The sequence below is a fragment of the Nomascus leucogenys genome, chromosome 14, assembly GCF_006542625.1.
Source record: "Nomascus leucogenys isolate Asia chromosome 14, Asia_NLE_v1, whole genome shotgun sequence".
Classification (NCBI taxonomy): Eukaryota; Metazoa; Chordata; class Mammalia; order Primates; family Hylobatidae; genus Nomascus; species Nomascus leucogenys.
In genome coordinates this window covers 14,308,225-14,364,705 of record NC_044394.1, presented here as the reverse complement: position 1 = coordinate 14,364,705, position 56,481 = coordinate 14,308,225, and the positions used below count along the sequence as shown (strand labels likewise).

General features: G+C 36.5%; 1 pseudogene; it reads right to left on the bottom strand.

Moving 5' to 3' along the window:
- Positions 1-29,181: 29,181 nt before the first annotated feature.
- Positions 29,182-29,960, bottom strand: LOC100595609 (annotated as a pseudogene).
- Between the last annotated feature and the right edge of the window lie 26,521 nt (positions 29,961-56,481).

The window sequence follows — 56,481 nt, the reverse complement described above, 5'->3', positions numbered from 1 at the left end:
TTATCATGAACAGCATGCACTTAGTAAATATATTTTTTCTTATGACTTTCTTAATAACATGTTATTTTCTCTTATTTTGTTATAAGAATACAGTATGTAATACACATAACATAAAATACATGTTATTCAACTGTTTATATTATCAGTAAGGCTTCTGGTCAAGAGTAAGCTATTAATAGTTAAGTTTGGAAGAGTCGAAATCATACGTGGATTTTCAGCTTCTCAGGTGGTTTGTGCGCCTACCCCATGTATTGCTCAAGGGCCACCTGTGTATCCTAATTGTCCCTCTTTTCCGTCTGTCACTCCAACTAACCTTGTTTGCCTCAATTATAATATCTTGGGCTGTCTTTCTATCCTATTCCATCATTATATTAATCTCCTCTCATATACACTTGTCCCATTGCCTACACAAAAACTCAAATTGTAGTTAATTGTGTTCCTAAAGCCATTCCAAGAACACTTCTATTTCTTGCCCATTTTGTGGACTGCTATAGTAGAAAGCCCATCTGCAGCTCTGTGGTAAGCTGATCCATCCTCTCCTTCCACTCTCTATCCTAATTCTTAGCATTTTACCAGTCTCTTGAGCTGCATGCATTGACAACTGCCTGTTAGACATCTAATTCCTTAGGTATCTCAATCACAAAAAACCGACTTTATTATCTCCAGTTTAAAAATCATATGTAAATAGCATTAATATCCTCCTAAGAACACAGAATGAAAATGAAAGAAACAGCTGGGCGCAGTGGCTCACGCCTGTAATCCCAGCACTTTGGGAGGCCGAGGCGGGCGGATCATGAGGTCAGGAGATCGAGACCATTCTGGCTAACAAGGTGAAACCCCGTCTCTACTAAAAATACAGAAAATTAGCCGGGCGTGGTAGCGGGCGCCTGTAGTCCCAGCTACTCGGGAGGCTGAGGCAGGAGAATGGCATGAACCTGGGAGGCGGAGCTTGCAGTGAGCCAAGATCGGGCCACTGCATTCCAGCCTGGGCGACAGAGCGAGACTCTGTCTCAAAAAAAAAAAAAAAAAGAAAAGAAAATGAAAGAAACAGATTTGAAATTACGCATGGCATCTTAAGGGATTTTTTTTAAAAAATCTCTTTTCCATATGGGATTCCAAAAAATTCTCTTTTCCATATAAAATTTATTTTTTTTAAATCTCTCTTTTTTAGGTTTACTACCTCAAATAAGTCTAGTTTTCTACCTGTGCAATATCCTTGGTTAGTTCAGAATGTTATTATTTTTGTCTATACTTTTAATAATAGCCTTAAAACTGCTATCTCTCCTCCACATTGACCATTTTTCTGATCTACCCTTCACACTTCTGATTACAGTATTCTCCTGTTCCAAGGAGTTCAATGGCTCCACATTCTACATTGGAGCTTCCTACCTCTCCTCCTCTCAAACTGAGCCAATTTTCCATGCCCTTGCCTGTCTCTGTAACTTTCCTCATTTTGTTACTTTTCCTAAAAGTAACAATTTTTAAACCAATGTTTCTACCAATAGAACTTATTGTCTTCCATCAAGGCCCACTTTACTATCTTCAGTTAAGCTTTCTCTGATCAACCCAGTTATAATTAATGACTCCTTCATTCACACAGATGTTTGCTCATGCTTCTGGTTATCATTTATTTTATTCTGCTTCAGATGATACTTAGGTGTTGATATGTTTTCTCAATTAGTTATAAGTTCAAATCTCAACTCCAACAGAAAAAATGTATAATTGCAGACATTAGAATCACTTTCTTCCCCTGTGTATTGGTATGACACACTGTTCCTATCCCTTGAATTGCATTTAGAGCAACTTTTATATAGTCATTATTCATAACATAATTATGAATCATTTTGTACTCACACCCATGGTAGATAAGAACACTGTTTTTTAAAAAAATTCATTTATTCAAATCTTCGTGAGACATCTGTGATGTGCTATGCCCTGAGCTAAGCATTCAATATATAGTTGTGAGCCCACATGGAGTTTACATTTAGTGGGAGAAACAAACAGTAATCAAAGAACCACAGGCATAAATCGTGTGTAACGATCATTATTTGTGTTACAAACATTATTTATGTAACAAAATAAATATGAAGATAGGATAAAAGAAGTTACTCTGAAGTGAGATTAGTTAACTGAGCAGTTCAGTTAACTCTGAAGATGAAACTAACCAGGTGAAAGCAGTGGGAAGAGCACTGTAAGCTGAAGCTCTGGGTCAAGAGAAGCCTGGTACATACGAGCAACCAGGTGAAAATCACTGAGGCCGGAGGAGCACAGTTAGCAGGGGAGTCAGGATGGGAAGGAACAGTTTGCAAAAGGAGGCTGGAGTATTAAAAAGGGGCTGGGTAATTTTATCTGCAGGCAACAAAAAGTGCTACTTAAACTATCTTACTGAGGAAACAAAATGATTGACATAGTAGAAAACCTAAAAGCATGATAAGCCGATCCTTCTAAGAATTCTCACCATTCCATAACACATAGATCACTTTCTAGCATTTGGCTAGGTATGGTTTTGTTAGAGGTGATCTGGTTAGAACTCACGTTTTATACCACTGGCAGAGCTGACTTTACTTAATACTTGACAACATTTTCTCCTATCCTAGAGGTCTGTCATGATAGGAAAGAATTGACTCTCTTTGGAATTAAAATCGAAAGTAAATATTTAAGGTAAAAACAACACATACAGCAAAATTATGCCAAAACACACGTTAGTCATACAATATAGTATTGTCCCTCATTAAATCCCACATAACTAATTTTAATTCTATAACAGAAGAAATCACCTTTCCCTTGAGCATCAAATGTTTGTGTTTAAGGACTGTGTTATATGAAAAACTTGTATATTTTTCTCTGAATGTAAAATAGGTATGTGAAAATTATGACTACCTGAGTTATGGCTACCTGAGTAGCCAAGACTGCATGTACTTACCAGCACATCCAGCTACTTTTTCTTTGTATTTTTTGTAGAGATGGAGTCGCACTATGTTGCCCAGGCTGGTCTCAAACTCCCAGGCTCAAGTAAGGCTTAGATCTCCCAACTAAGCCTCCCAAAGTGCTAGAATTGTAGGCCTGAGACACCACACCTGGCAAAAAATAAGAACTTCTTAATAAACCACAAATAGATTTCCTTAATCTAATAATGACAATCTACCAAAAGCCATAATATAATAATTGATGGTGAAATGTTGAAAACATTTTTTTTAAAATCTGGAACAAAACAAGCCTTATCTAGCCATCATGATAAGGTAAAAAAAAAAAAAACACACACACACACTATGTAAGGACTGACAAAGAGGAAGCAAACTGTCATTGTTTGCACATAATGATAATTTGTTATAACTGGTAATAGTTTACCAAGATTCTGAATGTAAGATCAACAAATAGAATTCAACTGTATTTCTATACAACAGTAAAGACATAAAATTAAAACACTGTTTAAATAGCTTCAAAATGTAAAACAGAATAGATCCAACAAAAGTTAGATTTCTATTAGGCTTTTGCAGGACTTTTGTGGAAAAAATTATAAAACACTTAAAGAACATTATAATGGAACTATAAACAAAATGACAGCCATATGATGTTAATGGACTAGAACCCAATATCACAATTCCATATCATAAAACAATTCTGCCCAAATTGATCTACAAATTGAGTGTAATTTCAATCAAAATCCCCGGTAGTTGGCTGTTGCTACTGATCTTGATAAACTGATTCTAAAATTAACATGGAAGAGCAGAGGGTCAAATATAGCCTAGACACTCCTGAAAAAAAAAGCAAAGTTGGCTGACATGACTACCAGGTATAAAGCAGCCATATTTGAGACACGTGGAATTGGTGCAGCCTTCGATAAGTAGAGCAATGAAATGAAACAATCAAATCCACACAGTTTGAAACAAGATTTATGACAACTGGCAATTGAGATCAGAGGCAAAATAAAAGAATTTGTTCTTGGACAATTGATTATTCACATGGAAAAATTATGCAACTAGACTTAACCTACTGACAGATATAAAAATCAATTCCATGTGCACTAAAGATTTAAATGTGAAGCCAAAAGGGTGAAACATTTAGAAGATAATATAGTTGTAATTGCTTGATAATTAAGGCTTTCTTTCAAAAAGTGATTCAACATCACAAATTATAAATAAAAAGATTGATAAATTTATTAAATTATAATACCTTCTGTTTATAAAATTTAACAAAATAATTAAAATGTGAATGGATATACCATAGATTAGAGAAAGAAATGTGCAGTAGATGGGATTGATAAATAATTGATACACATAAAATATTAAAACTTCTAAGTCAATTAAAAAAAAGCTTACACGTGAATAGGCACTTCGCAAAAGAGAGAATAAAAATTCCCAGTAAGCACATGAGAACATTACTTAAGCTAATTAGTAATCAGGGAAATAGAGCTAAGTCTATGTTAAGATACAATTTCGTACCTATGAAATTGTACAAAACGCAGACAACAAAATGTGAAAAATTTGATAGTATCAGGCATGGATAAAGACAGATGGGTAACACGGGGTTAACTAAACTTTTAGCCACCTCCAGTGAGAAAGTAAATTGGAACTAACACTTCAAAAACAACTTGGCATTTATTTAGCAAATGTAAAGCTGTATACTCTTTAACAATCCGACAATTCAGTGCCCATGCATGTATACTCTATGCTGAGGTTAATGTGTATTTGAGAGAAAAGAAACAAAGAAACCAGAAGTGGGGAAGTTGACATAGAAGAATCCAACAAAGATTGAATAATCGTTAAAAAAAAAAAAAAAACTAGATAGTTGGTACAAACAAGAAAATGTATTTGATTATAAACCAACACATTACAAGTATTACCATCTCCACTGTCTGCTCTACAAACATCAATAGGGAGGGAAGGTGCAAGACAGAGTGTCTTACTTAGCATGCTAGATGGTCACATTCTGCTGTGCTATATATTGGTAATCCAGCCCGGAGAAACACATGCAGTTTCTAAAACCACAAGCAGAATGGCAAGTTGTAAATGGAATCCTGGAGAGAAACAAATAGGGACTAGTGAGGAATGATAAGAAATTGGGTTGAAAAGGCCATGGGGTGCCAGATTATGCAAAGCATTGCAGGCCATATTAAGTGGCTAAGATTTTATTCTAAATTTAACAAAATAAAATCAGTAAATAACCTTAAGAGGTTTGCTGAAACGAGGAGATGGAGTGATGGGAAGAAATGAATGGATTAAACGTATGGATTAGAAGTAAAATGTAGATAACTACCTAACGGATTTGATGTAAAAAGTGGTGAGAAAAAGAATAAACCAAAGATGACTTCTGGGCATTTGGCAACTAAGTAAATGGTTAAGAGTATTTTTCTTAAAAAAAAAAAAAATTCTAGAGAAACTATTTTTTTTAAAGCAATAATCTTCAAAACTCAAGAGTTGAATGAGTTGAATTAAAGACAATAAATTCACAAGTTTAAGACAGAAAGGAGTTATTCAAATGAGGTCTGGATCTAATTACTTAATGCACAGAGTCTCAACCCTAGCAGCTCATTAAAAGCCCCTGGTGAACTCTAAAGACTGCTACTGCTCAGCTCTCATACCTGGGTCTTGGGTAGGGCCCAGGAATGTTACTTTTCTAATAAGGTAATTTACTAATTAATTAATAATGTGTACATTTATTAACTTATAAAAGCTATCCAGGTGGTTTTAATGGGCACCAAGGGTTGAGACAGATCACAAAAATGTACTTATTCAAATCCTTGCTTCCATGAAGTAGCCTGTCCATGTGCCCCTTAGGCTACACACATAGAATTCCGCTTTGGTTTTTCCTGGTTAATTAGAAGAATCCAGTACCATGTTATGTATGTATCTTAAAACAATTTAAAATCATATTAGTTAAGGCATAATGCATACAGTTAATAGTATCAGTCATAAGCAATAAATGGTTGGCAGTATCAAAATCTTACTTTTTCTATTTCATAGCTCCAGTGATAGTTATTGTGGCCAGATGCCTTTGCTTCTAATTTGGACAGTCTTTTTAATTCATTTCATATATGTGTATCTCAGCACCCCAGCTACAATTACAATGTGAGTTCCTTGAGGGCAACAATCAACTTTTTAAAAATTTTCAACTTTTATTTTCGATAGAAGTACTACATGTGCAGGTTTGTTTCATTTGTATATTGCACCCAAATGTGAGCATAGTAGCTAACAGATAGTTTTTCAATGCACAGCCCCCTGCCCTTCTCTCTCCCCTCTAGTAATTTGCAGCGTCTGTTGGTCTTCTGTGTCCAGGTGTTCTCAATGTTTAGCTCTCGCTTACAAGTGAGACTCTGTGGTATTTGTTTGTTCCTGTGTTAATTCTCTTAGGATTGTGATTTGCAGCTTCATCCATGTTGAGGCAAAGGATATGATTTTATTCCTATTCAATACTGAAACTCAGAAGAAATTTGATAAATATTTGACTCGTTGATTTACTGGTACTTTCATGAGGCTAGTTCAACTTCTTTTTAATAAGACTTACTGAGGAGTCATGAAGTACACTTCATGGCTAGGCACAAAAATAGTATCACTAGTCGGCAAAAGAGAATTTTCATTTTCTATTCTCTTAGCGACTTTATGTAGATTTATTTTGCCTTCTCACCTCCTTCCCTTTTCTAAAATATAATAATACCATAACAGTAACAGAAGCAACAGTGAAAGCTTATCCTCTTAATTCAGCTCTGGCTTAAGTCAGAACAGATGGTAAAACTTTTTTAAACCAGGCAATACTTGAGAAGCAATAAATGGAACCATGCCGCTGCAGTTACTTTATGCTTGTAGAAGCTAATCCATGCTGAATGGTTAACAAATTCACAAAGTAAAAATGTTGGAATAGTGTTTGTAGTCCCTAAACAGTGTGTGTGTGTGTGTGTGTGTGTGTTGCTGGTACTAAACTAAGAACTCTTTAAGAAATGGCTCAAGGGCACCCCAGTGCACTTAGAAGAATTAAAAAGGCATCAAGCCACGTTTGCCCATGAAAAAAAAAAAAAATGAAACCCACTTTCTACCCTGAGGCAAAAAGGATGACTATGGTTAAAAAAAAAGAGAGACACAGAGCTTTCTAAATTGCTCATTCTTACAAACCACCACAAAGAGCTACTTTTCAAGCATTTTGTCATGAGAAATGAGGCTTTTGAGAGTGACAGCTGTGGCCAACTTTCCCATCACTATTTTTTGCTTTTCCTTTATTCTGTTTTATGTTTCTTTAACTCCAGCCATAATTAGTGCAATGTAAAAACCTTGTCTCATAACCTGAAAACCTCCAGAAATCTGCTGATTACGCAGTTTTCAATTTGAGCTGAGCCAAAAGCCTTTCAGAGTTTTATCTGTAACTTTTTCTGCCCTTTGCCATCCAAATCATTTATTTATTTGATTGGATCCTTTTGATTTATTAAAAATGTTGCCACTGGCCTTATGGTTTCTTGGCAAGAATACAAAATGTTGATACAATAATTTAATTCAATCTGGCACAGGGATGAGGAAAAAATCAGATAAAAGAAAAAACCTCTCTTAGACAATGCCTGCAAAGAGAGAATATTTTTATCTTGTATTTCAATATAGGTTCAAGGAAGCCATGTCCAAATCATTTCACTAACATCACCAGAACCTGCTTTACTTTAAGCCCCTGGTAAAGGGGAAATGGGTTTCTTTATAACCTTATAAACCTCAGTCACCACAAATAGCAACACAAGAAATGACAAGAAATGTGATTTAGGTTATCCACAGCCTGGTGAGAGTTTCAGAGTGTCACCTGTAAGTATAGAAATAAAGGGTAACCGCTTTGTTTCCATGGGGAAAAATCAATCTCTCTCTCTCTCCCTCTCTCTCTTTCTCCTCTCTCGCTTTCTCCATTAGCCTGGCCAGTTGTTTTTTTCCGGAATATAATCTTTAAGAATGAGGAGGAAAGTATCCAGTATGATGGTTCATGTCTTAAGGATTTACTTCCATAATCTAAGGAGGGGATGTATTTTCTTTGTGTTCTCATCTCCTTCGATTTCTCTCCTCTTTCTGCTTACCAGTTTCCCCGTGCCCTTTTTCAGTCCCTCACCTCACTTCACTCTAAGTGGCTGAAGGATAGTACCGGGTTTCCAGCTCTTTTTCACTCTTGCTTCAAACCTTGACTGATGTATTGTCAGGCAAAATGGTTCAAACAGAATTGTGGGTGTACGCATTCATTTCATTCAACAAATAACAAGACCCTCTTATGTGTCAGACTCTTTTTAAGCACCTGGATGTGGAGGTGAACATGACAGATTCATTTCCTTTTCTCAAGAAACTTTCATTCTAGAAAGCAAAAAACTTCTAAATTATTCTTGGTTCCTACTGGATCCTTTTGACTCAACAAAAGGAATGGGTCAAAGTTAGAATGAAGTTAAGAAAATAAGTCAAGCTCTGCAAGGAAGGATGCTGACCAGTTTGAGCTGTACTTCCTGCTGAAGCATTGCAGAGAGGTGGCTGCAGGTTAAATTTCTTCCCTCTCTCCCCTCCCACTCCGTATTTGAAGATTATGTTACCTTTCAGAAACCTTTTCCTTTTAATCTGTTCTTCCTTTTTCATCTTTTCCTGGAGAGAAATTCAAGGCATTATCTACTTTCCACCAGAGGAAAAAATCCTTTTCTCCATGGGGTTTCCTGATTGACTTGGTGAATGCTGAGAATGCATCCCTGGTTTGATATTTCTCCCTTTAGTGATTGAAGAAAACCTCTGATGACAATACTATGCACCTGGGGATAACACCTAAAATCAACACGGGCCTCCTGTGCTAGTTGTGATCAACTTGAGTGATTTTGAAGAGAAGGAGAAAATGGAAGCTTCAAAACAACTTACATCTTCACGTGCTAGTGATTCTTAAGTAATCACTGCTCTGACCTCACAACCAGGTCATCATGCTGGCCCTGCCCTCTGCAGGCTGTGAAGTCAGGCAAGGAGCCAAGACATCAGCAGGGCTGCTGAATTAGTCATGCAGTGTGGTCACAGCAATGTTCTGAGCTAACCAAGCAGCAGCAAATACACAGAATCTGTTTGGAAGGGTAATGCTGTGGTCAGGGCTCGTACACTCCTCTATAGTATATTGGAGTAACATGAAGCATCCAGGGTTTGCCTTTTTCTGCTAGGTGACAACATTTTCTCATGGGCAAGTAGGCCATTTATGGAAAGAAGTGGTGCCCTAACTTCAAGCAAAGAGAACATCACATACTTGTATAAATGTTTGGTGTGTTTATTACTGTTAGAGGTTGCATACATGAAAACAAGATACTAGCGTGTTCACCAACAAGATGTAACATAGTGGTGCCTGCCAGGAAGGAGGAAAGAACACAACAGAATTGAAAAAAAATGCCCCACCCTAAACATGGCTGGAAGATTTAGTGAATGGTACTTCTTGGTAATGTAAACCACTGGGTTTAAACTTTTACTAGAAGAGTGAACATACACTTATTCCAAACTCCAGTGCCCTTTCATAGTTGTGTTACAAATTGCAAATAGCTGCATAATGTGGTTTGGCTTTGTGTCCCCACTCAAATCTCATCTCAAATTGTAATCCCTATGTGTCTAGTGAGGGACCTGGTGGGGGGTGATTTGATCGTGAGGCGGGACTTCCCTCTTGCTGTTCTCATGATAGTGAGTGAGTCTTAGGAGATCTGATGGTTTAAAAGTAAAGCACTTCCCCCCTCTCTTGCTCTCTCTCCTGCCACCATGTAAGATGTACCTCGGTTCCACTTCGCCTTCTGCCATGATTGTAGGTTTCCTGAGGCCTCCTCAGCCATGCAGAACTGTGAGTCAATTAAGCCTATTTTCTTCATATATTACCCAGTCTCAGGTAGTTCTTTATGGCAGTGTAAGAACAGACTAATACAGTCCATTTTGTCATATACTTTATGATAGTCATTGTTGACTAAATAGCATTTTATTTGTATTGATACACGATGAATTTTAAAATAATTTTTGTCATACACTTAGACTTTCCCTAATATTTTTATACCATTACAGATTGCTGTTCGATCACTTCAGACGTTTATTTTTTACTAAATTATTTACTTAAGATTAATGTATAAGAGTAGAAATGCTAAAGGTGAAAATCATCAATGTTCTTTAATGTTTATCATTCTGTTTAAAAAATTGTATCAATTTATAATTTCACAAACAGTAAATGAATGGACACCCTCACAATGACTGTCATCATTGAGTACTAAATGTATAAAGCTTTTAATGCTGTCTCATATCATAGTTCATAATGCAATTGTAAGTTGCTAGCCTGAATGCACTCTTCCACTGTACAATTCCTCTTTGACGAGATCACCCTGTTTTAATTGTTACCACTGTTTTATCAATAAAGTCTAATATTGCCAATCTTTTGAAACTCATAAGATACTTAGACATACTCACTTAAAATAGATACTACATTATAGTTAATCTTGAGGCAATTTGAAATACAAGTACTGTAAAATCAAACCTTTTCTCAATCATCTAGGAGATGTAATATGCTTCTGTATTTCAGCCAGTTCCTAAAATATGTTTTGAAATCTGTGTTATAATGTCTGAATTACCGTTTTGAAACCAGGAATTCTGTGTTCTTCTTTCTAACTTAGTGCTTATTTCCTAGGGAAGTAGATGACTTTGTGTGAATAATTTTATGTATCAGTCTGACTGGCCATAGGGTGCTGTGATTAAACATTATTTCTGGGTGTGTCCCTGAGGGTACTTCCAGATGAGATTATCATTTGAATCCACATACTCGTTAAAATGGATTCCTGTCTCCAATATGGGTAGGCATTATCTAATCCGTTGAGGGCCCCAAATAGAACAAAAGGCAGAAGAAGGATAAATTTGCCCCTTTTTGCTTCCTGCCTGTCTGCTTGGGACATCTTACATCATATTCTCTGCTCCTTGGACTGGATTTACACCTTTTGCTCACCTGGATCTCAGGCCTTCAGATTCGAACTGAACTATACCACCAGCTTTCCTGGGTCTCCAGATTGCAGAGGGCAGACAGTGGGACTTCTCAGACTTCATAATCATGGAAGCCAATTCCATTCTATGGTTCAATTTCTCAGGAGAACTGTGACTAATATACTTCATTACTTTAAATCTTAATGTCTTTATCCATCAAATAGAGGGAGGGATACTTGTCTTTCTAACTTATTAGAGCTTTTAATAATTTAAAAGATAGTGTTACATAAGAAAAGAGAGGAACATATATGTCTAATTATAAAATGTGAGTCAAATATAAAGATGTATTAAAGCTTACCATCAAGAAATTTCCATGTTGGGGGTCCCCTACACAGTGGTTAATAGAAGAGGAATTTCAGTTACTCTCCAATTTATTACTTTCTCATTTTTCAAATAATTCTGCTTATACTTGCCCACTACCCTAAAAACTAGTGAAGGCATTTAAATTAAATTAGATTCTGTCCATCATGATCTTCTACTTTAGTTCAGGAGATAACACCTAAACACAGGACAAAATAAGATATTAGGTTGGATGTAATAAAATACTGAAAATGGATATTAAGAACAATTGCTTAAATTCTAAGCATTAAAAAAGAAACAAAACCAAGGAATCTAATCCTTTATTGTACTTTCTACCACTCAACATATGCAAAGTAAAAACACGTTTCCCTAATGAGAATTTTCAAGCCTTTTTAGGATTGCAAAGAAGTAAAGCTATGGAAAATAAAGCAGTACGTTAGCCACTAAAATTTAGCAGGGTGAATAAAACTTTATTGTTCATTTTTTTCGTAATTAAACTTTATAGATTCCTTAGATGTTAATCAGCACACAAAGTGTCTGGAATTTTTACTTTCTGAAGCAACAACAAGCAGATTTTTAAATTATCCAATAGAAGTGAGTAGAAAAAAAAGAGGACTGAAAATCGTTTCTTAATTATAAAGGTTTCATGGAGAGAAAAAAAAATTTGAGCTAAATTACAATGGCATAAAACTGAAAATCAACCTAGAATTTTTCTTCTCTAATTTGTTTCTCACTTTTACTCAGCTAGAAGATAGTTGACCCTTCAGATAATGATTACTGCACCATTATCAGATAAATCACAAATGTACTTTTATTAGCATTCACTGATTTGGGTTTATTCATTCTTAGGCTGAATGGAAGATGTTAACAGAAAAAGAGTAATGAAGACATCAAATTACGAATAATTTTCTGGTAAGCATATCTGCGCATACATATTTTATAGCCTGCATGCAGTCTTCTCCTTTATCTTTAGCTTGGTCATTCACCCTTCTTTCAATCTTTGGAGATAGTAACCCAAGCTTCTTGAGATAGCATGTGAAAATGTGAATGGATCTCTCTCTCTCTCTCAAGTTAGTAATGAAAGAACAGTAGAATATATGAATTTCTGTTCTAACTCTAACAAGTCCATAGATACTTAATATGTATGTGGTGTACCAGGGGAAGAGTTTTCATGGACATTCCCAAAATGATCTGTCTTAATAAAAGTCACTATCGATAACTGCAATGTACAAGACAAATGGCTGAAAAGTTGTAATCATTCAAGATAGCTTATCCTTTATTACAATCACAAGGTTGTAAAGAACTTTCTACCCCCAATATATCTCTAGCATGCAACTCTTCCATTCCCCCACCCAACATTATTGCTTCAGTTTAGTGTCTTTTTGTCTTCTGATTGATTCCTGTAAGAGTCTCCTAAGAAATGATCCCATCTACCATCATACTCTCACTCTTTATACCATATTTCCTAATTCTACCTTCATAATTTTTCTAAAATGAACATCTTATTATATATGTCTACCCTTGCTTAAAAATCATTTGTTTCCAACAACATGACATATTAGAACTCTTGAACAACCCATCTGGTTAAAAACAGAAACAAATACAAATGTTAGATAAAGTACTTCATATTATCTTTTAAATACATAGATGAGAGGAAGAGTAACAAAAAATTCTCCCTTGACCAAATCAATGAGAAAACATGAACCTATACATATAAGAAAGCACAGAAGCAGGCAGTTGCCTGGGGTAATCATGCAATCTTTGGTTACCTAGATCTTTAGATTGTCAGATTAAGAGGCTGTACAGGGAACAGGAGACTCAACCTAGGGCTTGAAGAAGGCAAGACAGTAGATCAAAGTATTCCACATAAAGCTGTGACCTCATCTAACCTACTAAGGGAACAGTGGTAGTGGAAATTTCAATTACATAGAAGGAATGAGTTTAAGAGATCTATTGTATGACATGGTAACTATCGTTAACCACATATCATATTCTTGAAAAATGTGTAACATATTCTTACCATGAAAATGATAACCACGTGAGGTAATGCACATGTTAATTAGCAAGATTTAGTCATTCTACAGTGCCTATATATGTCAAAATGTTGCATATGATAAATACATACAATTTTATCTGTCAATTTAAGAAAATACGTTAAAAATGGGAAGACTAGAAAAAACAAACAAACAAAATAACTCGTACCACCAAGAGATGTGCTTTCCAAAAATGCTTATCATTGCCTTGGCTATATTTGAAAAAAAATCTTCCCTATGAATTTGTAATCAGAAACTAGGCCAGGTGCATTGGCTTACACCTGTAATCCCAGCACTTTGGGAGGCCGAGGCAGGTCAATCACTTGATGTCAGGAGTTTGAGACCAGCCTGGCCAACATGGTGAAACCAAATCTCTACTAAAAATACAAAAATTAGCCAGGTATGGTGGTGCATGCCTCTAATCCCAGCTACTTGGGAGGCTGAGGCATGAGAATAGCTTGAACCTGGGAGGTGGAGGCTGCAGTGAGCCGAGATTGCATAACTGCATTCCAGCCTGGTGACACAGCAAGACTCTGTCTCAAAGAAGGAAACTACTCTAACAAGGATATGGAATATTATTCACAAAACATGTGTAGTCCAACACATTCCCCCAAATTAATTTATAGTGATCTCAGATCAGTAGTGCCCTGGTTTACAAAAGAACCAATTCCATTCTCCTTAGAAAAACATACATTAAAAACTCAGTTCTCAAATAAGTTACATAGATAAAGTTATAGAAAAAATAAAGTTGTAAATAATAGGAGAAAACAATGTGCAATAAATAAAAAAAAAGCAATCAGTTAAACTCAGATATATAAAGATTGTAAATTCTCAAAGTTTTATAAAAATGTCAGACAAAAAATGTGAAAAAAATATTTAGAGAGGAAAAATGAAAATCTTGAAGGACATTATTAAAAAGATAACTAGATAGAGGAAAAAAACTACAACTTTTGGATATGAAAAATAAGATTCGAGATAAAAAATTTAATGCATGGAATTACAACTAGTTTAAATGAGAGGTAGTGAACTGCAAACTAAGTATGAAGAAATTATCCAGTATATAGTAGAGAAAAAGAAAAGTATAACATACGGCTTAAAAGACTGGGTTGAAAGAGCAAAAAGGCATTAAGTAATGTCATTTTAGAGGTTCTTATCATGAGATACACAACCATTTAAGTGTTTATGGATAGAAACCAGGGAGTCTGTGACAAGCATGGGAAAATTAAATTTATTTTGACTAAGATCCAAATGAAATTCAACATTTATTTCAATTATTCATGTAGAGAGCAAATCACAATAATATCGCCAGTGTCTTTCACCCTAAAACATGACTACTATTTTTATATCACATTACAGTTGTTGTAGGCATCTCAAGATATTCTTTATACTAATCATTATTCAGAAACTCTGGTAGTTATTGGACCACACTTAGTAATTAGCCAGAGCTTTGTTTTACTATTTTAGTGAAGATGTAAGTATATTAATATGTCATGAATTTATTTGCTTTCTTTTGCCATCGTATATTTTTTTTAAAAAAAGCACTTAAAAATATTAGTATGTGAAGTTGTTCTTAGTCCTTGCCAGACTTCCAGAGGAATCAATTGCAAAAATAAAAATAATTAGAAATGCTTGTCTAATTGGAGCTCCAGAAATATACACTAGAAAGAACATGAATATGCAATATTCAAAGAGATAAAGTTTGATAATTTTACAGAAGTTTTGAAACACACCAATACTCACATAGAGCAATCTGAATGAATTCCAAGATAAATCAAAGCAAAAACTATAAAACACTGAAATGTAGAGAAAATATTTGTAATAGCTAATGAGAAAACACAAAGAAGTGATAATCAAATTATAACAGATTCTCAAGTGAATAGTGGAGGCTTTTCCCATTTTAAACTTGGGATTTAAGAAGAAATTCTGAGAGGTACCAACCTAACTTAATTGCAGAATTTCCAAAAGATTTGAACACAGATGAATTCTGTATCCATCATGGTATAACAGGAAGTAGATTTAACCTTCATCTTTATAGAACCTAGAAAACTTTACTAAATATTAATATGATCACCTTCAGATGTTGAAAAATGGGCAGCTTTATACAGTGATTCCTGAAAGGAAAAAAGGAAGAGGGGACATTACTACAGATCCTAAGGACATTAAAAGAATAATAAAGGGATAGTATGAACAACTCTAGGCCCACAAATTTGATAACCTAAATGAAATGGATGAATTCCTTGAAAAACACAAACTGTAAAAATTCACACAAGAGGAAATAGTTTATCTGAATAGACCTTTGTCTATTAAGAAATTCAACCAAAAATTAATTACCTTCCAAAAGGAAAAGCAACAAACCCAGGTGGGCTTAATGGTGAATTCTACAACATTAAGTAATAAATCATACCGATAATCTATAATTTCTTACCAAAGATAGAAGCACAAAGAGTACTTTCTAACTCATCGTATGAGGCCAGCAATTTCCCAATACCAAAACTAGACATGGACATTACAAGAGAAGAATACCACAGATCAACATCTCTCGTGATGATAGATGTAAAAATCTTCAACAAAATATTAGCAAATTGAATCTAACAATATATGCAAAGAATTATATAACACAGTCAAGTTGGATTTATACCCAGTGTATTTGGTCAGTTCAACATTAAAAAATCAACGAATGTAATCAATCTCACCCACAGGCTAAATTAAAAATCACATAGTAGATGCAGAAGAAGCATTTGACAAAATTAAATACCCACTCATTACTAAAACTCTCAGAAAAATACGAATAAGGTGGAACTTTATCAACTGAATAATGAACACTGACAACCTACAGATAGCATCATAACTAATGATGAGAAATTAGAAACTTTCCTGTTAAGTTCAGGAGCAAGGCGAAAACATACCTTGTCATTACTTCCTTTCAACATTGTACTGGAAATCCTAGCTAATGCAATAAGACAGACAAAAAAAAGATAGAAGATATTAAGATTGAGAAAGGAGAAATAAAAATGTTTTTATTTACAGATGACATAGTTATCTATGAAGAAAATTTAAGAAATAATCAGCAAAATAATTCTTGAAACTAATACACAAATATAGCAATGCTGCAGGATATAAGATTAATATACAAAAATTAATTGCTCTCAAATATTAACAATGAACAAGTGAAACTTGAAATTAAAAACACATTACCATTTACACTATCATCCCCCAAAAATGAAATAATTATGTATAAATCTAAGAAAAAATGTGTGAGATCAATATGAGGGAAGCTACAACACTCTGATAAATGAAACCAGTGAGCTAAATAAATGAAGAAATATTCCACATTCATGGATTTAGAGACCCAATATTGTCAAGACGTCAGTTCTTTCCAGATGTTAGCTTCTTCCCAGTTTGATCTATGGGTCCAATGTGATCCCAATAAAAATATCAGCAAGTGGATATTGAAAACTGATTCTGAAGTTTTTATAGAGTGTCAAATATGCATAATAGCCTACATAACATTGAAGGAGAATAATAAATTAGGAAGGCTATTATATGACTTCAAGACTTTTTATAAAGTCACAGCGATCAAGACAGTGTGATATTGGTATAAAAACAGACAATTAGATCAAAGAAACAGAATAGGGAGTCCAGAAACAAACTCACATAAATATGGTTAAGTAATCTGTGACAAAGGAGAAAAGGCAATACAATAGAGCATAGATAGTCTTTTAAACAAATTGTTCTGAAACAATTGGTTATCCACATGCAAAAAAAAGTATATTTAGATACACTCCTCATGCTCTTTGCAAAAATTAATTCAAAATGAATCATAGACCTAAATGTAAAATGTAAAAATATAAAACTTCCAGAAGACAGCATAGAAGAAAATCTAGATAGCCTTAATCATGGCAATGGCTTTTTAGATATAGCACTAAGGGCATAATTCATAAGATTAATACTTGATAAATCACAACAAACCCCTGTGACATTAGTTAACCTATATAACAAACCTGCACATGTACCCGAACCTAAAATAACAGTTAAAAACAACAGCAACAAAAAAACTTCTGCTCTGCAGAAGACACTATCAAGAGAACATAAAACCTAGAAAAAAAATTTGCCAAAGGTATATCAGATAAAGGACTCGTCCAAAGTACACCAAAAACCCTTAAAACTCAACAATAAGAAAATGAACCACCTAATTAAAAATGGGCCAAAGATCTTAACCATCTCACCAAAAAATCAACAGAGGGCGAATAATCATATGAAAAGATGCTACATATTACATGTCATTAGGAAAAGGCAAATTAAAATGATAAGATATCACTCATGCCCTTTGGAATGTCCCAAATTCAAAATATTCACAACTCAATAATGTGGAGCAATAGAAAAATCTCATTTGTTGCTGATGGGGATGCAACATTGTACAGCCCTTGTGGAAGAGAGTTTGGCAGTTCCTTACCTAACTAAACATACACTTACCATATGATCCAGCAGTTATACTCCTTGGTATTTACCCAAAGGAGTTGAAAACTTATGTCCACACAAAAACTTGCACACATGTTTATAGCAGCTTTACACATAATTGCTAAAACTTGGAGGCAACCAAGATGGTCTTCAACAATTAGATAAGTAAATTGTGATAAATTCAGACAATGAAATATTATTCAGCACTGAAAATAAATAGGCTATCAAGCCATGAAAAGACATGCATAAAATGTAAATGCATATTACTGAGTGAAAGAAGCCAAATCTGAGAAGGATACATATTATATGATTCCAACTACATGTAATTCTGGAAATGGCAAAACTGTGGGAACAGTAAAAGTATCAGAGGATCTCAGTGTTGTGAGTGTTGAGGTAGTTGAGTTGCAGATGGGTGGACAAATGAATAGGTGGAGCACCGAAGATTTTTAGAACAGTGAAAATACTCTGCATGATATTATAGTGATGGGTACATGTCATTATACATGTGTCTTTGTCCAGACCCATGAAATATACATCCAACATAAACCCTTTTGTGAACTGTGAACTTTGGTTGATAGTGGAGTGACAGTGCAGATTCATTAGTTCTAATACATGTACAACCGTGGTGAGATGTTAAGAGTTGGAGGAAGCTGTGGATGTGTGGAAGACAAGGATATAAGGCAATTCTCTGTACTTTCTGCACCATTTTGTTGTGAACCTAAAACTAATCTAAAAGGTAAAGTCTACTGAAAAGAAAAAAAAAAACAAACAATGAAAGTGAGTACTCTAATTGTCCCAATCTACTGTCTGAAAAGAGTTTCCAGGCCACAGTCAAGGAGAAGAGGCTCAAACAAAGTGAGCAGTCTCAGAGTTGACGAGATAGTTCAGGGAGGTCAAGTTAATTTGAATTTCTGAAAAAATGAATAGAGAGGAAGGTAATTACAGACAGGGTGAAAAGATCTGTTGATTTACAGAAGGATTCCACCAAATTCATGACGACATAATGAGTGCATATTCACATGAGGAAACTATCTCATACCAGGAAAAGAACATTAGAAAGGAGCAGGTAGAACAATGCACAGTTATCATATAGGTCCAGGAAATATTTCTGCCCATATTCCTACCAGCCAGTGTGTGAAGACCTAGTAAAAATGAGACATTGGATAGAATTCACCAAAAGGTATGTCCATTTAATGATGGGGTTAAATTTGCTTTAGATTAAAGGCCGCCCTGAACCCACCTATGAAAACTTAACAGCAAGCCTCAAAAAATAATGCAAACAAAATTAATTATATTCCAGAAAACTAAAAATAAATATCTAAAGTAATTCAAGGAATTTAGCATCTGAATTCTAGCATTTAATAAAAAACTACTAGAGATGTAAAGAAGCACAAAAATATGATACAAATTGGAAAAAACAGAACATGAAATGGCATAGATGGTAAAATCAGCAGATAAGGACTTTAAAAGAAGTGTTATAAATGTGTTCTCTATGTTTGAGAATGTAAAGAAAAGCACAACATGACAATCAAAAATGTGAAATTTTTTTAATATTACAAAACAGACTTCTGTAAGTCAAAAAAATCTAAAATAAGAAATAAGCTGAGTGAGATTAATAGTGGATTGGAAAATACAAAAGAAAATATTAATTACATAGCAATAGAAACTATGGGAAATGAAATATAGAGGGAAACACCATTGAAAGAGTAAGCAGGATACCTGTAATATAAAACAACATTAAGTGAGCTAACATAGAGATAGTTGGAATTTCAGAAGGAAAGGAAGTTTGAGGTGGAGGGCAGACATACATAATGAAGAGCACTTTCTAATTTGGTGAACTACAAACTGAAGAACTCAAATAATCTCTAACATAACAAATATTTAGAAAACCAAACCAAGACATCTCATATTCAATATGAAGAATACCAGTAATAAAGAAAAAAACATTAAAGCAGTCAGAGTATTCTTATTGAGTTCCTTTCTGTCTACTGGTAGCGGTTTACAGATTTGCACAAGAAGAGAAAACTAGTGCTATTTTATCTTCTGTCTTTAAACAGGTATATTTGACTGTTTTGTGAGAAATTCTGGCATTTAAAAAAAGACAGCCAGAGAGAAAGAAACACTACATTCAGAAGAATAGAGATTGGAATGACAGCGTATTTCTCATTGGAGGTCAAGCATGTCAGAAAACAATGAATAATATATTTAAATATTGTGAGGGCAGGGTGAACCACCTGTCAATTTAGAATTCTATATACAACAAAAAGTGCATTTCAAAAATTAAAGACCTTTGCAGACAAGTAAAACTGAGAACATTTATCACCAGCAAATCCACACAAAAAGCATGTTAAATAAAATTATTTCAGCAGAAAATAAAATGAGGCTAGAGGGAAATTTAGATTTACACAAAGAAATAAACAGCACTGGAAATGGCCAATATGTGAATACATATAGAACTAATTTTGATTTTTAAAAATCTTATTAAAATAATTAAATATATAGAGCAAAAATAATAACAATGTATTCTGGAATTTATAAAATGGAGAAGAAAAATACAGGACAAAAATTGCACAGAAGACAGGAAGAGAAATTATAGAATTTCTTTTAAATTATGCTTAAAGTTCTGGAGTACATGTACAGAACGTGCAGTTTTGTTACATAGGTATACACGTGGCATGGTGGTTTGCTGCACCCATCAACCGGTCACCTACATTAGGTATTTCTCCTAGTGTTATCCCTCCCCTACCCCCCCGTCCTCTGACAGGCCCCAGTGTGTGATGTTCCCCTCCCTATGTCCATGTGTTCTTGTTGTTCAACTCCTACTTATGAGTGAGAACATGTGGTTTTGGTTTTCTGTTCTTGTGATAGATTGCTGAGAATGGTGGTTTCCAGCTTCATCCATGTCCCCACAAAGGACATGAGCTCATCCTTTTTTGTGGCTGCATAGTATTCCATGGTGTATATGTGCCACATTTTCTTTATCCAGTCTATTATTGATGGACATTTGGGTTGGTTCCAAGTCTTCGCTATTGCAAATAGTGCCACAATAAACATACGTGTGCATGTGTCTTTATAGTAAAATGATTTATAATCCTTTGGGTATACCCAGTAATAGGATTGCTGGCTCAAATAGTATTTCTGGTTCTAGATCCTTGAGGAATCACTACATTGTCTTCCACAGTGATTGAACTAATTTACACTCCCACCAACAGTGTAAAAGTGTTCCTATTTCTCCATGTCCTCTCCTACATCTGTTGTTTCCTGACTTTTTAATGATCGCCATTCTAACTGGCATGAGATGGTATCACATTGTGGTTTTGATTTGCATTTGTCTAATGACCAATGATGATGCGCATTTATTCATATGCCTGTTGGCTGCATAAATGACTTCTTTTGAGAAGTGTCTGTTGATATCCTTTGCCCACTTTTCGATGGTTTTTTTTTTCTTGTAAATTTGTTTAAGTTCTTTGTAGATTCTGGATATTAGCCCTTTGTCAGATGGATAGATTGCAAAAATTTTCTCCCATTCTGTAGGTTGCCTGTTCACTCTGATGACAGTGTCTTTTGCTGTGCAGGAGCTCTTTAGTTTAATTAGATCCTATTTGTCAATTTTGGCTTCTGTTGCCATTGCCTTTATTGATTTAGTCATGAAGTCTTTACCCATGCCTGTGCCCTGAATGGTATTGCCCAGGTTTTCTTCTAGGATTTTTATGGTCCTAGGTCTTATGTTTAAGTCTTTGATCCATCTTGAGTTGATTTTTTGTGTAAGGTGTAAGGAAGGGGTCCAGTTTCAGTTTTCTGCATATGGCTAGCCAATTTTCCCAACACAATTGATTAAATAGGGAATCTTTTCCATTGCTTGTTTGTGTCGGGTTGGTCGAAGATTAGATAATTGTAGATGTGTAGTGTTATTTCTGAGGCCTCTGTTCTGTTCCATTGGTCTATATATCTGTTTTGGTACCAGTACCATGCTGTTTTGGTTACTGTAGCCTTGTAGTATAGTTTGAAGTCAGGTAGTGACTTCAAATTCCTCCAGCTTTGTTCTTCTTGCCCAGGATTGTCTGAGCTATGTGGGCTCTTTTTTGGTTCCATATGAAGTTTAAAGTAGTTTTTTTCCAATTCTGTGAAGAAAGTCAGTGGTAGCTTGATGGAGATAGCGTTGAATCTATAAATTACTTTGGGCAGTATAGCCTTTTTTCACAATATTGATTCTTCCTATCCATGAGCATGGAATATTTTTTCATTTGTGTCCTCTCTCATTTCCTTGAGCAGTGGTTTGTAGTTCTCCTTGAAGAGGTCCTTCACATCCCTTGTAAGTTGTATTTCTAGGTATTCTCTTAGTAGCAATTGTGAATGGGAGTTCACTCATTATTTGGCTCTCTGTCTGTTATTGGTGTGTAGGAATGCTTGTGATTTTTGCACATTGATTTTGTATCCTGAGACTTTGCTGAAGTTGATTGTCAGCTGAAGGAGATTTTGGGGCTGAGACGATGGGGTTTTCTAAATATACAATCATGTCATCTGCAAAAAGAGACAATTTGATTTTCTCTCTTCCTATTTGAATACTTTTATTTCTTTCTCTTGCCTGATTGCCCTGGCCAGAACTTCCAATTCTATGTTGAATAGCAGTGGTGAAAGAGCACATCCTTGTCTTGTGCTGGTTTTCAAAGGGAATGCTTCCAATTTTTGCCCATTCAGTACGATATTGGCTGTGAGTTTGTCATAAATAGCTCTTATTATTTTGATATATGTTCAATTGATACCTAGTTTATTGAGAGTTTTTAGCATGAGGGAGTGCTGAATTTTGTCAAAGGCCTTTTCTGCATCTATTGACATTATCATGTTCATTGGTTCTCTTTATGTGATGGCTTACGTTTGTTGATTTGCATATGTTGAACCAGCCTTGCATCCCAGGTATGAAGCTGACTTGATCGTGGTGGATAAGCTGTTTGATGTGCTGCTTGATATGGTTTGCCAGTATTTTATTGAGGATTTTCACATCAATGTTCATCAGGGATATTGGCCTGAAATTTTCTTTTTTTGTTGTGTCTCTGCCAGGTTTTGGTATCAGGATGATGTTGGCCTCATAAAATGAGTTAGGGAGCATTCCCTCTTTTTCTATTGTTTGGAATAGTTTCAGAAGGAATGGTACCAGCTCCTCTTTATACCTCTGGTAGAATTTGGCTGTGAATCTGTCCGTCCTGGACTTTTTTTGGTTGTCAGGTTATTAATTACTGCCTCAATTTCAGAACTTGTTTTTGGTTTATTCAGGTATTTTACTTCTTCCTGGTTTAGACTTGGGAGCGTGTACGTGTCCAGGAATTTATCCATTTCTTCTAGATTTTCTAGTTTATTTGCATTGAGGTGCTTATAATATTCTCTGATGGTAGTTTGTATTTCTGTGGGATCAGTGGTGATATCCCCTATATCATTTTTTATTGCATCTATTTGATTCTTCTCTCTTTTCTTCTTTATTAGTCTGGCCAGCAGTATATCTATTTTGTTGATCTTTTCAAAAAACCAGTCCTGGATTCATTGATTTTTTGAAGGGATTTTTTGTGTCTCTATCTCCTTCAGTTCTGCTCTGATCTTAGTTATTTCTTGTCTTCTGCTAGCTTTTGAATTTGTTTGCTCTTGCTTCTCTAGTTCTTGTAATTTTCATGTTAGGGTGTCAGTTTTAGATCTTTCCTGCTTTCTCTTGTGGGCATTTAGTTCTATAAATTTCCCTCTACACACACTGCTTTAAATGTGTCCCAGAGATTCTGGTTCCTTGTGTCTTTGTTCTCACTGGTTTCAAAGAACATCTTTATTTCTGCCTTCATTTCGTTATTTACCCAGTAATCATTCAGGAGCAGGTTGTTCAGTTTCCCTGTAGTTGTGCGGTTTTGAGTGAGTTTCTTAATCCTGAGTTCTGATTTGATTGCACCATGGTCTGAGAGACTGTTTGTTATGACTTCTGTTCTTTCGCATTTGCTGAGGAGTGTTTTACTTCCAATTATGTGGTCAATTTCAGAATAAGTGCAATGAGGTGCTGAGAAAAATCTGTGTTCTGTAGATTTGGAGTGTAGAGTTCTGTAGATGTCTATTAGGTCTGCTTTTTCCACAGCTGAGTTCAAGTCCTGAATATTCTTGCTAATTTTCTGTGTCATTGATCTGTCTAGTATTGACCGTGGGGTATTAAAGTCTCCCACTATTATTGTGTGGGAGTCTAAGTCTCTTTGTAGGTCTCTAAGAACTTGCTTTATGAATCTGGTTGCTCCTGTATTGGGTGTGTATATATTTAGGATATTTAGCTCTTCTTGCTGCATTGATCCCTTTACCATTATATAATGACCTTCTTTGTCTCTTTTGATCTTTGTTGACTTAAAGTCTGTTTTATCAGAGATTAGTATTGCAACTCCTGCTTTTTTTTTTTTTGCTTTCCATTTGCTTAGTAAATATTCCTCCATCCCTTTATTTTGAGCCTATGTGTGTACTTTGCATGTGAGATGGGTCTCCTGAATGTAGCACACTGATGGGTCTTGACTCTTTATCCAATTTGCCAGTCTGTGTCTTTTAATTGAGGCACTTGGTCCATTTACATTTAGGGTTAATATTGTTATGTGTGAATTTGATCCTGTCATTAGGATGCTAGCTGGTTTTTTTGCCCATTAGTTGATGCAGTTTCTTCATAGTGTTGCTGTTCTTTACAATTTGGTATGTTTTTGCAGTGACTGGTACTGGTTGTTCCTTTCCATGTTTAGTCCTTCCTCCAGGAGCTCTTGTGAGGCAGGCCTGGAGGTGACAAAATCTCTCAGCATGTGCTTGTCTGTAAAGGATTTTATTTCTCCTTTGCTTATGAAGCTTAGTTTGGCTGGATAAGAAATTCTGGGTTGAAAATTCTTTTCTTTAAGAATGTTGAATATTGTCTCCCACTCTCTTCTGGCTTGTAGGGTTTCTGCCGAGAGATCCGCTGTTAGTCTGATGGGCCTCCCTTTGTGGGTAACCTGACCTTTCTCTGTGGCTGCCGTTAACATTTTTTCCTTCATTTTAACCTTGGTGAATTTGATGATTATGTTTCTTGGGGTTGCTCTTCTCGAGGAGTATCTTTGTGGTGTTCCCTGTATTTCCTGAATTTGAATGTTGGCCTGCCTTGCTAGTTTGGGGAAGTTCTCCTGGATAATATCCTGAAGAGTGTTTTCCAACTTGGCTCCATTCTCCTCATCACTTTCAGATACACCAATCAAAGGTAGATTTGGTCTTTTCACATAGTCCCATATTTCTTGGAGACTTTGTTCATTCCTTTTCATTCTTTTTTCTCTAATCTTGTCTTCTCTTTTTATTTCATTAAGTTGATCTTCAATCACTGATATCCTTTTTTCTGCTTCATTGATTCAGCTACTGACACTTGTGTGTGCTTCATGAAGTTCTCGTGCTGTGTTTTTTGCTCCATCAGGTCATTTATATTCTTCTCTACACTGGTTATTCTAGTTAGCAATTCGTCTAACCTTTTTTCAAGGTTCTTAGCTTTCTTGCATTGGGTTAGAATATGCTCTTTTTGCTTGGAGGAGTTTGTTATTACCCACCTTCTGAAGCCTACTTCTGTTAATTCGTCAAACTCATTCTCATCCAGTTTTGTTCCCTTGCTGGCGAGCAGTTATGATCCTTTGGAAGACAAGGGGCATTCTGGTTTTAGGAATTTTCAGTCTTTTTGTGCTGTTTTCCCACCATATTTGTGGATTTACCTACATTTGGTCTTTGATGTTGGCGACCTTAGGATGGGGTCTTTGAGTGGACATGCTATTCCTTTCTGTTTGATAGTTTTCCATCTGATAGTCAGGCCTCCCTGCTGCTGGTTGGCTGGAGTTTGCTGGAGGTCCACTCTGGACCCTGTTTGGGTATCACCAGCAGAGGCTGCAGAACAGCAGAACAGCAAAGATTGCTGCCTGTTCTTTCCTCTGGAAGCTTCATCCCAGAGGGGCACCTGCTTGATGTCAGTCAGAGCTGTCCTGTATGAGGTATCTGTTGGTTCCTACTGGGAGGTGTCTCCCAGTCAGGATACACGGGGGTCAGAGATCCACTTGAGGAGGCAGTCTGACCCTTAGCAGAGCTTGAAGGCTGTGCTGTGAGGTCTTCTGCTCTCTTCAGAGCCATCAGGCAAGGATATATAAGTCTGCTGAAGCTGCACCCACAGCTGCCCCTTTCCCCAGGTGCTCTGTCCCAGAGAGATGGGGGTTTTATTTGTAAGTCCCTGACTGGGGCTGCTGCCTTTTTTTCAGAGATGCCCTGCTGAAAGAAGAGAAATCTGGCAGCCTGACCACAGCAGCCTTGCTGAGCTGTAGTGGTCTCTACCCAATTTGAACTTCCCAGCGGCCTTGTTTACACTGTGAGCATAAAACCACCTACTCAAGCTTCAGCAATGGCGGACACCCCTCCCCCCACCAAGCTCGAGCATCCCAGGTGGATCTTAGACTGCTGCTGTGCTGGCAGTGAGAATTTCAAGCCAGTGGATCTTAGTTTGCTGGGCTCCGTGGGGGTGGGACCCGCCATGCCAGACCACTTGGCTCCCTGGCTTCGGCACCCCTTTCCAGGGGAGGGAACAGTTCTGTCTCACTGGCGTTCCAGGCGTTAATGGGGTATGGAAGAAAAGAACTCCTGCAGCTATTTTGGTGTCTGTCCAAATGGCCGCACAGTTTTATGCTTGAAACCCAGGGCCCTGGTGGAGTAGGCACTGGAGGGAATCTCCTGGTTTGTGGATTGCGAAGACCATAGGATAAGTGCAGTATGTGTGCTGGAGTTCCTCAGGCTCAATCCCTCACGGCTTCACTTGGGTAGGGAAGAAAGTTCCCTGACCTCGTGCTCTTCCCGGCTGAGGCGATGCCCCACCCTGCTTCAGCTCACCCTCCATGGGCTGCACCCACTGTCCAACCAGTCCCAATGAGATGAATTGGGTACCTCAGGTGGAAATGCAGAAATCACCCACCTTTTGTGTCGATCTCGCTGGGAGGTATAAACCAGAGCTGTTCCTATTTAGCCATCTTGCCAGCAACCCAGAATTTTTCTATGTATAAAGTATTGAATAATTGTAATTAAACCATGATAATTTAAAAGGGTGTCTTGGAAGCCTTAAAACAATCACTGAAAGAACAGGAAAAATAGGTACAGTCAGCTCTTTGTATTCATGGGTTCTGCATTTGTGAGTTCAATCAACCATGGATTAAAAATATTTGAAAAATAATTGCATCTGTACTGAACATATATAGACTTTTAAACGTTGTCATTATATCTTACATGATTGAGGGTAACAACTATTTACATTGCCTTAGGTGTTATAAATAATCTAGAAATGATTTAATGTATACAGGAGGGTGTGCATATGTTATATGTAAATACTGCACTAGCCATTTTGTAACAGTAAGTTGAGCATCCAAGGAATTTGGAATCTTTAAGAGCTCAATGAAATAGTTATAAATACTAATTTAACATATAGGGAAAAAAACCCACAAAACCATAATAGATGTAAACCTATCTATATGAATAATAAAATTTTATGCAAATGCCCTAACACAACAATTGAAAGACAGGGAATATAAAACTGGATTTAAAAAAATCAAGATCCAATTTTCTATTGGCTGGAAGAAAACCACTTTAAATATCAGGACACAGATACATTAATTGTTAAAGGGTAAAAAATATACTATGCAAATACAAAGGAAAACTGGAGTCAGTATATTAATATCAGACAAAGTAGATTTTAGAATAAGGCATATTAGCATCAATATAGAAGGAAATTTTATAGTAAATAAAGTTGATCAAGTGGATAAAACCATCATCCATCAAGTGGATCATCCCTCATCAAGTGGATAAAAGAATCTGAAAATATATATATACATGTGTACACACACATGATATCATAACTTCAAAGTACATTAAACAAATCTGATAAACTTAAGAACGTATAGAAACAACCATAATTATAATCAGAGGTTTCAACAATCATTTATCAATAATTGATACAAAAATAGATAAAAAGTCAGTAAATTTATAAAATACGTAAACATCCTCTTCAATTCACTTAGTAGCTGCCTGACAGATTCTTCTTGCCTGCTGCCCAGATAGAGCCAATTTACTGAGATAGGGGAATTGGAATAGAGAAATAGTGTAATACATGCAGAGCTGGATAAATTGTCCAAGTATTATTACTCAAATCAGTCTCCCTAAAAATTCAGAAACTAAGGTTTTTCAAGGATAATTTGTCAGACAGGAGGCTACAAAGTGGGAAACACAGATTGGTCAGGTTGGGGATAAAATCATAGGGTGTTGACGTGGGTTCTTCTTGCTATTTTCTGTTCCTGGGTGGGAGAGCAGAACTAGTTAAACCAGATTACCAGTTTGGGTGGCACCAACTGGTACATGAGCATGCAGGGTCTGAAAAATATTTTGAACACTAGTGTTAGGTTTTACAATAGTGATGCTATCCAGAGGAGCAATGGAGGGGGTTAGGAGTCTTGTGGTCTCTGGCTGCATGACTCCTGAGCCATAATTTCTAATCTTGTAGCTAATTTGTTAGTTTTACAAAGGCTGTATGGTCTCCAGGAAAAAAGGAGCTTTGTTTTGGGAAAAGGCTGTTATCGTCTTTGTTTCAAAGTTAAACTTTAAACTAAATTCCTTCTATACTTAGCTTGGTGTATGCCCAGAAGTGCCCAAGAGCAGCTTGGAGCTTAAAGGCAAGATGGGGTATGTTAGGTCAGATCTCTTTCATTGTCATAATTTTTGCAAAGTTGGTTTCAACTTCAGCTAAGTAAAATCCATGGAACACTTTACCCTAAAATAAAACATTGAAAAATATTCATTTTTAAACGTGCATATGGAACAATCATCAAGATAACCTATATTCTGAGACAAAAAAAATGAGTTTTGAAACTGCCTTTGCAAAAATTATAACAGTAAGAAAAGTATGACGGTGAAAGAGATCTCACCTAACCAACTCCATCTTGTTTCTAAACCTTTAAACTGCCCTTTTTCTTTCCTGGGCATAGGCTGAACTAACGTTGGAAGGAATTTAATACACAGTTTAACTTTCAAACAAAGATGATAACAGCTCTTTCCCAAAACAAACCTCTCTCTTGCCTGTGGAAGAGACTGCCCTTTAAAACTAACAAATTTGCCACAAGACTAGAAATTATGGTTTAGGAGTCATTCAGCCAGAGGCCACAAGATTCCTAATCTCCCTGCCTGATTGCTCCTAGGAATAACATCACTGTTACAAAAACCTAAAATTGATGTTCAAGATATTGTTCAGACCCTTGTTTTTGTTTGTTTGTTTGTTTTGTGGGAGACCATAGCTTTATTATTACTCATGTCAGTCTCCCCAAACATTTGGAAATCAGAGTTTTTGTTTGTTTGTTTGTTTTCTTCAATTTGAGAGCAATTACTGCTTATTAACCAACCAGCTTAGAAAAATAATCATGGTAGATACCTTCGTTCATTCTTCTAATAAGCCTGTTGATCTGGTCCTCCCTGTTGCCGGAATCTCCACCTTCTACAAAATGGGTGGTCTTCATTCCACCTCATGGAGAAGATAATTTGAAGGGCCACAGGAAGTTATTGGCTTCTTTGAAGTGTTTTCCAACAGTATAGATCTCATGAATCAGATCCTCCATGCAGATGATGTTATATTTACCAAGAGATCGAGCAATCAAAGTGTTATCTGTCAAAGCATTTCGCTTCTTACAGATTTTGCCATAACCACGCTTGTAGATTAGTTCATTTACTGACTTCAGATTTGAGTACCCCCATGCAATATATGGCTCTACAATCCTCAGCATGCTAATTGAAGGCTTTCTGAGTTTCACAAAGATTCCACTGAAGATTTGATAAAGGCGAAGAAGCTGCACACCTTTCAGACGTTTGGGCTCACACCATTGATACCTCTGGTCCTGATGACAAACGCCAATTTGGGTTCTGAAGTTACATAGAAGTTGCCAGCTTTTCTTGCCATCCTCGCCATTCGAATTTCAGTTCTGTACATCTGCCTATATTCCTCGTGAAAGTGCTTTGCTTTTTCGTAGATAAGCTTCCTCCTTGCCTTTCGAAACATCTTTTGGACAAACTTCTTTCTCAGGTGCTTGATCTTCAGTTCTGTGAAATTCCTTCACTGTTTCTTAAGGGTTTCTGGCACAGCAGGAACCTTCTTCTTCTTCTCTTCTACACCCTCCATTGTTCCAGCCAGAAAAAGAGTGGATATCAAAGTTTTTAAGGACAACTTGGTGGGTGGACGGAGGTCAGTGAACTGGGAGTGCTGATTAGTCAGGTCAGAGTTGAAACCACAGGGAATTGAAGTTGTCTTCTTGCGCTGAGTCAATTCGTGGGTGGAGGCCACAAGATCAGATGAACCAGTTTATTGATCTGGGTGGTGCCAGCTGATCCATTAAGTGCAGGGTCTGCAAAATATCTCAAGCACTGGTCTGGAGTTTTGCAATAGTGATTTTATCCCCAGGAGCAAACTGGGGAGGGTCAGAGCCTTGTATCCTCCAGCTGCATGACTCCTAAACCATAATTTCTAAACTTGTGGCTAATTTTTTTTTTTTTTAGATGGAGTTTCACTTTTATTGCCCAGGCTGGAGTGCAATGGTGTGGTCTCGGCTCACTGCAACCTCCACCTCCTGGGTTCAAGTGATTCTCCTGCCTCAGCCCCCTGAGTAGCTGGGACTACAGGCATGCACCACCACGCCCGGCTAATTTTGTATTTTTAGTAGAGATGGGGTTTCTCCATGTTGGTCAGGCTTGTCTCGAACGCCTGACCTCAGGTGATCCGCCTGCCTCGGCTTCCCAAAGTGCTGGGATTACAGGTGTGAGCCACCATGCCCGGCCTCTTGTGGCTAATTTTTTAGTCCTACAAAGGCAGTCTAGTACCCAGGCAAGAAGGGAGTTTGTTTCAGGAAAGGGCTGTTTTCATCTTTGTTTTAAACTATAAACTAAATTCCTCCCAAAATTAGTTCAGCCTATGTTCAGGAGTGAACAAAGACACCTGGAAGAGGAGGTTTGAAGTAAGATGGAGTTGGTTAGGTCAGATCTCTTTGACTGTCTCAGTTACAATTTTGCAATGCTGGTTTCAATTCCTCCCTTTGGGTTTTGTAACACCTTAAACTTAAGGTGTTGGCTAATGAAGATGGAGAAAGGGCAAAGACAGCTCTAACTTTTTCCTGCCGATCAAGAGTATAGTGGGGGTAGGTGTTGATCCTAAGATGAAAGGAATGGAACCGTTTTGCAACTGTCAACGTACTCATGTAAGCCTGGCTGGGGTTCCAAGGCTTGCATGGCAAAGGAGTTAGTATTATCATCTAAAGTTATAGTACCACGTTTAAGGGAACAGTGTACTATAAGGTAAATAATGAGTACTAGGGTAAGGAGTGCAATTCCCAGTTTTAAAAATAAAGATTTGAAAGCATTAGTTTGGGGACTTATAGCCCACAAAGAATTTAGGATTTAGTCCAAACTGCACAAAAAATCCAAGGACAGCTAACAACGGGTGTACGATAGTTTTTTTTTTTTTTTTTAAGCATAATTTTTCTCTCTCCAGTCACCATTTGTATTAAAAACAAATCATGATAGGATTGATTTGTTTGCAAAATAAACTTTAGTCTTATTATACTTGGCCTGATTATCTGCATAAAGTACAAGAAGAATAATTATTTCTTACATAGGCTTTTAAAATTGGCTTTGATGAAACTCTTTTCCATAAGGAATCTCAGATAAGACTTTTTTAAAGCTGAGTCCAGCCATGGGTTTGTACCCTCAAATACCTATGAGTTTGGTAAATTCCTCTCTTCTTGACCTCCCAAGATAACTTGGGGCTCCTGGGACTGTTAGACCCTGTATTCTGATGCACCAGCTGGCACTACCCAGACCAGTAATCTGGCTCAGCCAGCTCTGTGATCCCACTCAGGAACAGAAGACAGTGAGACGAACCCTATTTGACCTCTTGTGATTTAATCTCTGACCCAACCAATCAGCACTCCCAACTCTCTGGCCCCCAACCCACCAAATTATCCTTAAGAAACTCCAGGCTGATTTTAATAATAAAACTCTGGTTTCCTGTTCAGCCAGCTTTGCATGAATTAAACTCTTTCTCTATTGCAATTCCCCTGTCTTGATAAATCGGCTCTATCTGGGCATTGGGCAAGGAGAACTCATTGGGTGGTTACAGTTTTAATATACTTAAAAATATTAAAATCATGTAATATACCTTCTCTTAAACAATAAAATTAAAATAGAAATCCCATTAGGACAACTGAAAAATTTATTTGGAAATTAAAAATCACAATTCTAAATGACCCTTGAATGAAAGAAAGAAAAGTTAGAAATTGTTTTGAATTGAATAAAAATGAAACTAACATATCAAAATTTATGTGATGTGAGTAATGTAGTGCTGAGAGAAAATTATGGAACTCACTGCTTCTATTCTAAAAGAAAAAAACTAGAAAAAAAGAGAGAAAATTAAACTTACACTAAACATAAGAAGGAAAAATTTTAATTAATTAATTAATTTATTTATTTTGAGACTGAGTTTCACTCTAGTCACCCAGGCTGGAGTGCAGTGGCAGAATCTCGGCTCACTGCAACCTCCGCCTCCTGGGTTCGGGTGATTCTCCTGCCTCAGCCTCCCAAGTAGCTGGAATTACAGGCACCCACCACCATGCCCAGCTAATTTTTTAAATATTATTAGTAGAGACGAGGTTTCACCATGTTAGCCAGGCTGTTCTCAAACTCCTGACTGCTAGCCTCGGCCTCCCAAAGTGCTGGGATTACAGGCGTGAGGGAAAAATTTTAAATAACAAAAGTCAAAGAACTAGAAAACAAGCAAAAATACAGAAAAAATAAACCTATTGTATTAATTTCCTATTACTGCTGTAACAAATTATCACAACCTTAGTAGTTTAAAGCAACAGAAATTTATTATCTTACAAATTTTGGAGCTCTGAATTCCTTCTAGTCTGAAACTGAGGTGTTAACAGAGCTGCATTCTTTCTTGAGGCTCTAAGGGAGAATCATGGCCTTTTCCACCTTCTTGTAGTGGCCTACATTCCTTGGCTAATGACTCCTAATTTCTACGTTCAAACCTAGAAGCATAGCATCTTCTCTACTCTCTAATCTCTGCTTCTTTCATCCCATCTCCTTCCTTGATTCTTACCCTCCTGCATCTTTCTTATAAGGACCCTGTGGTTACATTGAACCTGCCCAAGTAACTCAGGATAATCCTGTCATCTCAATTCCTTAACTTGATCACATCAACAAATTCCTCTTTGCCATGTACAGTAAAATAACATGTTCACAAATTCTAGGGATTAGGATGTGAATATCTTGGAGAGGCTGTAATTCAGCCTACCACAGATACCAGAACCTGGTTCTTTGAAACAACAATAGAACTGCTAAAACTTTAATCAAACTGATCCGGGAAAATATAAACAATTCATATATACCAATATCAGGAATGAAAGAAGAGCGACAACTGCAGCTCTTACAGGCGTTAAACAGATAAAGAGGGACTACAGTGAACAAATTTGTATCAATAATTTTGTCTATTTAGATTAAATATATAAATTCTCAGCAAAATGAAAGTTAATCAGAATAGATAAATGAATAGCTCTATATCTATTAAAGCAATTTAATTTGTAGTTAAAACCTTCCCACAAAGAAAACCCTACTCCTAGATGGCTTCACTGGTAAATTCTACTGAACATTTAAAGAAAAATGATACCAGTTCTACATAAACTACCATTAAAAAAAGAAAAAAAAAAAAAACCAGCCCGGGTGCAGTGGCTCACGCCTGTAATCTCAGCACTTTGGGAGGCCGAGGTGGGTGGATCACCTGAGGTCAGGGGTTTGAGACCAGCCTGGCCAACATGGAGAAACATCCTCTCTACTAAAAAAGCAAAAATTAGCCAGGTGTGGTGGTGTATGCCTGTAGTCCCAGCTACTCAGAAGGCTGGAAAATCGCTTGACCCCAGAGGCAGAGGTCGCAGTGAGCTGAGATTGCGCCACTGTACTCCAGCCTGGATGACAGAAGGAGACTCCATTAAAAAAAAAAAGAAAGTAATTAAAAAGAATAGAAATAACTTCTGATTTTACTACAGGAGACAGCAGTGGCTGATATAAAAACTAGACAAATACATAAATACATCATTAAAAACACCAACATTCCTCATTAACACAGATGAAAAATTTCTTAAAACTTTAACAAATAAAATCTAGCATTATAAGAAAGGGCTAACGCATCCTCACCAAGTGTTTTCTTCCCAGAAATGCAATAGTGGTTCAACATTCAAAAATTAATCCTTTGTAATTCACCATAGTAAGAGACTAAAGAAAAAAAATCTATGGTCATTTCAATAGATTCAGAAAAAGCATTTGAAGAAAGTCAATATGCATTCGTGATAACACTCAGGAAACTAGAAATAGAATCAATAAAGGAAACCTATTAAAAACTTACAGCTAATGTCATGCTAAAATTCAGAACAAGGTAAGGTTGTTCATTCTCACTAATCCCATTCAATATTTTATTGGAAATCTGAGCCAATGTAGTAAGTCAAGAATAAGAAATAAAATGTATACAAATTGAAAAAAATGAGAAATAAATTATATTGCTTCACAGACAAAATGATTGTTTTGTAAAAAAAAATCCCAAAGAACAAAAATATACAAAATATTTTAGAAATAAAATAAAAATGGGCAAGACTTGTATACAGAAAAATGACAAAATATTGCTAAAAGATCAAAGAAGATATAAATAAATGGAGAACTATGTCTTATCCATAGATGAAATACTTAAAATTCCTACTGAAAATTAAACAGTCATAAAATTAAACAAAAACTATTTAAAAAATAAATCATTGAATAAAATGAATTCAATCACTTGGAAATTATATATATTTCTAAGGAACTTTTGAGTCAAATTAGCGTTCATGTTAAGAAGTTAAAAAAAAATCACCACATAGTATAAGTAAAAATAAAAATAAAGAGCAGACACAAATAAAACAAAAAGCAAAATTATAATACAGAGCATAACTTCGACCAAAAGTTGGTTCTTTGATAGGGCTATTTAAAATTGATTAAAAATTTATATACGGAAAATAAGAAAAGAGGGAGAGGGGACAAAAACCAAAGAATATTAAAGTGAAAATGGTAACAGAACTACATATGCTAAAGAGATTTTTGGAAAAACAATATATTAAGATGACATTATGAATAGCTTTGTGCTGGCAAAAGTGAAAACATTGATAAGGAGAGAATGAGAATGCAAAAAAGTCCTAAAAAAAGTTATATGATAATTCAGACCATGCAGGAAATCATAATATAACAAGATATGCTTTTTCCAGGAGTTTGTTTAGTTTAATATTAGAAAATCTATTGATTATGTGAATGTGTGGATATATTAAAGAGAAAAATTGATTTTCTGAATGCACAAAGAAATACAATCAATTAAAAATTAAATCCTTCTATGAATAAAAATTGTTATCTTGATAAGTAATTTCAACGTATGTAGAGTAAGCATTATATTCATGGTAAACAATTTTAAAAATACGTAACAAATACATAAGAAACATTTTTAAATATTAGATATAATAAAAGTGCTTACTGTCCCCACGTCTAATAGTGTACTAAAAGTTGTACTCAGAAAAACAAAGATAAAAAGGCAATAAAAATAAATAAATAGGCCAGGCGCAGTGGCTCACGCCTGTAATCCCAGAACTTTGGGAGGCCAAGGCGGGTGGATTACCTAAGGTCAGGAGTTTGAGACCAGCCTTGCCAACAGGGTGAAACCCCGTCTCTACTAAAAATATAAAAATGAACCGGGTGTGGAGGCATGTGCCTGTAATCTCAGCTACTCAGGAGGCTGAGGCAGGAGAATCGCTTGAACCTGGGAGACAGAGGTTGCAGTGAGCCAAGATCGTAGCTTTGGGCCCCAGTCTCTGGGCAACAACAGCAAAACTCCATCTCAAAATAATAATAATAATAATAACAATAATAATAATAATAACAAATAAATGAATAATACATAAGGACTGGAAAGAAACTTATTTAGTAATAATCCACATAGAAAATCTCAGAAGCTCCATATGGGAGTTAGCATAATAAAAGATGTAACAATGTTGCTGGACATGAGATGCATAATCAAAACTTAATTGCATTTCTGTTTATGAGTAAGAAAGCATTTGAAATATAATTTGATGATAATATTATTTACAATAATAATATTTATTTTGTTCCTAAGAAAATACACTACAAAATATAATTATAATCTCTTTAGAGAAAATAATAAAATTTAATCAAAAGACTAAAAACAAAAGAGTAAAGATGACTTAAGCAGAGGTGCAGTTGCTTAAAGATTTAAAAGAAATTCAACTTCAAACATTAATTCAACACAATTTATATCAAAATCCCATAGAATGTGAGAGAATTCTGGAACATAAAATACATTTTATTACAATACTAAATAATATTGTAATAAGAGAATATTATATAAAATAGTACTTAAAGGTGCTAAATATTTAAAACATAACTGAAACTAGTGAATACACTATTGAATAAAAAAAGATGGATAAACTAACTATTAAGGTTTATTTTCTGGTATAACACACAAACAAACACACAAAGTAAATTAGCAAGTTGTAAAGTGGTATTGGCAGAGATCCATAAATAGCCCAATGAGTCAGGATAGAGAACCCAGAAACAGGCACATTTATATCTTATATCTTAAGATTTGATATATGACAAGGGACAAACTCACCTTTCAGAGGAGAGAAATATTCAAATTCCATAAGTGATGCTGAAACAACAGGTTATCTATTGAAAAGGAAAGAAACTGGATTCCTTTGCCACACCATACCTGAAATGAATTTCAGATGAAACTTATATGTGAAAGGCAATATGAAACCTTTTAGAAAAAAACAATTAGAAAAATACCTCAATGACGTCTTAGTAGGGAATTTAACAGGACTCAGAAGTTCATATGCCAAAAGAAAAGACCAATAAATTAAACAATATTCAAATGTAGAACTTCCATTAATCAGAAAACATTATAAACAAAAGGCTGTAAGAAGCCTCGAGGGTGGTTTTAGCAGTCTAGATACAAGATCAAATCAGCCACAGTATTCCCTTAGACATTTATGCCTGGTGTTCCATTACTGGAATGCTAAGCCTTAGGGAGTTATTTATATCCTACTGCTCAAGGTCATCACCAAAGTCTGATTGCAAAAATTCAAAAAAAATTACAAACTCAGCCATAAAAGGGTTTAAGCCAAAGCCTAAGTTAGAGCAACATCCTAACTCTCTTCAATTACATGAAGGCTGAGAGAGGCAAGGGAGTTGCAAAAGGAAAGTTTGAAGCTAGCAGAGGTTGGTTCATGAGGTTTCAGGAAAGAAGCCATCTCCATAACATAAAAATACAAAGTGAAGCAGCAAGTGCAGATATAGAAGCTGCAGCAAGTAATCCAGAAGATCTACTTAAAATAATTGATGAAAGTGGCTGCACTAAACAATGGATTTTAAATGTAGACAAACAGCCTCTGTTGGATGAACATGCTTTCAGGGAATTTCCTAGTTAGAGAGAAAATGTCAATGCATGGCTTCAAAGGATCAAAGGACAGTCTGACCCTGTCGTTAGGGGTTAATGCCACTGGTGATTTTAAGTTGAAGCCAGTACTCATTTACCATTCCAAAACTCTAGGGTCCTTAAGAATTATGCTGTATAGACTCTGCCTGTGCTATATAAATGGAACAATAAAAGCCTGGATGACAGCACTGTTTACAGCATGGTTTATTGACTATTTTAATCCCACTGTTGAGACCTACTGCTAAAATAAAATACCTTTTAAAATATTATTGCTCAATGTACCTAGTCATCCAAGAACTCTGATAGAGATGTACAAGGATATTAATGTTGTTTTCATGTCTGCTAACAAAACATCCATTCTGCAGCCCATGAATTAATGAGTAATTTTGATTTTCAGGTCTTATTATTTTTAAAATGTACATTTCATAAGGCTATAGCTGCCATACATAATGATTGTTCTTATGGATATGGGCAAAGTAAACCAAAAATCTTCTGGAAAGGACTCTTCATTCTAGGTGTCATTAAAAACATTCGTGATTCATGGGAGGAAATCAAAGTATAAACATTAACGGGAGTTTGGAAGAAGATGATTCCAACCCTCATGGATGACTTTGAGGGCTTGAAGACTTCAGTGGAGGAAACAACTGCAGATGTGGTAGAGATAACAAGAGAACTAGAATTAGGAGTGGATCCCAAGGATGTGATTGAATTGCAGCAATCTCATGACAAAACTTGAACGAATGAGGAGTTGGTTCTTATGGATGTGCAAAGAAAGTGGCTTCTTGAAATGGAATCTATTCCTGGTGAAGATGTTGGAAACATTGTTGAAATGACATAAATAGATTTAGAATATTACATAAACATAGTTGATAAAGCAACAGCAGGGTTTGAGAAAATTGACTCCAATTTTGAAAGAAGTTCTGCTGTGGACAAAATGCTGTCAAACAGCATTGCATGCTGCAGAAAAAATCTTTCCTGCAAGGAAGATTTGATCAATGCAGCAAACTTTATTGTCTTATTTTAAGAAATTGCCACAGCCACCTCCATCTTCAGCAACCAACACCCTGATCAGTCAGCAGCCATTAGCAATGAAACAAGACCCTCCACCAGCAAAAATGATTACAACTTGCTGAAAGGTCAAATGATTGTTAGGATTTGTTTAGCAATACGTATTTTTAAATTAAGATATGTGTATTGTATGTATTTTTTTTCACGCATACTGCTACTGCACACTTAACAGACCACAGTATTGTGAAAACATAACTTTTATGTGCACTGGGAAACCAAATAATTTGTATGAGTCACTTTCTAGCAATATTTGCTTTCTTTTGATGCTCTGGGGATGAACCTGCAGTATCTCTGCGGTAGGCCTAGGCTACTATTATTCCCAATTTAAACTGAATAAACTGAATGTCAGAAATAAAACAACTTGCCCAAAGTCACACTGGTGATGGAACTGGGGTTCAAATCCATGCTGACTGCTTTGAAAATACATTGCCTTTCATAAATAATCAGAATCCTCACCAAAAGTAAGTACAACATTGAAAAATATATTGTTTAGAGATACAGACAATTCATGTAAAAATATTAAAAAATCAAATACAGTCACACACACACACACACCCCCCTAAAAGAACACATAGTTCAAAGAAGATAATGTAATGGATATTATAACATATATAGAAGTAAGCGTTAAAAATACTACATATTGAAATTTGTGGAAAATAAGTAAAGTAATTAGAAATTTACAGCCTCAAATTCCTCAAAAAATAAATGTATTTGACAAAAAGTTCTAAAAATTGTACCAAAAAATAGAAAAAATATGCAAACAACATGTACAAGCATAGCTCATGAGAGTCATAAATATTAAACATGAAAAGTTATTCAACCTCATTAATAGTCATGGAATTACAAGCAAAAATCTCAATCATATACCATATGCAATACAGATTTGACAAAAATTAAAATATTGGTAAAAACCCAAGTTAGTGAGTATATGAAGTAACAGTAACTTATATACACAGCTTTTAAGAGCATTAACTGCTGCATTCACCCACAAATTATGTGTTACGATCTAGTAAAATCAGTGCTACAAATATGTTATGGTCTAACTATTCTACTTCAAGTCATAATTGCAAAATAAAATTTCACATACTTACACCAGGAGAATGGATAATAGTGTTTATAGCAACATAATTTGGAGGAACAAACAAAGCAGAAACAAAAGAAAAACAGAAAATATACCTTTTAAGGTACACATATAATGCATAGTTTTTGCATAATTGTGAAAAATTAATGTATCTTAACTGCGCACCTCAACATCAAAGTCTAATGCTGCATAGTAATTCATACAATAGGCTTTCATTTCTATGATGTTCAAAATGTATAAAAGTAAACAACGTATTATTTAGGGATGCATAAGTATTTAGTTAAACTGCAAAGTATCAGCACAGTGGTTACTTCAGGGTGAAGAGAGAGAGGGAAATGGAAGAGGGCTGGATGATGGTTACACTGATGTTAATTTCATCATTATTACTTTAAACAGTATGTATTCATTTGTATATTCCGCTTCACTCCATGGAGTATCCCCTGGGACAATGTTTTCCAGGAAGAAATTATCTTGGTTTTTAATATCTAGACTTCATAGAACATGTGTATCTTTAAAACAATGTTTTCTGCCGGTATTTATATAGAAAATATTTATCATTCTGTTTCTAAAACTCAAGACAGCATTTTTCTGAAACTAATTGTAGAAAAGGTCTTGAATTTCATTCCATCACGACTAGTAGAATGTCACAATCACATAAACTTTTTGAAAAATATGGTTTGTTTGCGACCTTATTTGTTGCTTGGTAATTAGGAAATGAAATTGAAAACTTCTTAAATCATAAAATGCTATTTATACAGGCATAAAAGTTGCTTATGTATAGGTATGTAAAATATGTATGTGTTTTTGGGAATGGGGTGTGAGGAACGAGGTTAATGTCTAACAATTTATTGATTTTCACATTTAAAATAGTGGGAAATAGATTCCTCATAAACTTTCAGTGCAGAACATCCAGATTTCAGGATTTTCTGAATTTATGACTTTAAGTTGAGATGGCACTACAGTATGTGTTATATATTATGTAGCACAGTTTTGAACTCACACTTTTTTTTTCACCTTAAATTCTGGGATACATGTGCAATTGTTACCTAGATATACATGTACTATGGTGTTTTGCTGCGCCTGTCAATCCGTCATCTAGGTTTTAAGCCCCACATGCATTAGGTATTTGTCCTAATGCTCTCCCTCCCCTTGTCCCCCACCCCCTGACAGGCCCTGGTGTGTAATGTTCGTTCCCCTCCCTGTGTCCATGTGTTCTCATTTGAACTCACACTCTTTAGCTAGATTCATTAGCCCTTTATATTCTGGTTGTTCATTGTTCTAACTTCATGACCATCCACTTCTGCCTGGACACCAGCGAGGTTGCCATGCTCCTGCATGCCTTGGTGCACTTGTACATGACAATCTCTCTCCCTCTAATTCCTTCCTTTGAAACTCAACTCAAATATCATTTAGATAGGGCAGCTGCTCTGGCTTCCCCAGCTTCTATTCACTCATAATAGTCTTTGAATCATATATTGTAAAACACAATAGCGTATTCAAATTGGCTCTTTACTTCTCTGTTCCCTACACTAGTAGAAAACAGTGTATGGGCTTCTTGACAGGAAGGACTGTCGTTTATAAGGTCATGAAACTTAGTAGGTTTTAAGTAAATGTTCACTGAACAAGTAAATTAATTAATTTATAAATATATAAGAGCAGAGATTTTTTTGGGTTGAACTTTTAAGGAAAGAATTGAAGAAAACAGTGAATGTTAAAAATTGAATGTTAAGAGAGTAAAAGAGCACAAGTAAAAGCTAAGAAAAAGGAAAACAGTGATGTGGGTTGGGAGAACTGAGAGTGGAAATTTCACAGGGGAATAATAGAAGAGAAGATTGTGAAGTAAAAGTGATTGAAAATTGAAAAATCCATCTTTGCTCTATTATATTCTGAGACCCAAAGTGCATAAATATTTAATATCTATCTCCTATTCTTAGTTGTGTACTCTGATGTCTTTACACAAAAGAAAAGGATAGGAAAAGACCCTTGTGACTCTTCTTGATGCTCTGTTTACATATCTGATACCGAACTCTTTAGAATGAAGTGCCTCCCTCTCCTGCCCTACTCTCTTCTAGGTATGACCAACTCTTGCTACACTAGCTGAAGACACACTCTCTTATCCTGTTAGAGTTAATTCATTAAACAAACAGTAAATAAATTCTTTCCCTATTGTACCTTCCAATTATTTTCCTGAAGAAGACTCATATTGATTTACAGAATCGTGTGAGCACAGAGCTGTCTAAAACAACTTTCTGCAATGATGGAGATGTTTTATCTGTGCTATCCAATATAGTAGCCACTATGCACATGTAGCCACTGAGCACTTAAAATATGTCTATGCTACTGAGGGACTGAGTTCTTTTTATCTTATTTGAGTTTCATTACTTTAAATGTAAATAGCCATATGGGCTTAGTGTCTACCATTTTAGGCAACACAGGTCTGAAATATCTGTGAGAAACCTAAAATTGCAGCCACTGCCCTTACCTTACTAAGCAGTGTACCTCACTTACTGATGGAGAAAGTAGGTGAAAAAGCTGCAGTGCTTAACTCCTAATTTGCTAGAGAATCTCCAGTGTCAGTCTTTAATAGGAATTAAGGGTAAGCAAGGCAGTGAAGATTTACTCATTCCTGACTGTTACACATGAATGGCGAAGAAAATCTATGTATAATCGGTCTATTAAGAAAAGTTATAATTAGAATCTGATTTACTTGCTTCTTGTGGAATGCTTGATCCCTTTTACCATATCAGCACAATCAGTGCTAAAAGCCAAAGGAAAGTCGGCTTTGGCATGAACATTATTCCTTTTGTATCCATGAGATTTTCCACATAAGTCAAAGTAGCATTCTGGATCAGTGTTAAGGATGTTTCTAGTGATCAGACTAGCCTAAATAATACATAAGCCTACATGTACATACACATTTAATGTCAGCAGTAACTGAGAGAGCATTTCTAACTACCCATGGTAATTCCTTCCGGCCCTCTGGAGGTTCACTTGGATTGTTGACTTTGCTCGGAAGGAATTTAACCTAATTTAAAGAGGAAGTCTCTTCAAGCATTGGATGCATGGTTCCATCTTGTGGAAATGGGGTTACAATGCAAATCATTAGGGTGAGATCTATGAATTTCCATTTTTAGAAGCACTCTGATGGTTCTGATGCAGATGTCCTCCCATCATGTTTCAGAAATGTGGAATTGGACTGTATAACTCATTAGAATTGAACAAGGAGAACACGTGGACACAGGAAGGGGAACATCACACACCGGGGACTGTTGTGGGGTGGGGGGAGGGGGAGGGACAGCATTAGGAGATATACCTAATGCTAAATGGTGAGTTAATGGGTGCAGCACACCAACATGGTACATGTATACATATGTAACAAACCTGCACGTTGTGCACATGTACCCTAAAACTTAAAGTATAATAATAATAATAATAAAAGAAGACTAGAACACAGACCACAGTCACGCAGCATGGTAATAGACATCAATAAGAAGCCAGACACTGTGATGTGCACCTGTAATCCCACTACTCTAAAGGCTGAGGTGGGAGGATCCTAGAGGTTTGAGACCAACCTTGGCAACATAGCAAGAGTCTGTCTCTTAGAAAAGAAAGGAAGGAAGGGAGGGAGGGAAGAGAGAGAGAGAGAGAGAGAGAGAAAGAAAGAAAGAAAGAAAGAAAGAAACAAAGGAAGAAAGAAAGAAAGAAAGAGAGAGAAAGAGAAAGAAAGAAAGAAAAAAGGAAGGAAGGAAGAAAAGAAAGAAAGAAAGAAGAAAGAAAGAAAGGCTTTAAGGGATAGACCATTTTCAGCTTTCACTGAAGAACATACATCTACAGCGATAGCTTGTGCATATTTAAGAGTGAGAGTGGTGGCTATAATAATATACATTCTAGAGGAAAAAGTCATTCAGAAATAGAAAATTTATGGGAAACTGAAATAGCCCATAGAATTACAGCAACCTTGGCAAATGAATAATTGTTGCAGAGTCACAAGTCTTTTTCCCTCAGCAAGATGCCCAATCACCTAGTGGTGAACAAATGGAAACCTCCAAATTCTGTTTCTTTTTTCCTTAATAAGGTGAAGGGGAAAGCAAGCACTGACCTGAATCAAAAATCCCTTGGCAGTCTGTGGTTAGAAGCATGTGCCTTGTTTCAAAAGCACTGTGCTCTGAGCTGAGGTAAGCAACTCAGAATAAAGTGATTTCCAGCTGTCTGTGTTCTTTTTCATCATAGTAAGGCCTTATTAGGTGTAGATTTCTCAATGGTACATTTTGAGGAACATCACTGGGAATCTGTCCAAGTAAAACCATTTCAAAGGTAGCTTGCCTTCCAGTAGTGCAGTAAGTTATAGCAGTGACTTTTACAGAGACTATTTCCTACTTTTATGCATAAAAATAAAAAGCCATTCCACCATGCTGAAATCTCAGAGAAAAGCTTGCTGTGACTCTGTGTATTTTGTGCTGACATGGTACATGGTAGCTTTCTAAATGGAAGAATAATTGTATTTTCAAGAATACAGAAAGGATACTTTGATTTGGTTTGAAAGGGCCAGAGTCTCACAGATGTACTATGAATGTCACATGTTAAGCTTCTAGAAGTGCCCATCATGCTTCAGTAAATGGAATTCTATGTCTTGGGCTGGAGTCTCTAGGGTCAATTTCTTCTCCTTCTTCTCCCCGTGGCTCTTTCCTCCTTTGTCTCATTTGGAAAACAACCATCAAAAGGCAAGAAAAGTTGCTCATATTTACATTCTACATTAGGCATGATGTCTTACAAAACTATCGTCAAATAGTTCTTAGCATCCTCGCTTAATAAAGTAGCAAACTGAGGTTTACAGTCATTAACTTTTTCATAAAAAAGCAACTAGTAAATGGCAGAACTCATTCAGACCCAGGTATCTGAGACATCAAATTTCTCCTTCTCTTATGCCTTGATCTTCATTCTCTTTATTCCAAAATTCAACTTCTATCTTTTTTTGAAAAAAGATCATCGCTAAAAACAACATTTCCACTTTCGTATGCCTACATAGACTGTTGTAATAGCCCTTTCTCTGGCTTTCCTGCTGAGAATGTTCTTCTGCTACATTTAACCTGCCAATGGCTGTCAGTTTTTCCTTCTTAAAACACTCACCTGCCATTTCTCACCCAGAAGGGCTGTACCATTGATCGTTTTCACCAGCTGCTTATGAGAGTGTCTATTTTTACATAACTTCATCACAGGGTATGTTGGAATTTTTCTAATGTAATACGTGAGAAATGAGAAAACTATACTTTTGTAGTAAACTCATCAGACGCTTAATGAACAATTATTTATTTGATATTTACCATATGTTAGGCCCTATTTTAGAGAATATTTGATATAATCTTGTTTTTATTGAGGTACTTTTTGAATTAAACAAATAACTAGAATTATTTAGTTCTGAAAAAAAGTATGGTAGAAAAATCTAAACAATCTAATGATATTTCTGAAATATTATAAGTTTGTAATTAAAAAACACAGACATTCAAACTTAATAAAAATCTAGAAGATAGACACCAGGATGACAAAAAGCCATTTTAAGTAGAAGAGACTGATGTCCAATTCAAGCTGAATATAGCAAGAGTCACATATTCATAGCCATAGTACTTTTTTTTGTATGTTATTATGTGAGCTACTAATTTTGATTTTGTGGTAACAGAAAAACAGCACAGCTAACACATTTCCTTCTGCTGTTTTGACAAAGCACAGTCAGGTAGATATTGCAGGAGACTTCATAAGAATACCATGTATTGGCATTATTACACTCAGAAAGGGTTCTCTGCAGCAGCTGTGAAATCTTCAGATTGATATTCATGCAAGATAATCCTCCAGAGAGTAAGATAAAAATGCCCAGAATAGTGAGGTGAAGCAGTTGTTTATGCGGAAATACTGCCAACCTGATTCTGCAGCTATGCATGCTAAGTACAAAACTTTCCATGATTTCTTTTAGCTCTCTTGATTGGTTTTAACCTGCTCAGTCTAGTTAGAACATCTCTTGTGCACCTTTTAAGCTAATTTTTAAAACTACATTCAATAAAGCAACAATTCCTTCCTCATTGCGTTGGGTAGGCAGCAAAAGCGAGGTTTCAATGGTATTGACACATTACATGAAGTATGCATATTTTATTTAGCCTTTTTAAATTTTAGACATTTTAGAAATCTTTAGTAAAAGACAACTGTCAGCTCTGCTTTCGGTAGTAATGTGTCTCAGTGAGTGGTTTAGAAACATGAACGTGATAGACTCTGTAACTGATTAAAGTTCTCTTCTAGGTCTTCTTAGTTTACTCTCACTCTTTCTGTACTACCTCATTCATTTTCATGGTTTTATGAGTTTATGTATGTCAATGACTTCAATATGTCTCTTCATCCTAAGCCTGTCAGGCCTCAGTGTCTCCAACTGATTGCTAAGTATCTTGACTTCAACATCGTATTGACACCTCATCACAATATACAAGACTGGACACATTATTTCTCTCAACTTGTCCCCCTTTTCCATATTCACAAGCAAAATTCTGCTCCTCTAACTGTAATCTCTATATCATAGAATGTTATCACCCTCCACAGATTTTACCCACATCAGAAGTCAGACCTACCTACTGTTTCTCCCTATCATTTCTTTTATCCACTCAATCCTCAAGTCTGATTAATCCTTTCCCCTAAATATTTTTAGAAGAAATCCACTTTTCTCTATTCCAATGCAACAATGCGTACCCAGGACCTTCTCATCTCTCCACCGGGTTACTAAAACAGTTTCATCACGTATCTAACTTGCCCCCTCTAATCCAGTCTCCAAACTACAGCAAGAATGATCTTTTATAAAAAAGGGAAGCGAGTTTATAACACGCTGCTCACCCACAGATTAAAAAGTCTTCCACTGCCTTACCATTCCTTCTAAATAATGACAACATTTTTTATCAGGTGTGATAAGCTGCTTCATATTCTAATGTCCGCTAACTTTTCATTCTTCACTATTTGCCTCCCATTCTCTCCAATCCTGCCACATTCAACTTCCTTAGCACCACTCTTATTTTTAAACCTGTGAGCCATCCCAATTAAGTGAAAAACTTACACACTTCCCTCATTTTTTGAAGCATCAGATGACAAATCTCTTGGGTGTGAGTTGAGGGTGACAAGTAGATATACTAGGGATGTTAGCCATCAGCTAACATGATGTTTCTTGTCTCCCCAGGACCTGCTCATTCCAAATCTCATTTATATCTTCGCAAAATGATAGACTACCACCAGGCATGCCTCCCTTCAAATGATGGTGAATCAGATAACATCTAGGCTGTGAGGGGAAACTCAGGTTTCAGTTTCCTTTGTATGTAACGGTCAGATAACTAGTCTTTTTCAAAATCTAGGGGCATGATAGGGATTGTTAATCAAAAGCAGAAATGTTATTTGCTTAAGGAGCATGGCTTTTCTCCAAAATTCTAAAAGCTTCAAGATTTTTCTACCTGAGTTAACCATACATTTCTTATAGCATCTGGATCTTCTACAAACCCTGTGAGCCTTAGGAGCCAAATGGCAGACCTTCTTTCTTTAGAAACTGGGCCCTATTTAAAGACATCAACCTTAGGTTATCCAGCAAGTTGTTTAGAATAGCACCCCAAACCTGTGGCAATATTGCCTCTAAAGTCTAAAGAAACACCCTAAATGTTGGGTCCCTTTTTAGTGATGAGGAGGAAAATTATGGCAACTTGTCTTTCACTTTAGAGAGGCTATTCTTACATACTCCTAGTCATTAGGTTTCCCAAAGCTTTGCTGAAGTGACGGATTTCTGAATGTGGGGGGAGGTTTTATCCTCCAACTTTCTGGCATGCATGTTTTCTACCAAGGTCTCTCGATAGCTGCTAATATGCTTCCCAGCTGCTACCAGCATGATGTAATCAATGGAGTGGACAAGATGGATGTCTTAGGGAATGGTGAGATGAACAAGATCCCTGGTGGCTAAATTAAGATTCAAAGCTAAATATTGACATAGACTTGAGGCAAGATAGTAAAGGTAATCTTCTGATTCTGCTAGTTGAAAGTAAATTACTTCTGATATTCTTTGCATACTGAAAGAGAGGACTTAGGATTTACTGGATCAGTAGCTGAATACCAGGTGCAGGGGAATGAGTTGATTTTTTTCAGCACGAAGACCAAATCTGGAAAAGCAGCTGCAATCAGAATCACCACATGAACAGCCATGCAGTCATGTACTGTCATTCCCCAAGAATCATCTGTTTTCTACATAGGCCAAATAATCAAATTAAAATGGAGATGCTTTAAAGATAATCATGCTGCATCTTTCAAGGATTTGATGGTGGCACTAATCTCTGAAGCTTACCAGGAATAAGCTACCACTTATGGTTAAAATTTTTGATAGGAAGAAAAAGCTCCAAAGGCTTCTATTTTCCTTTTGTATCATAATGGCTTCCAGCTCTCTGGGTCTGCAAGACAATACTGAAATACTAGCCAAACATTTCTATTCCAATTAAATATCCAGAAATGGTACAATAGTCACAGGTTGGGTTAATGGACCCAATGATTAGGTCAAAAATCTATTTACCATCTAATTCCCCACCATGACTAATGGACCACACACAAGGTAAATCTTTCTGGGCTTGGTGTTAGGTCAGAACCAGTGATCAGTCAGCCCATCCCTACTCCCAAAGATGGATAATTCCATTGTCCTAGTTCACATTTAACATGGTAAAGGATAACAGTTCATCTGGAGGAAGTCAAGGAAGATTTACAGTATATGTTCATAATGGAGTTTGTACAAATATTTCTCAATTGTTTCTGACATTTATTAAATGGCCCTAGTCTCTAGGTCCGTACATTGACTGACTCAGTCCTGAACAGTAGTAATCCACCATGAGTTTCCATTGTAGTGGCTCAAGTAAGGCCCTGTTCATTAGATCTTGGATTATTATTATTATATTCACAGATTAAGTAGGAGGTAAAGGGATATTTTTGTTTTTGGAACTGCATAATTGTTATCAAAGATTCCTATTCTATTAAAAAAGTTATCACACTTGCTGGTTGCTTTCCATGGTAACCACTTTTTTTTTTTTTTTCCAGTCAGGCTGTCACTCTGTTACCCAGGCTGGAGTGCAGTGGTATGAACATGGTTCACTGCAGCCTGGAGCTCCTGGAATCAAGCAATCCTCCTGCCTCAGCTTCCCGTGTAGTTGGGAACACAGGCATGCACCCCCATGCCAGACTAAATTTTTGATTTTTTTTGTAGAGACAGGGTCTCACTTTTTTGCTCAGGCTGGTCTCGAACTCCTGACCTCAAGCAATCCTCCTGTCTCAGCCTCCCAGAGTGCTGGGATTACAGGCATGAGCCACTCCCAGCCTATGGTAACTACTTACCCCGCTTCTAGTAATTACGTGTTGTTGCTTGATCTCTACCACTCTGGCAACCATTTCTTCTCACTGAAATCAGGAATCCCATCTCAATGGCAAAACCCTACCTTCATCTGGGCTTATAGAGGAATGCTATACATCTCTACAAGAATGCTGATGCTTGCCTCATAAATTTACTTCACAGTTCCTGTGGTTCATTAACGAAGAGGCCTCTATGTCTTACTAGGGACATAGAGGTGAGGCAATTGAACTATATATGATAAATCTACTTCAATATTTATAACAGAATTTTTAGATCTCTTTATTTTATAGAAAGGAACTTCTATTATCTCAATGTTGTAATAGGCCACAGTTGCTGCCAGATTGCCTCCATTGAACCAAGCAAATTGAACCAACCCTAGATGGTTCCAGGAATCCACATGAATCCACAATCCCTGCAAAGTACACTCATATCAGTATGCCCAGTCCGACTTAAACTTATGTTGCCTCAGACTCTATTGTCACTCACGTTACCTAAGTTACTGCCAATATGAATTGCCAAAACCTGTAATTCTTTTGGTGTGTCAGGCTTCTCCTGAGTTTGACATTATGATTAAAACTCCCTGAGATATACTAGTTATATATATAATTATAAATATGATGACAATAAAGAGAATGGGCAGGTGCAGTAGCTCATGGCTGTAATCCCAGCACTTTTGAAAGCCGAAGCGGTGGATCATGAGGTCAGGAGTTTGAGACCAGGCTGACCAACATGCTGAAACCCCATCTCTACTAAAAATACAAAAATTAGCAGAGTGTGGTGGCACGCACCTGTAATCCCAGCTACTCAGGAGGCTGAAGCAGGAGAATTGCTTGAACCTGGGAGGCAGAGGTTGCAGTGAGCCGAGATCATGCCACTGTACTCCAGCCTGGGCAACGGAATGAGACTCCTCCTCAAAAAAAAAAAAAAAAAAAAAAAAAAAAAAAAAAAAAAAAAAAAAAGGATATAGCTGAGAAATGAAGGAAATTGATATGCTCTTGCACAATAATTATTTTCAGCTGAGAACATGGGGTCTGCAAGCAAACAAATCCAATCATATTAAAAAAAACTAAGGAGAGACTCTGTTTGCTGATGGGATGTTTAAGAAGCTTAGGAGTTTGGAGCAATCTGAACTACGGGAAACCTCCAAAATATCTGCAAGCTCATTTTAAATTCTCACATCATGCCTTAGAAATGTTAGATGTCTAAGAGCCTACCTAGAACTATATAATACTGAGAAATTCCTAAACTATTGATTCTTCCAGGTGCTTGGCACTGATGATGGCGGGAGTTGGATTGTAGACCCACTACCACAGATGTCGTAGAATAACTAAATGCTTCCATTAGTGTATTTGACAGAGTATCTGATTTTCTTGCTCAGGGCTACTGTCTCTGATTAGTTATTCTGCTCTCCCAAATCTTTCATGAGTGTGTTTTTAGCAGAACCTAAATCAAGTGTAGAAATGTAGCTACAAGCCAGACTAAACATTTTATGTTTTTTATTTCTAGCCTCAGAAGTGTAGGAAGTTACACTAAAAAGAATTGAAATAGTAGTTAATTCAATCTGCTGTATATTCCACATAAAAGCTAGCTATATATTTATCAAATACACAGAAAAATGAATAAATGCAAAAATAAACCAAGTGATCAATGCAGTTGCAACTAGGATAATAATGATGCTAAATAGAAAATAAAAGTCACGAAGTAAAATGCTGAAGCCATTTACTCCACAGGTGTCTTAGCCCCAAGAATAACAGCATTTTTTCCAGCAAAAAATAAAACAAAAAATGTGACTTATCTTTTCATGCACTGCTCTCTCCTTTCCATTATTTTCCATAAAGTCTTGACAAATCTACTCTCTTTATATCTTCAAGGATGGGATTCCTAAAACTCGCTCCCACCGTAAGAAATCTTGGTTGTGTTTCTGAGAGGTATTATCGATGCTAGCATCAGTTTCACAATTTTCCCGATGTTTGTTTCTACTGAAGCCAAGATAAGTATAGAGAAAAATTCCTACAATTGTATATTTCTCTATTTTAAAAATATGTATTTTGAGGCTCATTCATTTGCTTATTCAATAAATATTTGCCAGGCAACGAACTAAGGTTCAGATCCCTGCCCTTACAAAACTGGTATTCTAGAGAAAATGAGAGATTGTTTAAAGTCTTATGAAGCAAAAAAATAGGTGCAATTAAAGAGAACACCAGAGATGATGTATTATATTATGAATTTATTTACTTATTTATTTATTTATTTTTTTGAGATGGAGTCTCGCTCTGTCGCCCAGGCTGGAGTGCTGTGGTGCGATCTCGGCTCACAGCCACCTCCGCCTCCTGGGTTCATGCCATTCTCTTGCCTCAGCCTCTCGAGTAGCTGGGACTACAGGTGCCCGCCACCACGCCTGACTAATTTTTTATATTTTTAGTAGAGACGGGGGTTTCACCGTGTTAGTCAGGATGGTCTCCGTCTCCTGACCTCGTGATCCGCCCGCCTAGGCCTCCCAAAGTGCTGGGATTACAGGCGTGAGCCACCGCGCTCGACCTACGTATTTATTTATTTTTGGAGACACAGTCTCACTCTGCCACCGAGGCTGGAATGCAGTGGCGCAATCACAGCCCATTGCAGCCTTGACCTCCTGGGCTCAAGTGATTCTCCCGCCTTAGCTTCCTGAGGAGCTGGGATGGCAGGAATATGCCCCCAAACCTGGCTAATTTTTAAGATTCTTTGTAGAGATGGGGTCTCAATATGTTTCCTAGGCTGGTCGCGAACTCCTTTGCTCAAGCGATCCTCCTGCCTTGGCCTCACAGAGTGCTGGGATTACAGGCGTGAACCATGCCTGCCTCCAGATAATACATTTTAGATAGTGTGGGTAGGGGAAGCGTCTCTAAGGAGTTCATCTTTAATCTAAGACGAAGAGAATTTAAAAAGAAGTTAAGAGGCAGGAGAGACACATCCTTGAAGTGAGTACAAGTGTGAGAAAGAGGCAATTGTGACTGAAGCATGGAGATGACATGTATGTAGCATCTGGCAGGTTGGAGATGGAGTTAGAGGCCTAATTAATGAGAGCATTTTATCCATAGATAGGGGTATGAATTTTACCGTAAGGTCCTAGAGGAGACTGGAGTCACTTCCAAGGTTAGTGGAGGAAGGCAAAGAAACATAGTGGTGGATTTGAAAGCCTGTTTGAGAAGTTGTATGTAGTTCTTTGAAAATGGATGGAAATTCCATTGCATATCAGCCAAAGGAAGTTTAAGAAGACTAATGGGTTGTCTAAAATTGTCCTAGTCTGTATAATTAAGGAAGTTTTAAGTGTTGATTTCTCCAGTGTATAGTCAATATTACAGTCAATGTGTTTGCTGAGAAGCTTACATTTTTCATTCGTGAAGATGCTTTCAAAATCTTTTAGTTAACTTCCTCATGGTATAGAGTCCAATATTGAGGCCCACAGAGGTAAAGAAGTCAGTTGAATTTCACACAGAGAATGGTAAAGAGTAGAACCTGAGCTTCCCACACCGTGGCAGGGAGAGGGGTGTTGGGAGGAGGAAAAAACCATGAAATACTTAGGGCATATCTAAATGACAGTGAGTTAAATGCAGAAAATTAAAGGTTTTTTTTTTTCATTTCTTTGAGACAGGGTCTCACTCTGTTGCCCAGGCTGGAGTATAATGGCACAATCATAGTTCACTGCAGCCTTGATCTCCTAGGCTCAAGCGATCCTCCCATGTCAGTCACCAGAGTAGCTAGGACTACGGGTATGCAGCACCACACCTAGCTAGTTTTTGTATTTTTTTGTAAATGGGGTCTCGCTATGTTTCCCAGGCTGGTTTCAAACTCCTGGCATCAAGCAATCATCCTGCCTCAGCCTCCCAAATTGTTGGATTACAGGTGTGAACCACTGCGCTTAGCCAAGAAATGAAGTTTCGAAAAGAAAGTGACTCAGTTATCTTGAAAGGGTGAGAGTAAGGTTTTGATTTTGTTTTTGTTTGTTTGTTTCTCCCTCTCACCAAAGGGAAAGAAAATTAAATATTTTGTTTGAGAGAGAAAATTAAGTGTCTCTACATCTAGATTGTGTTTTAAAATGTATGCTGGCTACACAGTTATAAACAGGGTGGCATGAGAGGACAGGGAAACCAGGAATTAATTTTGTCTGATAATGAAAGGAAATAATGAATGGGGCCTTAAGGAAGAGAAAGCTTTCCAGAAGGTAGAGAAGAAGGGAGTGTTACAGGGCAAGGCACTGCAAGCTGACGAAAGGAATAAGAAAGGCAAGGGCCCTGAGGGACTTAAGTGTAGTTCTCATAAAGCAGAACAAGGCTCTCCACTAGAGGCCAAAGGCATAGGAACAGATTAATCATTTTGCAGGATCTGACTTATTTCCCTATAGATCTTTGACAATTTTTCATGATTTGATTCAGTCGTGGGTTATGAGAATAAGCCCCTTTCACCAGCCTGCCTCTTCATTCCTCTTGATGAATATGATACTCTTGGAGACACAACGGAAAACCCTTTGTGAGCCACTGGAGCAAATGCTGTGGCCAATTATTTTGTGGCCTCAGGTTCTGGATCTCCTATACAAATTTTTCTGATTTATTCAACCTTAGAGTTTTACATATATATGTAAATGTAAATCATTTTATATCAAAGATAATGAGAGCTGTATCCTTGTTTAGTAAGTAACTGTGCTTTGGTAAAAAGAAGCAGTCAGCATCGAAGAGGAAGGCAGCAGAACCCAAAATAAGGTATCCACCCCAGGATACTGATGGACAGAATTCCCTCAACAACAGTTAAGCATCAGGAATGAGGAGCAATCAGTCCATAAAAGAGTAGCAAGATTGAGGGCAGGATGAGGGAGAACTCCAGGAACAAAAGTAATTGATAGATTATCGAATGTATTGAGTGTTGAGGAAAAGAAATGAGGTCTTGCTATGTTGCCCAGGCTTGCTGTTTGACAAATATATCAGGGTGTTAAGAAAAAACATTAAGCACATGGAAAATTATGCAACAAATGAATATATTATTTTTAAGCTTTTTTTCATTTTAAATTAAGGTATAATTTATATTCATTAAAATTTAATTCTTTTAGTCTTCAGAGCTGCCTGTATTGAAAATACATACGATCATATAACCATCACAAGATCTATAATCTTGAATTTTCTCTTTATCCTGATAGCCACTCCGTCTCTCATTCTCAGTCCCTAGAAACCACTGATCTGTGATGGCTCCATAGTTTTGCCTTTTCCCCAGTGTAATATAAATGAAATTATATAGTATGTAGCTTTTCGGGTCTGGCTATTTTTACTTAGCTTAATGCATTTGTGATTAATCTATGTTGTTACATATATTGGTAGTTTATTCCATTTTTTCCCTTTGTTTCCTTTTATTGCTAAGTAATATTCTGATTTATGGATTTATCACAGTATGATTATCCATTTACCAAACGATGGATATTTGATTTTTCCCCATTTTTTGAGAGTATAAAGAAAGTATAATGTTATTAACTTCAAAAAAGCAAAAGAAAAATCGTGTGAAACACAAAAGCATAATCATAATAAATTAGTTGGTGACAGTGTATATATATAGTTTGGATAATGAAAATTCTATCACTCCAGTCAAAGGTTATTTCTTTAAGTATAATGAAGTAGGGAAACAGAAGGTAATTCAAGAAAATTAAATCATCTCCTACCAGAAGACATCAATAGACAGAATCTAAAATTTATAAATGAAGAAACAAAACCAAAAGCATTGATGTTTATAAGAATGCAAAAAACGCCATTTAGAAAAAATCACCTACATGACTGGAAAATGGCTTCCTCCGAAGATTTTAGAAGGTTGGATCAGAACTGCAGAGGTTATTTAAAAAAATTGCTTCTGGCCGGGCACGGTGGCTCACGCTTGTAATCCCAGCACTTTGGGAGGCCGAGGCGGGCGGATCACGAGGTCAGGAGATCGAGACCACGGTGAAACCCCGTCTCTACTAAAAATACAAAAAATTAGCCGGGCGTGGTGGCGGGCGCCTGTAGTCCCAGCTACTGGGAGAGGCTGAGGCAGGAGAATGGCGTGAACCCCGGGGGGCGGAGCCTGCAGTGAGCCGAGATCACGCCACTGCACCCCAGCCTGGGTGAGAGCGCAAGACTCCGTCTCAAAAAAAAAAAAAAAAAAATTTCTTCTGTTGCCTTAACAGCCAAACTCATTCCATTTAAATTTTAAACTATATGCATCTAAGTGTGATAGAAATAAAAAAAAAAAAGGTTTAATTTCTTTCTCAATATGCTTCAAGTAGCTCATCATATGACCATCTTCCTAAACTTACTTTCTGCTTCTTGGACCTCCCTGCCCTCCTTTACTCCCTTCCTGATTCTTTTCGGACTCCCATTTCCCTTTGGTAGAAGAGTCATTGCCCTGCCTGTTTTTCAAAATTGTCATCTTATCTTCGTTAGTGTTATTATCATTTTGCTCACTCCTTCAGTTTTTTTATTTGTGTGTGACTAAGTGAAAGCTATTGATAGAAACCTAATGACTCGCTTAATCACATCAACTTAAGAAGAGACACAATAAAATTGTAACTCACAGAATGTTGCCCAGACTCATGTTTATAGTCTCAAATAATAATCACAGACCTCATAGTACAACTACCACCAAAGTGTAGTAATTCCCAGGCCAAAGTAAGAAATTTAGAGAATTACTTATGGGATCAAAGTTTCTCCCTCTGGAAAAAGAAGAAACACAATAAAGATTGTAATTCACAGAATGTTGCCCAGACTCATGTTTATAGTCTGAAATAATAATCAAAGATCTCATAATACAACTACCACCAAAGTATCGCAGACCAAAGTAAGAAATTTAGAGAACTGCTTATGGGATCAAAGTTGCCTTCCTCTGGAATAAAAGAAACCAAAATATTATTTGCTGCAATTCAGCAAAAAACATTAAATAGCCCATTGAGAGGGAGTTTAAATAGTGGCAAGTCAATTGGGGCCATGGGAAATGTGGAAAATAAAAAACAAATGAACTCAAATATGGCATAAAAGCAGCAAGGAATTAGACCCTTTAGCCAGACCAAATCTTCTGAAAAGCAAAGAAAGTAATTTTTACGTGGCCCTGTTTATTTCCTTGAGGACTAATATGTGGCTGTATCTTTAAGGATGCTTTCGTTAGATTCTATGCTTTAATTTTTATTCAATTCAGTACATCCCTGGCATTTTCCAGAAGATACAGAAGTTGATCTCATGTAGGTTGAATGAAATCGTGCAGAGGAGAGAGTATGTGTCAAATCTATCCTTTTTCTTATTTCCCAAGTTTGTTGACATAAAATAGTCATATAATAGCACCAGGGTCAAACCACTCTTGCCTATTTTTAAAGTGTTACAGCAATTTACTACCTTATGGGAGCTCCCTAGATTGCTTATCAAGTGCAATTTCAAGAATTCTCTTATGAAGTGTTAATGAGGCTATACTCCAAGATATGAGTTTCTGCTTGAAATGTAATTCACATAGGTGCCTCTGCTTAAACAAACTGTAGTTAAATATTGTCATATTGGCTTAACGTGTTTTACCTTCAAGCTAACGTATTTTCCTGAACTGTCACC